At 45.0% G+C, this 51,615-nt stretch overlaps 1 protein-coding gene across 1 annotated transcript; it reads left to right on the top strand.

The window, feature by feature from the left end:
• Positions 1–12,636: 12,636 nt before the first annotated feature.
• On the top strand, positions 12,637–38,735 carry DRGX (dorsal root ganglia homeobox). Its single transcript, XM_006031343.1, has 6 exons — positions 12,637–12,670; positions 16,114–16,211; positions 16,481–16,582; positions 19,203–19,375; positions 19,599–19,711; positions 38,470–38,735. Exons 1-6 carry the CDS (start codon positions 12,637–12,639, stop codon positions 38,733–38,735), a joined length of 786 nt encoding a protein of 261 aa, XP_006031405.1.
• The last annotated feature ends 12,880 nt before the right edge of the window (positions 38,736–51,615 follow it).

Here is a 51,615-nt window from a genome sequence, read left to right as displayed (position 1 = left end):
AGCCTCTGCAAGAGAAGGTTGAGAGGCGACCTTGTGGCTGCCTATAAGTTCATCACGGGGGCACAGAAGGGAATTGGTGAGGTTTTATTCACCAAGGTGCCCCCGGGGGTTACAAGAAATAATGGCCACAAGCTAGCAGAGAGCAGATTTAGACTGGACATTAGGAAGAACTTCTTCACAGTTAGAGTAGCCAAGGTCTGGAACGGGCTCCCAAGGAAGGTGGTGCTCTCCCCTACCCTGGGGGTCTTCAAGAGGAGGTTAGATAGGCATCTAGCTGGGGTCATCTGAACCCAGCACACTTTCCTGCCTTGCCTATGCAGGGGGTTGGACTCGATGATCTATTGAGGTCCCTTCCGACCCTAGCATCTATGAATCTATGAATCTATGAATCGCTCAAAGTCGATTTGCTTTCCTGAGGGAGGCCAGCATGTTGCCATAGATCCACCTAATGCAAACCAGCACCCAAACACAGCCTGAAAGTCACTGAAAGCTTTTATTTTGAGCCACACAACAGAGGTGTAATTAACAGTTGCAGCTGTAGGTTTTCACTGCCGCACCTCTAGGCACCATTTGACAGAGCACCTATATATAAATACCACTGCAGGTAAGGCACATCAGGAATGGGAAAAATCCCCCCCAGCAACCCCTCCCCACCACACTCCCTCCCTCCCTCCTCTCCCAGAGAACCAGAGAAGACTTATCCCTCTGGGCCAGATGTTTGGGTTCCCAGCTCTCTTACCTTCCACAGAAGGGAGATTGAACCCAGGCATTCAGGTTTGCCCAGCTGGGAGGCAAAATGCAGCCATTCCACAGCATGTTCAGTGCCAGGCTGTGAGCAACTGAATGGCTTCTGGCCCCTGGCAGGAGACTCGCCGTAGGTCCCTTGGTGTCTCCTTTGTCTGCAGACTCCATATTTGTGTATGGGAGGCCCAGTCATGGACCTTGAAATGCTGGATCCAGGCTTGTTGCCCAGGCACCTGCAGAGCTCTGGAGACCCATGTATAAACAGTGCCAATGAAATGAGGACCAAATGGGACCCTCAATGTGGGGGTTGGCAACTGCTAGCACCCACACTATTGCAGCACCTGAAAAAAGTTGTCTGGGTCCAGGAATGTGCTGCAAAGGTTTAAGAATAAGGTCTATAAATGGACACCCACTGTCTGAGGGAGGCTGCCCATGGCGCTATGGCACAGAGCAAGGGACAGTGCCAGGATAAGAAGTTTTTGCATAGGGTTAAAGACTGATTGGGATCCAGCTATAACACTCCTAAGTAGCATCTGCACCACCTCCCATGGAGATACTGTAGCTCTCCCAGGCCACAGTGATAGGGCAGGCTGCTGCCCACCCGCTCCAGCACTGAGAGTCCCACTCCAGCGCTCTTTCCCCGGGGGGATTTCCCTGGGGTGACAGGAACAGGGGTCCCATGGAGGCCAGCCCTGGATGGCAGCCAAGGGGGAATGCTGCACACCACACATTGAGAGATGCTGGAGGACAGGGGTGCCTCAGAACAGGAGATATAGTGCACGGGAGCTTATGACTCGTGGTCCATAGACCAGGTAGTGGTTCTGGAGTGGCCCACTCCAGGAAGCAGCAGTGTGGGAAGGGACAGAGACCAGGCTGCCTGAGACCCAATGCTAGGACTGGCAGTAACTCAGCCCACCTTCCAGGGCTAACTTGCTACCCCCAGCCCCTGGCAGTCACTGACACATGGGGCCCCATAGAGGTTCCAGGCCAGTACCAGGAGGGTGTGGGAGAGCTCAGAATGGGGTTGAGGAGTGAGGCCCAACAGTTTTCCAGGCCACTCCGGGCCTGGGTCCTGCTGTGGAGGAATGGCACAGCCTCTGCGAGGATAGGCAGCCCCATGGGCTCAGGTCCAAGTTCCAGAGTGGGCAATGTCTCACAGTTTTTCTTTATTATGTACACAAAAAGTTTGGCAGCTGCAACATTTAATGAAACCAAGGAACAGAAGTTCCATGCAGAGCATTCCTCCTTCCACCCCAAGGTTTTGTGATTGTTAAGTTGAGCCCCCATGACTTTCCACCCACCTTCCCTCCTCAAGATCATAACTGCCCGGCACAGCCAGGGTCTTTCCCCATGCTCTCTGTGTTAACCAAGAAGAAGGCTCCAAGTTATGGAGAGAGCAATGTTCCACAGTTTTTGTTTAATAAACACATTTAACGTTTAGCAGCTTCAACATTTGATTAAAATGAGGCAAGTCTCTTCTTTGGGCCACATTCCCTTGCAGGACTGGTATGTGCCTCTGCGGCCAGGGGTTCGGGAGGGAGAGAGGAAGGGGGATGATGTCCAGCCAACCTGGGTTGTGGACAGTGGTTTCTGACCCAAGACCACAGAAGCCTAGGGCTGAAGACCCATGGCCCGGTGCCAGGGCAGGGGCACTCAAATCTCTTTGGTCATACGCGTTTGAGAAGAGCTCCTGCTCCACACAAGTAAGGAGCTACTCAGCCAGGGCTTCACAGTTCCGGACAGCCTGCTGTTGTATGGTGCCAGGGCTACCAACATCAGTGGGCGGCAGGGGGGTGGAAATACAGGCACCCAGGATACACACACACGTGTGCATGCACAACCAGAACCCAGGCATCTCAGGGACACACACACACAGAACCAGGTGTCCTGGACATGCATGTGTACACACACACATACTTGGCGAAGGGTTCACTGGGTGGCCATTCATGGGACATCTGGCTGGTGACTCATGGCCATGAGGGTGCATGCCATAAAGGCACTGCCACACCAGGTAGCTGTGATGTCTCTGCCAGCCAACCAGGGGTGGTTCTGCCTTTTGGCTCTGCTCAGGAGTCTTTGGCAGCCTGGGGAGCCCACGGGACATGCTGGGTGGCATGTGAAAGCCCCACTACCTGCTGGGCTTGGACTGTGCAGGCAGGCTCTGAGTCCCACCCCCCAAGGTTAACATGTGTTCTTCTTGCTCTGGCCTTAACCTTGGGTGTTAGAGTAAAGCTTAAAAGTTAGAGCACTTCTGCCTGGGGCTTCTTGAACACCTGTACTTAGCTTTGAATAACTTCCCAGCCTGGCACATAGGAGACAGTGCCTGCCTGTGACCTGTCTCCTATAGAAGGCATGATTTAAATGTAAGTATAGAGCAATGACTCGGCTCATGATGAGATGTTGCACAGAGAACAATCCCCAGACACAGTTCACATGTAGATGACACACACAGAGGGCCTGAAGAATAAGCCTGTTAGTGTTTATTCATATGGTGTAAACTCCACACATCCTTCAATGTGACAAACAGAGGAATCCAAATTAATGGAAAACAAGCCTGCTGAAGAATATTGCTGAGCTGTTTGATGCATAAACACTTATATACTTTATAGCTTCCTTACACTTTTTTTGCATTGTTTACAGGAGCATACTGCCATGTAATCCTAGCCACGCAAGACTATGCCTTCTTTCTCAGTGTCTATAGTTAATTTTTGTGTAACAGCCAAATACGGCTGTCTGACTTGCTGCATGCATGGCAGCAACACACCAGTGCATCAGGCTGGTTAAACTCTGTTTCTCAAAGGACACTTGAGTGCTCTGGGCAGCAGCAGCAGGTGAGGAGAGCAGCAGCTTCTGAGCCACCAATGGAAGTAGCAGTAACATCCTGTCCCCACACCTCCCCAGTGTCAGTGCCTAGGTCTGCCCCACCTTCATTATGCTATTGCTGTTACTTATACAACTAGTGCAATTTTTCTTTTCTGTGCTGTATCTTTGCTTTTCCTTTGTAACTTTGCCAAGAGCTTTTCAGTAATATGCAATTCATTTTTATTTTCTTATTTTCTCTACTGCATATTCACCTTGTATGTACTATAGAATTAATGTTTTGGGCAAAATTCTTTTCTCAGTTACACACTTTTACACCTGGAGTAGTAACAGTATTAGTAGCATTATATTAGCACCTGTGAGATTTGCACTGATATAAATGAGAGAACTATTTGTCCTAGTAGGATAAATTTGCGCTGTTAAATCTTGTAACTCCCTTTACATCACCTAGATTGCATTATATGTAAAAACAAGCTTAATTTGGCCCTGTACAAACCTTCACTGAAAGAATGTTAAGGATGTTGTGTTAAATGCTTTTAAGTTAGGAAATATAAAAGCCAAGCCTGCCTTTGCAATCTGTACTCTGCCCTCTGCCCTCTTGTGTGCATGCATTAGACACAGTCTTCAAGTGTATGGATGCATGCTTTATCACACATGATACAACCAAAATCATATCTATTTCTCTATGACCTTAGAGAGACATATAAGATTTCAATGTACTGAGCACTGTTCTATTTATGCCACACAGAGTCCTCAGAATTCTCTTATTTGATTGATAAGGATGATATATACTGTCATTAGACAGGATGCTACAGATGAAGTATAGCAGCCAGAGTTATAGTGAAAAAAAATCTGTAGATACATTCTAAGTTTCAGAGTTTAATTACACCAATGACACTCTAATCAGTGAAGTTTCATTAATACAGCTTGTTGAAAAGATTCCAGCCTAGAGCTCTCAGAAATATTTGCAGGAGAATCTTGAATGGAGAAAAAAAGATCTAGCTCCACTTTTCCTAAATCACTGGACTGAAAACTCTTGGGTCTGACAGAGGAGAAGAGACTGTTGACCAGCTGTCTCTTACTCCAATTTTTGTATGGAAGACAAATAAGGCAAAAAGAAAATAAATCTCCTTTCCATACTGAGCTTTCAAAGAATGGGCAGAAGGATTTTTCTCTTTGCTATTATGAGAACCCAGCTCCACATTGTTGGGATAAGGTGTGTAGCTGTGACATCATTTTAAATGTCCTACTGACCAATCAAAGTGCAATCTGGACAATGGCAGTGCCCAGCCAGAATTCTGTCCTGTGCTTATTCTGACACAGGGCTAAAACATGCTCATCTTACTCACCTTCATTGAAGGCGCTTCATTGAAAATAATAGGCCATCTCTCTGAACAAAGTGGAGTGGACTTGGCTCCATGATATTATGGTAAGCTCTTGAATTGTATTTTCTCTCTACACAGTAATGTCTGGTGAGCAGGTGCTGTTCCCAGCCTGCTCTCAGTATGGAGTGTCTATCCTCTCTTTGTAGTATCAAGCCTCATCCCTTTCCTGCAGTTTGGCTTTATTAACATAGAAATTAACAATAACACACCATAAAGTTCAGCTGGAACCTTCTCCCCAGCCTTTGCTGCTCCTGGTGTCCTTCTCTCAGGACTACTTAGCCCTTACCCTAGATCCTCTCTAGAGAGTCACTCCCACTTCCTTTGTATCTGGGTAATAAGCCACCTGCCTCAATGGATCAGCAAAGCTCAGTTTACTTTTTTCTAGTAGAATCAACACCTGCTATCAGGATGAGGTATTTCATACAAACATTCTTTAGCCTGTCTCATAATTTTTTTAGTCTTATTTTTCTATTTCAAAATAGAAAAGAAAATATCCTGATGCAGGGAATTACCTGGATGACATAGAAGATGCCTACCCCTTGCTTTCTAATCTGGGGATTTATTTGGGTCAAACTCCAGGTGCCCACTTTGATTATTATAGCTAATGTAATTAAAAGAGAAATACAAAACTATCAGTGTAAACACAAATCTCCAGAGGTCTCTGTTGCAATACTTATGCAAATGAAAGTCAAGAGAGGTTTTATAGACTTTTCAAAATATTTTTTTTATTTGTTTTTCAACAATACTTTTCTTGGTCATGTTTATTTCTGTGTATAAAATACAGGCAACATTTTCCAAAATCAGGTATTACAGTCCAATGTCTAAACAAGCAATGTAATTTTAAGATCATTCAGCACTTTCAGAAGCCAGGTGTATGAGTAGAAGGTGAGAATGTTTAGCATCTCTGAAAATCAGACTACTTAGGGCCCAATTATGGAAACAGAGGCCTAGCATTAAAGACCAAGTTTTAAAATATCAGCATAAATGACCTCTCCCTCTAAGTACCAGATATTTCAAATAGAAAAGCTAGTATAAATTCTAATACAATTGGTGTAGATTCTCAAGGTCTGATCCTGTCAGTGTGTAGTCAGATGAATAATTCCACTAAAGTCAGTAGAACAATATCCAACTCTTGATCACTAATGTGAGAAAAAAATGCCAGATCTGGCCCTACCATGTCCCAGTTCTTCCAGGGTCATTCCAGTTCCTGGGTTCTTCCAGTAACCTTGAATTCCACCAATCTCAAATTCCTAATTGCTCAGGCATAGTTTATGCTATAAAAAGCAAAGGGAACTCTTAGAAATATGTCTGAAGCAAGCAATGACAGTGATTATATTCTACCCATCCACCCTTAAGTACAAAAGAGAGGAAATGAATAGGAAGCTGGTCAAAATGGCCACAAATTGGCTAGAGTCAGAGGAGGCAATGAAGCACTAGCTAAAGGAGGTATGATCAATGATAAAGATACTTACAGGATCAATTCCTTGCTCTGCCTCAGACTCCCTGTGTGACCTTAGGCAAGTCATCTAGCCTCTCTATACCACCATTTCTCAATTGTGAAATGAGCTAATAGCACTGCCCCCATTGCACAAGGTGGTTGTGTGGGTAAGTGTGGCTGAGACTGTGAAATGCTCGTATTCTATAATGATGAAGGATACAGTAGTACAGGGATGGATAGAGTTGATGCTTTACTGATGCCAAGGAAGCCATTCTTCATAAATGCTGTGCAGGGAGCAGAGCTGGGTAGGGTGGGAGCAGAGCCAGGAGAGAAATGTGTTCTGTATGTTATCATTCCCAGTAAACCCACAAGGTCATACATACATACCCTGTAGAATCTTGATCTGTGCTGCCCAGGTCACTCAAAGGGGCTTGATGATGTGGAACCAGGTAGGAAATTGGAAAAGGCAGTGCTCTAGATCGGTGGTGTTCAACCCATTGCATGAATGCCACAAGTGGTGTGGGCAGCCAGTGTTTGGTATACAAGCCCCAGATGCCAAATTAAAGGGAGCATCAGCAATGAGAGTAAGGACAGCATTCAGGAAGAGGGCAGGAGTCAGGGATCAGTGTTAGCTCAAGGGAGTTTGAAGTTTGAAGCATGCATTAGCCCCACAGGAATGGGAACAGGTACTATTGAATTCAGTGTTGCCATGTCCTGGTTGTGACCAGATTCAGTGGCACAGGGCAAGAGCTGAGTGATTATCAGTGGCACTATCTCCTACTTTGGACTTAATTTGTCATACGCTTGCCACAAATATTGGCCACCACCACTGTAGATGAGTATAACCTCATGTATGTGATTGTCCTTACTACAAATGGGTCAGCACCTATAGACACCACAGTTCTCCACACATCTCAGAACATTAGGATAAGTGAACTATTCCCTCACCATTCCTTGGTGCATCTAAGAAGCAATGGAAGGCCATGATCTCTGACTAGTCCACTGAGGGACAAACTTAGCCACTTCAGATATAGGGTCCCCAGGTGCTACCAGGGCTCTCTGACTGCTTTTAGTGTAAAGGAGTGAAAATCTGCTTGAAGAAGGGCTATGGCCCTGGACTTAGAGCAGAAAATTTCCTCTCATCTTTTGCTTGTATTTTTTAGCGGTAAATAATAAACTTTTCGCCCCAGATAGCACTCCTCAAATTAGAAAAATGTATCTAATCCCCATGAGAGAAAGCAAAGGTTACTATCCTAGTAAGGAAGGCCAAGAACTTAAATGGTTATATTACCAGGGCACACTGGCTTTGTACATTTTACAGCTGCTACAGTTTGTCTCAGTAACATACTGCCTGGCCTAATTGCTGCTTTCCAAGGTCTGCTTCCAATTTGCAAACACTCTTATTAGTCCATGGTACATTATAATTTACCTGAGCACCCAAATTCTGAACACTTCATTTGGGAGAGGTGGGCTAAAGCAAGTGGAGAAGTTATATGTGAACAGAGAATGTGGTTTCTTGATATTTTCTTGGATCTAAATCTGAACAATGAAGCAGTAATAGGATAACAAAGAGATCCATATTTACTACCAGTGAGTAATTCTTACCTAAGCAAAATCTCCTTTGAGGTAACCAGAACTTTCACTTAGAGACTGAGTGAAGACTGAAACCTTATAAAATCAGACTAGAAATAATGCTAATAAACTATCAATAATATTTATATTATAAACATGTGTTATCCTTAGTCTCTGATTACTGCAGAAAGGAAACCACGGGAAGTTTTCTTTGCTGGAGAACCGTGTAGTATTTTCCACGGGAAATATATTTAAATAAAAGCTTTTAAAATATGGCATCCTCAGGGTTTTAGCTTTAAATAAGCATTTCAGTCATAATAAAAAACCCTCTAATGTCTCCTGCAGCTTTGATTTTGAACACGTCACATTCTTCATTAAAGCAATCACTGTTAAAACAGAGGGACATAAAGCAACATAGGATTTATTCCTTCATTAAACTGATGATCCGTATATGAAGCCAATTAACATTATGAGTCTGGTGAACATCAAGTGTAAAGAGGTTACAGAAAATTAAAAGCAGTCACCTTGGTCTTTAGATAAAGAAAGAACACTTTTACATTATAAATTATAAGAGTGTCCAAGCGGGACAAATCGGCAAATTTGGTTAATTGGAAAATACATTTTACTGCACATGAATTAAGGTAAAATAACCTTTTAGCTGCTAGCTCTTTTTGTGCTCAGGTACTGAGTAGCATTCAGAAAGCAAGTGTTTGTGGCAGCCAGAGACAAGGACTCGCTTCCAACTTTGATCACTCCGACTTGCTGGAGTTCTGCAAACAAGCAGCGAGACTTCAAGCTCTCGGGGGAAATGTTTTTGTCCCAGGTGGTTTTGTTCAGTCGGTTCAATCAGCCTCGAGGTGTTATTGTAAAGATCAAGTCTATCACGGGGCAACTTGAGACGACAATGCTGAGTGTGCCCGTGCCTATGGGGATGCCCAGGACATTGCCTTAAGAACCGCACACAAGCTACACAAGAAAAGGCAGCCCACGACTGCGCGACTGAAAGAAAGCAGTTTGGCTAAAACAGGCAAACACGAAGGCACGAGTCTCCGCGCCGGTTCGCACGTGTGTGCGTGCAGCTCAGTGACTTCCCTAACAAGGAGAAGCGCTGCGGGGTTTCAGCTCAGCCAGGCAGGTAGCTTCATTCCTAGCGATTTGCAGCTGAACGATGGCCTTTGATGTCGGTGGACTGTGGCCAGCCCCGAAATTGGAGTGGCCATACGCTCCCCTACTGCGAAGCAACTTCCTGCCTATACTCCGCGCACCAGCTGCGGACGGAAACGTCCAGTCTGTGATGCCAAGTTACTGAGACCTACAGAAAAACCTTCGCAAGGGCTCTCCCGGACAGGCAGTGAGAGCATGTGAACAGGGAGAAGGCAGGGGTGGGGTGGGGGCGCGGGGCAGCAGAGCAGAGGCACTGTCCCAGGTGCTGAATAAATCGTTCCAATTACGTCTACTTTATGACTTTGACCACTGGAGAAAAAGACTCCAATCGGATAACTTTTAATTAAGCCAACTCTACCTTTTGTGCATTAAAATTAAACAGGCACCGAACAGGCCAGGGCCGGGGGGAGGGGGGGAGGAGAGTTATATATTGCTTCGTTATCTCCTTGTTTTGCAGCTGCTGCTGCTGCTTGGAGAAAATTCAGGCTCTCCCGGTCAGGCAAGGGGGACCGTAGTGAGAGATCCTTCGGTTCCTATTGTAAAAGGAAAGACAACTTGGAGCACTTACCCTTGCTCCATTTGAGCCTCTCTCGCCTCCTGGAATACGCTGAACTTGCAGACTTAAACTGCTGGGGAAAGTGAGTCTTGGAGCCAAAAGAACAGAGCATCCCTTGACAAGAGCAAGGCCTGAGAGCGCCATAATGAAGTTATTATTATTTTATTAGGGGATCTTTTGACAAAACACACTCTCTCTCTCTCTCTCTCTCTCCCACGTCAGAGAGAAAGGAAAAAACACATCTGTCTCCTTGCAAAGGGACTTAGAGTGCTAGCTTTGCTGTTGGATTTTAGAACCGTGGATATAGGAGCCGATTCAGATTTTACCTCTGGGTTTTGTTGTCCTCTCCTTTCCTCTTCCTTTTCCTTCTATTTTGAGGGCTAACCGGACCAGATCCTGCGCTGCTATTTTGAGAAGGCCTGAGCGAGAACACTGCAGGAGTTGCTCTCTCATGGTCCCGTAAAGCCAGCTCAAATTCATAGTTCAATTTCCTGTAGATTTGCCTGGATGGTAAGTCAATAACAGTATCTGTTGTCACAGAGTGAGCCCCTGAAAGCTTTAGATAACACAAGTACTGAAGGCTTTTGAATATATCGTGATTGAGATAAGTAGGTAGGTAGGTAGGTGTTTTCAGCTCTTTGGGTCCCACGTCCAGTTAATTTCAGTCCTGCTTTACACGTACCAGTTTACAAGTCTGAAACAGACTCTGAGTGTGGGTGTGCATTAGAGAAATGTCCAAATCTATGCGTAGTTTGAAACACAGATATGTCAGACACGTTTTCAAAGGCGTATTACTGCTTATTTAATGAGATCATATTTGTGAAATAATTACTTAAAGACATCTTTTAAAACTTCTCTCTATTTCTGCATCTACACCATTTGTTCCCATCTCCTTTGCTTTGTTTTAAACATGCGCCTTTCAGCTCCCACCATGTCTCAGGATGCCTGTGTAGGTTTGCTCTCCCTTACTGTTGTTCCTGCACAGAACATTACAATGTTTATAAAATATTAAATTTGTGTAGTCTGCCCGAGAAGCAATTGTTCCAAAATAAAATCAGCAGTCTAGACGAAACATAGACACCAGAACTTATCAACAGTTGTCTGACTTACATCTTCTGATGCATCTTGAGTGGGTCATAATACCAACTTTATTTTCAGTGGTGCATAAATTAATTACACGCATTTAATAACCAAAATATCATTATATTCCCCCTTTAATATCATAAAGGCTTTACGCCAGGGAAGCACTTAATGTGCAGGGGGCCATAACAGGCTATTATCCTTGTGTAATGCTATTACAGAACCAATTATGCGCCATTATACTTGCTTTTTTTGCAGTTTATGTGATTTGATCCAATCCCGCGTCCCTGACTTGAAAATTTCATCTGGGTACTTTAAAGTCTAATTTTCACCCGGGCTGAGGGAAGGGCCATCTCTCTCCGCTGAGCCTATGTCTCGGATGCATTTTAAAAGTAATTGCAAAGGGTCCCGCCGCATATCATTTGCAGACGGGAAGCGAGCATAAATCCAGGGACCCCTTGCTGTGAACAAAATCAAACTTTGCTTTGGTACGATCGCTTGGAAAGACAAGACGCGTGCAAAGCGGCCCCCCAAAAACCCATCCAGCGGGCAATTAACAGGCGCTTTGTCAGACTCTACATCCACGAGAAGATGCTGTGGGATCGTGCCAGGCAAAAGCACTAACCCTCCCCCCCGCTAGCACCACTCCCATCAATAAGGTGGCAACCCAAAGGGGACGCGCGCGGGGTCTGGGGAGCGCTGTGGAACAGAAATGCTTATAAAATAATGGGATTTTTTTGTTCACATTCCTGATGTTTGCTGAGAAATGACGTTTTTTTTCTCTCCTCCACACACCACGTGGGCCATTTGTAGGGCCCAATAGACCTATCCAAGTTACTCACTGTAGACAGCGCTGGAAATAATCAGATTAAGGCCAATTATGCGTGAGATTATAAAGGCAAGTGCTGAGAGGCAGAGCATGCTGTAGACAGATATAAAGACATCTGGCCACTTCCAGAACTCCACAGAGCCCTTCTGTCTCTGCAGCCAAGAGCTCGCAGCATCTTATTCCAGTCCAAAACCCCACAAATCGTACTGGGGATTTTTACTTCTCTTCGTTTTAGGTATGGAATTATTACTATTATTATCATCATCATCATCATCATCATCACCATCATCATTATCATTATTCTAATTATTATCTTTATTGCCGTCGTCGTTGTTACCGTAGTTATTGTTATTATTCATGTTCTGGATGTTTGATGTTGCTGTACATACATTTTAAGTTGTTTACTTAAAAGGAAACTATCCAAATTGAACCCAGCCTTCAGTGTATTGAACCATTTGAAAATGAACACTGAAATTTTTTTTAGATCAATGAAATCTTTTGCTGACATTTACTTTAGTCTGACTAGTTTAGACAAGGAAATAACTTGTAACAAATTAGTCTATTCGTAGCCCTAGGTATTTCTTGTTTATGGAACTGGTTGATGTGGGAGTGAATATATGCGATAGATAGATAGATAGATAGATAGATAGATAGATAGGCTGTCGGTCTGTCCGACCATATCAAAACATTAAAAAAAAAAACTTTAGTTGATCCTGGATACCAACAATGGACCTTTGTACTTTCAGCTCTCCAGACCAGCATGCACAGTATTACAGACTTCTTTTTGGATCTACTGTATTTTGAATTAGGATCTGGCATGATCCAGGTTTTCATAGCTGCTTCATTGAATTGCCTGCCCGTTATTAATGATTTGCCTGTCTTCAGGGTGTCGGATGAGACGTCGCTGCTGGGCTTTGTAGTGGTTCAGTGGAAGTGGCTGGGGGGGAGTTGGATGTTTCGGTCAGGATCCCTCCCTGTGTCTCTCCGGGAAGGCTGACTGGTTCGCGGTTTGCTCCGCAGCTCTGGACGGCAGCGGTGACTCTGGGCGATGTTCTATTTCCACTGCCCCCCGCAGCTAGAGGGTGAGTGTTGTCGCACAAATACGTGTAAGTACAAGAGCCTAACTTTGGGTTGGGGAGCCGGGGATTGGTGCCTGGCCCGTTCAATGGGCTGACACTCCTCGGAGCCTCGCCAGTCCTGCTGTTTCTTTCTTGTTTGTTAATTTTTTAAATCGGAAACCAACAGAAACAGTTTATCCTTTCTTTGTGTTTTTCTTTCCAAAGAGGAAACGTAACATTGTTTCTTGGTGCTTCCTCCTGTCACAGGATGGCGGGAGAGAAGGAAGGGCAGGGGTTAGCTCCTCTCTCTCTGTGTCTCTCTCTTTAATTTGATTTGCGTTGGAAGTGCCTTGGTTGTGTTTTTTCCCAGTGACATTTTGCCACCTGCCTCCCCTCTGTGGATAGAGAGCCCACAGATCAGCCCCAGGCTAGGCAGGAAATGCTTTCTTTCCCTCCCAGCACAGATGTTGGTGTCATGGCTATAATCGGGACACTTTCAGGCCGCGGCCACGCCTCCCCCCTCCAGCAAGGGGCTGCATAAATCTTTAATGCTGTTTTACAAACATTCTGCGGCATGATTAGAAAGGAGAGGGCGTGGGGGGGGCACTTATTTTCTTTTTTATAGCCATTGCCTTTCCACTGTAAATCCACCTGGATTTACTCATTCAGCGCTGCCGGGGCTAAGAGGTCTGATCAGGGCTTGCGGAGGGGCACTGGACTCATTTAAAGTGAATTTCAAGACGCGAAAACCCGAGCGGGGTTTACTTTCTTTGTGCTGCGTGTGTACGTGTTCACTGCGGTTAAATAACAAGTGCAGAAGTCCCCGAACAGCTGCCACATTTCCACCCAGCGCAGGGGATTCATTTCCTTACAACTAGTTAGAGACCCGGCCTCCACTAGATGTCCGATGGTAGCGGACAGGCCAGGCCTCCTCTCGGCGCCTCGGCTGGGACCGCCCGTGCCTCTGGCTGAGCCCGGCTTTGTACCCGAACCGTGACATGCACTTCAATGGCAGGGCGTTTTCCAGACCTCCAGTTCCTGTTCGTGCGCTTTCTTCTTCACGAGCAAACGCGCTGCACTCACCCATCGCCTTTCAAAAACGCAGTGATCACAAAGAGAGATGTGCCCGCAGTCCACCCGGCAAGCGCCTTGCTTGAAAGCGCCGCTTACCTGCTGGAAGTTGTTTTCACTGCGGATCAAGAAGCCAAAGGTTTGACACCGGGGCTCGTGCGGAGCCTCAGGGCCCTGCGTTGAAAGCTGCTCCAGCCTTTCCATTGCAGACCTCAGAGCCCCACGCACTCGCCCTGACCTAGCTGGCAGGAAGCGTGAGACGGGCAGCAATAGTTCTCCAAAGTTGGGAAGGCTGCTCCAGGGCCCGGCACCCGAGCAGGCGGGTTGCAAAAAATAAGAATGATCATCGATTACTGAGTAACTCCGGAGGGCAGGGCGAGGAGCAACGGGGCTGAGGTCTGGAAGGAGGAAATCCATACGCATCTCGGGCCCGCAAAGTAAAAAAAAAAAAAAAGAAAGAAAAAAGAAAAACTTCCCTCAATAGCTATTAGAAACAGACACTCTGTTCAGTAGGGATCTGACATGACGCCCCAGTTTATTAATCCGATCCGCTGGGTTTTTATTTTATGTTCCCAGCAGAGTCTCTCTCAGGGCATCCCCAGAGGGTCACTACCCACTTTCTGCAAATATATAAAGACGCACTTATTCTTATTTTCAGAATAAAGCCACATGCCTGCCCCCGCTGCCAAAAATAAATAAATAAACAAATAAACAAATAAATCTGCATGCCCATGACAATTGCCCAGGGCGATTACAGCTCCTTAGCAATTAATACTTGTGCCACATCATACAGAGCAGGGAGCCCCGAGTGCGCGTCAAATCCGGGTATGCAACCTACAGGAAACCGCGTGTGCTTTATCGTGCCCCACGCCCGGGCACTCAGCTCGAGTATTTTCAAAGCTGTGTAGGAGTCCTGGGCCGAGGTCTCTCGGGTGTACCGCAGGTGAGCATTAATCACGGCGTACCCCCACTTAGGACATGGGATATCTGAACAACTAACTCCTGTTTATTTCCCTTTTTTGCCACTGGCAGGACATGATGCTAGTTCCGGGGCCGTAAAGCCGAAAGAGTATATTCAAAGTTAAGGCACCTGATGTAGCTTTAATCTAGACCTGGTCAAAGGCAACGTCCTCCACTGCCCCGTCTCCTCCGCGCGTCCCCGGCTCAGGTCCAAGGCAGGGGGGGGGCGGTGCAGCATCGTCGCTTCCCTGCGCTCCCAGGGCAGGCCGAGGGGGATGCTGCCCTGAGACCGGCGTCCTGCAGCCAGGAGGGGAAAGGGGCCACTTTTTCTTCAAGCGCTTTCAGAGTGCCTGTAGTTTTTAAACCGCTGGGATTTTTTTTCACTAATTTTTACTTGGAGTGGGGACAGGGAGGGACTTCCAGACGTGGATCGTGCCTGCCCAGCGTGCCAGGCACTGTACAAACACATAATCCTATTTCCAGGACCAGCAGTGCGGCATCTCGCTTGCAGGGTGAAAGGGAACCAGGGCAAATATCAGAATATTCGCTCAGCTGTTACCTGGAGGTGTAGATACAGGCGTGCTGAAGTCGCGTATAAAACTGTTTGAAAAGAAGAGGATGCAAGATGTGCGGCTTTTCAATTGCTGGTATACTTTTGTAAAAACAAAGAAAACCTCGCAGATGCATTTTTACAAGGCAAATCTGCAGTCGGTTCATCTTTTATCTTACTTTTCACATATCGGTGGGCGGAAAATTGTTTCGAGCCCGCGAGCGTGCATGCAAGCGTTTCATCTTTTCCAAAGACACGTCCCCGCATCACAGAAACCCCCCTGTGCTCTACCCGGTGAAAAGTTCAGAGCCTACTAAAAACTTTGGCTTCTGATTATATTCGAGAAGTGGAAAATGCCACGCGTGGCAGGTGGAGCGGGAAGGACTTTTCAGTTCACTACCACGCGTTTGGTAGCGTTTGCACACCTCATAATTGCTCCTAAGGAAACTGGTGCTTGGGGAGAGCTGGTAAAAGCAGTGCAGTGGCAAACGTCCTACCTAGGTGAGTGCCCTAAATCACGCGCCAGCAATTTCTGTCCCCTTGACAAACTGCAGGCAGGTAGGTCGGTCTCCGTCCTTCCCAGGAAAGAGGAAGGAGTCAGTACTTCTGTGCTCCCCATGGCCAGGCCACAGCAGCCCGCTCTGCCGTCACACCTTTGCTTAGCGCCGGGCTGGCAGCACCAGGCTCCGGTGCGGGCGCTCTCCGAGCTTGCAGGGCCCGGCGGACTGGGGAGCCCAGCCGGAGCCGTGTCTGCAGGCGCGCGCGGTCCTGCCCGCGGGGCAGAGCCCCCCGGTGCCGGGCGCGGGCTGGAGCGGGGCCGCGTGGGCGCCCTCCAGAGCCCGGAGCCGCGGCCCCCCCGTAACGCGCCTGCCCCTGGTCCCCGCAGGCACTGCCCCCTTCGGAGGCCACTCCACGGGCGACTTCGACGATGGCTTCCTCCGCCGAAAGCAGCGCAGGAACAGGACCACTTTCACCCTGCAGCAGGTACCGGCGCCTCCTGCTCCCGCCCGGCCGCACCCCCGCCCCGCAGCCCCTGGCCTTGCTCGGGTCCCCGCGCACCGCAGCACGGGCTTGGCTGGGTCTCCCCGCGCCACCTCTGCGAGCCCCTCCCGATGCTGTGGCCGGGAAGGGTGTGAGGGCTGGGGGCGGGAACAGGATGCGGAGCTTCCTCTTCCTACCAGGGGGAAGCCCAAGGAGCTAAACCGAAACTCTTAACCTCGTCCTGAGAGAGATTTGCTCTTGTCCTCAACCAGCTAGAAGCACTGGAGGCAGTTTTTGCTCAAACCCACTACCCCGATGTGTTCACTAGAGAAGAGCTGGCCATGAAAATCAACCTCACAGAAGCCAGGGTGCAGGTAAACATGTTGGTGAATTATTTAACTCTAATATTACAACTGGCAAACTTTTATTTTTTTTGACATCATGACTGCAGAGTGCACATTTGGCCAAAGAAAGCAAATGAAGACGATCTGTCATTTTCATGATGCACTTTAATAACATCAACATAATGTGGAATATTAGATTAGGTTGATTAATCGGTCATTCATAATTAACTAGTGATAATGTTCTACACTAATTTGTCCGCGTCTCTAAGGTACTAAATTACATCAATGCACATCCATTTCCTTGCTTTGGAAGGAAAAAAAAAAAGAGCTGAGACGTGATTCTCCAAGGCAGCTATGACCACTATCAAGCAAGGGGGTGAGTCAATTGCAAGGAGCCGCACTGCTGGGACAGAAGTCCTCTTTGCACCACATCAACTTTTTTCCTCTTCCTCTTCTTTTCAAATGCCTCATTTCGGTGGACAAAAAGCTTGCATTACCGTTCAGACATCTTTAATTGGATGCCATAACTAGTATGAACTTTTTTAAAGGTGTTGTTTCTCGATGCCCATAGATGAACTTAATGTGAGTGTCTCTAAACTATGCTGAGAACACCAGTCCTGCAGGACCCATACAGCTCTGCAGGCTCCCACCACTGATTTGCAAGCTATTCTTTGAGCACAATTATGTATTCATTTTATTTATGGGCCTTTTCTGTTCGCTGTTTCTGTATTTTTTTATGTAGGTGCTCCGGGTTAAGACTATGCAAAGATCTAATTGTAGGAAATATAATAGCTTGCATTCTATTCCCTAGGGTCATGTTAGTATCTCTTAAAACCCAATGGCTGAAGAGAGATAATGGAATTCACTGTAGTAAATTGGGATTGTAAACAAATTATTTCTCCTATAATCAGATTATGCGATCCTGATTATTAAATCTGAACATGAACCATTGGTCATATGCGGGCAAATTAAACTGATTATTATTTGGAAATGAAAATCTTCTTTTGCTAGTGCATTGTAGGTGCTGGCTTTAAAAAAATACCATTTTGGTGTCTAAAGACTGAACTGCAAATTGAGATAAATGGGACAATTATTGAGCATTCAGAAGTGGAAGATCATAACTTCTCCCTGAAAGGTGCAAGGGTGAGATAGGGGTGGTGACAATTAGATTGCTGAGGACTGGTGTTTAGCCTTGTTGTTGGCTATTATGCAAACAGACAATGGATGCAAGCATTTGTTTAGTCTGCTTTCATGCAGGGACATGAGGAAACACAGAGAATGGGAGCTATGTTTACTTTTATACCCCTTGCTCATTCAAATATGATTAATGTGCTATAAAGCAGAGTCTTAATCGAAGATGATGTTGTCAAACAATAACTAAATAGGGAAATAAACGACTTCATCATGCTCTTTCCTCAGAAGCAGGCGAACTGTCAGTGCAAAGTCATTAAAATATGATAATGAAAAATAGCTCAATTAAATGTTGTTATAGCTGTGACCTTCATTCAATTAAGACACAAGAAAGTGTCTGCATTTTGCTTTGCATTTAACTGCCCTAAATTTAGAATATAGATAAAATCATTATTCAACATTTGCTGATACATGCAATTAAAAGCCAGCTAACTAAAAATGGAGTTGTAGGAGGAGAATAATAATAATAACGATCCTGGCAATTCTCTAATCATATATTAAAATGTGTATTTACTGTCTCATAGATCAAGAGGGGTGCAGCATTTTCAAGCTGAAGAAATATTTCAAGGATATAAAGAGCAAGGAAGAAGAAATAGGGGGTTGGAAATAAGAGCAATGGGATAAAATTAAGAACATGAGTATTTAGGCAGAATATCAGGAAAAAGTTTCCAATAGTGAAATCAATTAGCTTGTGAAATAATATTCTACAAGGATAATTTCTCCTCCCGTGAGAGATTTAAATGTAGATTGGACATTTTTTGCCAAAGACTAAGCTGTAAGCAAGAATCCTACACCAGGGGTGCTAAGTAAGTGGGGGCCCGAAGGCCCCGGCCCCGCTTAGGAAGAGGGTTGTCATCTGAAATGTGTAAAACTTTTCACATGTTTATCATCTTAGCTCCCCTCAGCAAAAATAAAAGTCAGAGCCTATGCCCTACACTGCAAACTGGTTGGACAAAATGACCTATCAGAGTTTTTTTTCTTTCTAACTTCTGTGATTCTAATTGTACTTTATATTAGGAATTAGGTCAGGATATAGCACACAGTACTTACACTTGTACTTAAGTCCATACCTGTGTTTAAGTACTTAGGCACATAAAGTTAAGCATGCACTTAGGTCCCATAAAAAACTATAGGACTCAAGCAGCTGCTTAATGTTAAGCATGTCCTTAGATTCTATGTAAAATATGTTGTTGAACTGGGAGCTCAATACTGAAGAAAAATACTTTACAAAAATATTGTTTTTTGCTGCCTTTAGACAGGTTGGTTTTTCATGACAAAAGTAACACATGGACTATGTTACTATATTATTAAAAATGTAATTGTTCCAGAAAGATAAAGCAAAAGTTTTAGAAAAGCTTCAAAACAACTGACTCTACTGAAATAATAATTCACGGACAGCTTTATTGCTTTGTATTCAGTTAAACAAGACATTCAACATTGATTCCTCTTCCTACTTTAGGTCTGGTTCCAGAATCGAAGGGCTAAATGGAGGAAAACAGAGCGAGGCGCTTCAGATCAAGAAGGATCAAAGGAAACAATGACGGAGGTGGCACCCCCTGTTCGGAACCTCAGTTCCCCCTCTCCAGTTGATCAAGCCAGGAATAAGAAAGAGAGTCTGGAAATTCAGCAAAGGTAAGAGTAATGCATGTCTTGATCATCTTGTGCAGAGGCATAGTTTGGCCGTTTTGCACCCTGGGTAGGGGCCACCACTGAGTGGCTGCTACTGTGACACTCCCCCTAAGTTGGGGCCTGGGGCTGGTTCTCCACTCCCTCCCTCTTAGTTCTGGAACTGCACACACATCACCCCCACCGTAAGTTATTTGAGTCTTCTAAGTTGCTTTCTCTTCTCTGTCAGTCTGAGCCGAGCAGTTGGCCCAACGGGGCCTTTCTTCCCTTCATGTCTCCCTGGGACTCTTCTCAACACAGCCACCTATGCTCAGGCTTTATCCCATGTTGCTTCTCTAAAAGGTAAGCTACTGTATTCAATAAGTTAAGAACAATAGTGGATTTTTCAACTTAATGGTTCTCACTTGAGTGAATAGGAAAACTCCTAGAAAAGGCCAAGTCCTACCTTTATATATAAGAGTAATGCCACTGATTTTGATGAGGCATGTGAGGAGCGGGTGTAACATGGGATTTTTAACTGCATATTTTTCGTGAATTTGGGTCAAAATCATACCACTAGTCCTACTAAAGTCAATGGGTTTCCTCACAGGTGTACAGCAACAGGGTTTGGCCATTTAGAGTTACTTTGTGTGCATTTTTTTTAGAGTCAAATTTGTACCGATAAATTTGCTATACAATACATGTTCTTTTGTATTATACATTACCTGGCACTATCACTATCACTATCACCATCCACTCTTTCTATGTGTTTGGCTTTGCAGTATGTCTCTGCACATAGCCAGAAATCTCTTTCTGAGTGGTAGGACCTCTTTAAGGAATTACATTACCTGAATATAAGTGTGTGGGAGTATACACAGTCATTCCCCATTTCCTGGGGCACATGCATTGAGATGGGAACACACTGTACCCAGGCTCCCTAGCATTGCCAAAAAGCAGCACTATGCATCTTTTAAAAATAAATTACCAGCTGTTCCATTAGCTGTTCTTTGCCTAGCAATTTATGGGTGTAACCAGGATGAATTCAATTTATAGATTTATAGGATGTGAAGGCCCATAACACTGCCAAACACAAAGTGGTACATTTTGGTGCCATATACATCAATGTAATAATAGATTTTATGAGGAAAGTTACCCCAAGCTTAACACCTGATCCCCATCAATATACTCCTTTTGATTTGTGTTTTTTAAAAATAAAAATTGGGTATATTAAAAAAGGTTAATATTTATAATTCCAGGGACCTTGCATTTTGGGGTCAAATTAGTCCCCATTGCCAAGGGGGCAGAATGCAGGCAGGCAGTTGACCCCACACAGTTTTAGTAAACAAGGCCCCAGAGGTTAGTTTATGGAGGGGCTACACAAGGTATTACTCAGCCCCACTCCATAAAGGTTATCAATGCTCAGGAGTGGGGTAGGGGTCATAAAGGATTAAAGCAACTGAAACTGTACACATACTCTAGTCCTCTGCCCACCATCAGTTACATCTTGGGTTTTGTTTCAGAGCAGAAATTACCTCTCTGATACAGGGATGTTTGCAGTTATTCAGACAAATAGTTTAGTTGCCAAAAGCGCAATTCTGGGGCAACTCAAAATGTTTGCAAATGTATTGAATAGCTTTGATTCAGGGAAAAAAATGTGGGTGAAACTTTGGAGAGAAAATGTTGCATCTCAGCATTTTCAGAATGAATCATTTTAACTTGTTATCATGAAAGCAAACTTTGATTATAAAATTTAGCTAGATTGAATTTTTATTTTATAAAGTAAAAAAAAAAAACAAAAAAAACCCTCAAAAACCCCAGAAAGTTGATTCCACTTGAAGCAATTTTTTTACAATTTTGTTTCCTTTCAGATCACCCTGAAATTATTTTTCCCCAGATTTTCCAGTGAAGGCACTAAAAAGCAAAATGAGTTATACAGTTTTTCTCTAGAATAGTTGTCATGTAGCCTAGGGACAGAAAAAATCCTTGTTACTTTTAGAGACGTGCATTATACAGCCTGTTGCTCAAGAAGGGGGTGTGGGTCTCTGAACTGGCCTCATGAATATTTTGAATAGAGGGGTTTGTTCCGGCCCATCTCTACCTGAAGTATCTCCTTCCTCCCATGCTGTGGTGTAACTACTAGGGTCTGCAGTCTGGGTGGCAGGGGTGGCAGCAGGGGTTGGGCCAGCTGCTGCAGTGGTGACAGTTGGGCAGGCAGTGCAGGGGCTGCTCTTGAGCGCCCTCTAAGTGGGCACCCACCGCTGGTTCCCCAGTTGACTGCCTTATTGTGCTACTGTTCCCATTCTTTGAAGAAGATGACATCCAGACCCAGACTTCATGGTCCAAATGCATGAATAATATTGACTGCCCTGTGCGGGGGAATACCAACAAAACCAATAGCCCTGAGCTAATGCTTCCCGTTCAATTAAAAAAAATCCAGGTATGGATTTGCCTCTCTGTCTGTAGTAGATAGTTGTAAGGATGTGCATAGGTCAAGGTGATTCATGTCAGCATACTATAGGCCTCAATAGGAACTAGTGAGCTGGGCTGCTGTCTTAAGCTTAGAATGCATTTTGTTTGTTTGGGGGGAGTTTTGTATTTTGTGCCTTATTGTGCATGTGGGAAGTTGGCGGTTATTGTTTTAACATTGATAGAATTGATTTCTAGCACATGGGGAGTAATTGTAACATCCCTTTTAAGTGGTCACATGCAGAGCATCTTCACCATTGGGGCCAGACTAGTGTCCCAGAAAGCTCCTGACAAACCTAGGATTCCACGATTCTTTGTGTGACACTGCTTTTTCAAACCACCAAAGATTTCTCTGCAATCAACATGGGGCAGAGGCTATGCTTTTGAGGGATTTGTAAAAATGGTACACAGAGAGGTAAAAGCAGATCCAAAAGCAAGAGTATTTAAGAATACACAGCAGATCCCTTCCTGATCTAGGAGGTCAGTGTGTATTGGGGGGGAGGGGATGGAAATAAACAGAGAGGCAGGTAAGGCTCCTAGTGATTGAGGTTTGGTGGTTTCAGTTATGGGACATCAGGACATGGCCGTGACCAAGTCTTTCCATCTGCACTTCTGTGAGGGCCTCTCCTCAATAATCAGTGAATACAGAAGTGGCCAAAGACCCTTCTCCTGGAGAAAAACCACCAGGATTAAGAAAATAATGTACATATGCACAGCTCAGGGAGAGTAGCCACCTCAGCATTTATTAATGGATATGTAGAGCATCTGCACTCTGTGATGTTGAATGCATTAAAAAGGCAATAGATTTGATGACAGACAGACAAACAGACTTCTCTGAATGGATTGGGTCAGTGGTTTTAAAACTTCATAAAGTTACAGAACCCTTTCATATCATTTCTGCCGTGGAATCCCTTCCCCTGAATCTGCATGCTATGTAAGCTAATGCAACACAGGCAGCCCAACATGGAAATGATGGTGCAATGCCTCCTGGCCCACTCTGCCATAACCTCCAGTCTCTTTGCAGAACCCTGATGATGTATTGCAGAACCTGGGTGTCCATTGAACACAGTTTGAACAATGTTGGATCAGGCCATAAGCACATTTTAAAGCTGGCATAAATGAAAAAAACAGGAAGAACTTTAGTAACAGCAGGTTTGGGGACAAGCTTAGATTTATCAAAGTTCTTCCATTTCTGTGCTTTGCAGTCCCAACAATAATCCACATACACTGGCTTTTCAGGGCTACAGCTCGGACTCAGATCAGAAATTTTGTCATCTCTTTCTTTTGGTGAGCAAACTCCCGGATCACTTGGGTTGTGATTCTAGAAAGAAATGAAGGATGTTCTCAGCTTCAAGCATGTGTTTAAATCCCATTAAGTTCAATGGGACACAGACATATATTTATTGGGTGGAATTCAGAGCATAATTGCCCATTTTGACTGTAAATATTATAAATCTATGTTAAATTCTTTCATGAATCAGCACCTAGGCCTGCATACTGTGGACCGTATTGTGTCATTAGATTTAAGATGGGCAAACTCATTACTAATATTTAGTTATGGTGGTAAAATCTCACTTTCTGGTCCGCACTGTAGATTTCAGTGACAGTGGGAACACCACCCATTTAGATCAACAGAACTCAACGCTTGCAGGAGACTTTATCCAGTACTGTGAAAGTGTGGGTTCCATTGGGCAAGATAATCAAGGGGATTTATTTTGAATCCACTTCAAATGACCTATGTAACACTACTGAACAATAACCATTTACACTGGGATACATGGAGTAGAGCCAAACCTTAGGTGCAGATTCAGAGGAAAAGGAGACTGATGAGGGTAGTAAGGTAAGGAAAGAGATACCTAGTGAGTTAGGAAGCCTTAGGGTGAAATTCTTTGTCTTGCTAAAATTGAGACCCTCACTCCACAAGGTACAAGTAAATGACACTGACTTGTGAATTAATTTGTAATCTTTGAGGGCAGGGGAGGGGGAATCCAACTCCTGAGTAGATATTTGTGATCTTTTTTTATCTTTAGAGATAAACCAAGTAGCATCATTGGCAAAGAATCTGCTGTAGAATCTGCAAGTGGAGCCAGGACAAAATTCTCCCACCCTTGCTCATAATAGGCACGTCCCCATGAGTGTGCACATGCATTTCCCCAGGGACAACTAGCAGTGGCACATATCTGTTCCACTTCTGGACACACCCCTGCATGCGTGCTCTGGCACATGGCAAATTGCTCTGGGTGGGGTAGGGGAGGCTGGGGCCAGCACCTGGCCTTACCTTGTGTCCTGGAGACCTCCCAGGGCTGCAGCAGCAGCCATCCAGGCGCACACAGCCTGCCCGGCTGCTGGAGTGTGGCTCTGGCCACCCAGGCTCCAGTTTCAGGCAGCGCACACTGCTGCCACATTGGCCACGCCGCTTTTTTTTTTTTTTGCAACTTTTTTTTTTGACGCCAGGATCTCCCAATATCAAAAAACCCCACCACACTGCTAATTAGCAGCATGGCGAATGTGTGCCTGGTGAGGCACATGCGGTTCGCAGTACTGCAGATGGGTTTGCAGCACCGCAGACTACACACAAGCACGTGTGGGGATGTGCCCAATGAGTAGGACCTGACACAATAAATGACCCCACAGAAATCAGTGAGGCCACAGGCTGCTAATCCGGGTGAGAAATAGCAGGAAGGTCAGGTCTTCAGGGTGTTTCTGGGGGGGAAGGAGTTTGAGAAAGGGAGAATTCAGAGAAGTTCTAAGATTTTCCAGGAAAAAATTGAAACATTTTTGCAAATTTATGAAGGAGCGAGGTGACTAAATCTTTTCCTGTCGTCTCTCTTGTGTTGGACAGGGGTGACGCCCTCCCAAGTCACCAGGAATTCTTCATGTGCTTTGGAGGCAAAATAGGTCCCTTAGAATGAAGGTGCCATTTCCATCCAGCTTGGATCTACTCAGATTATTACACAGCATGAGAGGTGGCTCTAGCCCCATTGGTGTGAATGGCAGGAAGGGCCACGTATGTTCACCACTGGAGAAGAGTCCCTGTGGGAAACTAAAATGTATTCTTTGATAATAAGACAATGAAAGCTGCCTGTCTAGTACAGAGTGTCTCACAGATGAGTGGGTCATGGACAGTGAATCAAACACTACCGAAAATGTTATTTTATGATTTCTTGAGTAGAAAAAGGACTGCATTGGACTTCTGGGTTTCTGGGACCAATCCAGGAACTTCTTGGTATCAGTGGACAAATATTTGACTGATGCATTAGAGAAAGGAAATTATAGTGTAATACTTGTAATAATAAATGATAGTGATGCATTTAGTTAACAAATACTCTATCTTCCCATGGTTCATTTTCATCCTACCACCCCAGGAGCTGTATAATACAAGATATTTGATATAAAGAAACCAAAATATTTTTTCCTTCTCAGCTTTCAATCATAAGAATGATACAAATGCTTATCTCAAATGCCACCTGGATCTGACAGCTTGCAGGATGGGCCTTAGTGCTGAGAGATCTAGGACTAGCCTGGAATAGGGCAGGGATTCAAGATGAACCTTCACCCTTGTAGAGACATTGAAACTCATTTGGGAACATTCCACGGTGCCCAGTCTGCTTGCAGCAGGGCTTGCAGCCTCCCAGCTACCTACTGAGAGCAGCCTGGGCTCTGTGGCTGGCAGTAGCTGCTTAGAGCCTGGGCTGGCAGTGGTGTGCCAAGCAAAATGGCCTTGCGTGCCATGTTTGGCATGCGTGCTGGGGGTTGCTGACTCCTGCTGTACAGAATAGACTATATTTCACATCATAGTGTATCTTGCTAACAAATGTTTACCTTGATATTTTTTAACTTATATTTTCTAGTAAGTAATTTTGTCCTCATAGACCCTTCTCTTACCATAGAGGAAGTGGATGGAGATCAGTGAAGAAGTTTTTGGCTATGTGGGAGTAAAGTCATAGGCTAGAACCCAAGGCTCCCCCCCATCCATCTTGCTGAGCCACATACATCCTCCTGGACCATATAGTGCTCTCTCTTGGTTATCCAGGAGGTCAGCATGCATGCCCAGAGCTGAATCACAAATCACATAGGGACCCCAAACTGCACTTGGAACTCGGATTCTGCTCTTAGTCTCAAATGGGCGTGTCTACATGTGCAAATACTGCTGGGTTGGTTTACTCTAGAATAAATTATTCTAGAGTAAACCCACCCTGGGCAGGCGTCTACATGTGCCATGATTCAGGAGCAGATTTGCAGGGGAAGGGCAGGTCCCAACCCCATGTCCCAGTTAGCCCCCAGGATTTGGGTTATGATTGCAGAGCTGGGGCTGGGAACAAGCTCCTAGCCCCCACTCCACAACTGCACTGGGAACAAACTCCCAGCCCCTTCTCCGCAATTGTGATCATGGAGCTGGGGCTGGGAGCTCCCGGCTGCTGGGCCAGGGGGACATTGTCCCTGCCCAGGTTCCAGTGGCAGAGCCTGTCCCAGCAGCAGGCAGCTCTTGGGGGCAGGGAACAATCTCTGGCCCGCTTCTGCATGGCTGACTGAGAGCAAATTTCCTTCTGGTCAGCAGTCTACATGTGCCATACTGCGTAGTAATTACTCAGCAGTTAATTTGCTACTCACATTCACAGGTAGCAGATTAACTGCTGGGCAGAGCAAATTACTGCGCAGTAAGGATCAGCGCGTATAGATGGTGATGCTTACTATGCAGTAATTATCTCTACTGTGCAGTAAAGCGTCTCGTGTAGAGACATCCAATATCTCCTAGTCACTATTTTGCCAAACTGTACATTGTTCTTTTAGATGTTACTAGCCATGTCTACATGAACAGCAGATTGTGGAGTTGTTACTGCATAATCATTTAGTATTTGCATAAAAAAGGATTAAATGACTGCGCAGCAACCAGTCTTACTGTGCAGTACTGATGCCGCATGTTTTTTTTCAGATGCTACTGCACAGTAGCAACAAACTATTGTTCAGTAACTCACTACTAATGTGCAGTAGTATCGCCGCACAGCTAGTACCCACCAATGCTACTGTGCAGTAGCAATGATCTACTGCACAGTAGCTCATCGCTACTGCACAGTAACATCTCATGTAGATGCACCCACTCTAGTTGAAAAGCCACAATGCATTTTTTAAAAATAGAATCAGTATTTATGAGACATACAAAGCCTTATACTTCAGGACACTAGCTGGCCCCTAAATGCTGAGTATCAGGGGAAAAAAAGCTTTCTCATGTCTCTGAAAGTTTTGATATTGGTTTCCATCAGAAAGTGGAGTAATTTGTTCACTGAACTGGCCAACTCTGACAATCTCTCTGTTTCCATTGTGCTTCAAGATAATTCACTTACAGTAAACCATGCATATGCAGTCCATTTAGTAGATTTAATTGCAGACCTCAAATACAAAGAGAAAATACTTGCTTTATTTATGGGCTATGTAACAACAGAGTCATCAGGAGAAGCTATAGTGTTCAGAATGGAGATACCTCAAAGCACCTCCCTAATGGATGACAGTATAAATGCAATTCATTAATGGAAAAGAGATTATTAATGGGTGTAAACAAGAATCTCCGGTTTCTAACGGAAGTACTCTGCCTTTCTAGTGGCTGAGGCCAAAAGTATATCTGCTATATTCAGCTGAAATATCCTTGGAACCTGTGGTACATAGTTCAGGGCAAAGGAAAAAATAATTACACTTGCCAGGGAATTACTTTCATATTTCACTCTTGGCTCCACTTATTGTAAGTTACAGCTCTCTGATTTCATAGCAGCCCCTCACCATTGCCAGAAGTGAAACAGTGCATTAGGTATCACAGCAGATATGATATGCCAGTGTAGCATTCATTAGGCTCCTTCTTGGTGTGTTTGTTGCTATGATTGTAGTTCTTGGTATTATATCAACTTCATAGTGTAAATGAGCTAGAATTGTAGATCCATAATGCTTCAATTTCTATTATAGAAAGCAGAAGGCAGAGCAGGGTGACACCTAGGAGACTAACTGGTTCAAAAAGTCCTAAGTTTTTGTAGGTACAGCAAGTGACAAAGGCGGCTGTTGCCTATGAAGGCTTTCCTGAACTAGTTGGTTTCTAAGGTGGCACCCTGCCTGCTTTCTGCCTGACTTCAGACTAACATGGCTAACTATCTCAGCTAGGAATTATGAGAAAATTTTGTACAGCCTTACTTGGGTAGAGGGAGATGGGGAATGACAGACTGGCCTTTTCCTTGAACTGATGCTAACAGAATAGTAGTAATATACTGTACAATTAGGAGATTGACTCTTGTTTCTTGTCCTGACTTTATCACTGATTCATCCTTTCAAAAATACACTTCTGTACTTACGAATTTTTCTCAGTGTGTGGCCATGTGTGACATGTTAAAGCTCCCGAGGCATATTTCTTTCCTGATGTGAAACAGTGAAAAGGTTTATGCTTTGTGTAGAGATGGCTGTGAGTTCAAACTGTAGCTACTACCTGATCTTCAAGGAGGAAAGGTGGTCTTGTAGTCAGGGACCACTCTGCAAGTTAAAAGACCTTGCTTCTGTTCTCTAGTCCAGTGGTTTTCAAACTGAGGTATGCCTACCCCCCAAGGGAATTGGTGCTTTGCAAAAAGGTATATGTTGACATTTTAATAATGGTGGTGGAGCTTCTAATTGGTCAATATGTGGTGAGTAATGGCGCTGCCATGTGTTGATGGTGGTGTTGAAATGCTTCCTAATGAATGAACATGCAGAGAGATGTGTCGGGTAGTGGGTAGAAGCAGCAGTATTTTGCAGGTAAATGGTATGCAGACAAAAAAGTCTGGAAATCACTGCTGTAGTCAATTACAGATTTTCTGGATGACCCTGACCAAATTATGTCGACTCTGTGCTTCCAGCCCCCAGCTGTAAAATGTGAATAAGAGCAGGGCCATATCTCATGATGAGGGTAAATACATTAGAGATCATGAAGTGCTGTAGTAATTGGTATGTACTAGTACATGGGAGTAAGGCAGTGGAATAGACTGCCTGGGGAAGCTGTGTACTCTCCATCATTGAAGAGGTTGGACAGCCACTGGTCAGGGATGATCTAGGTGTATCTACACCTATGTTCTACTTTAGGTATTTCCCCTGCTTCGGGACTTTGCTGGTTACCCGTGTCCGTGGACTCCCTCTCTCCCCCCTCCCCTTTTTGCTACAAGTGTTAGGGTGTTTTTAAGCCTTCCTCAAAGGCATTGGGTGTTGGCTGCAGCCAAGACTGGGGACTTTGACTGGGGTGTGCCAATGCTCCTGCAAGGATCAAAGCTGGAGGGTTACAGGGTCTTGTCCCTCTGCTCAGGGTCAGACTGATTAGCATATTTGGAGTCAAGAAGGAATTTTACCCCACGGTCAGATTTGTATGGACTATGGGGGTTTTTGCCTTCCTCTGTAACTGTGGTCATGGCACTCTACCCCAAATCCCTTAAGCATATATTGACAACATTTCATAGAAGCAGGACACTGGCTACCGTGGTTTACTTGCTTTCTCTGTGGCAGGTTCGGTTGTTAGGTCTGTGTCGTGTCAGGGCTGATGGTAGTCTTATGTAGAGTTTAGATTGTACAGTGTATAGAATAGCTTGGATAGGGATGATCCTGCCTCAGGTAGGGAATTGGACTAGATGACCTCTGGAGGTCCCTTGTAGCCTACTTCGCTATGATTCTATGACAGAATTAAGTAAATAGGATTTTTGCTATTGATTTCAATAGGACGTAGGGTTGGATCCTGTGTACCTTAGCATTTCTCATCTGAAACGGGAACAGTGACACTCTCTCACATCCTTGGAATGTTATGGAGGATTAAATACTACCAAGTTCAGGTGAGCAGTCCTCATTTGTGCAGCACTCCCACTGGTTACACAAAGTGACTCACCTTGGCAGGGCTAAGGATGGATGCTGATTAGAGTTTAAGAAGGGCTTGGAGATGTTTAAGGAATGTAGAATGCAATCACTAAACTGCTATTATCTGTAAGGACTGATTTTGCTCTCAGCTTATGTATACCAGCCTGTTGTGGTTTTTACTGCCAGCTCTGCCCGCATAACTACAGATGAGATTTGGCCAAAGGTTTTTAATTATTTTTTGGAATTGTACGAACAGCACAAATAAGCAGGATGCAAATTGCTAGAAGAATGAGCTGTCTCACCTTGCATGTTTGTACGTTACTTAACATGCCAGAATAAAGAGAAGAATAGAGCATAAGATAGCCTGTAATGTAAAATAAACATGTACTGATCATGTAACATGAAAATATTAGGTCAAATTCTGTATTTCCTGGACACCTACACTAAGTAATGGGGCCAGATCCTGAACCCTGTTTTGTCTGTAGTCGTGTTCTAGGTACACAAGCAGTTGCAAACTTGGTCAGTTTGAATGCCCTATGGTACAGGCTTGTCAGCTCTGTAAGCTCAGGTGCCTGGTTGGTGTGTTTCCTCACATGTTAAATTAATAGCAAGATTTGGGTCAGGAAGGAATTTTTCCCCAGGTCAGATGGACAGGGACAATTGCTATATTGGGTTTGGTTTGATTTGATGTGATTCCATTTATTTATTTTTGTTTGGTTGTTGTTTTGTTTTGGGTTTTTTTGCTGCCTTCTGTAGTGTGGGGCATAGTTCAGTTCTTATCTTTACCAAATTGATTCCCTGCCATCATAGAAACCATGGCATTGATGGCACCTGTCCCTCCTGCCCCCCTCATATGGCACGCACAGTTTTGGAGGCTCTTCACTTTTTGTACTGAAGATCCTAAGTTTGTTGTAGGGTGACAGAGAGTGCTTTGTGACTTGTGGTGTGAAGGAGGGGCTGGACCACATGTTCTTGTGGATTGTTTTGGACTCAATGGGCATGTCTACACATGCATTAATGTGCCATTGCTACTGCACATTAAGTTTAGCACCTCTAATATGAGGTACTACACAAATGCACAGTAGCTGGTGCTAATGCTCAGTACCAAAGGTGCATGGTCTTTTTGTGATGCTTACCGCATGGTAGACTAATTCTACTGTGCATTAGTGTGTTTTTTGCCGTGACATGCTAATGCACAGTAGAATTAGTCTACTGTGCATTGTCTTGTGTAAAAATGCCCAACATGTATAATGTGGATGTAGAAGTTAGTAAGCTCTTTCAGCACCCAGGGAGGAAGGAGGAATTATGCTGACGAACTGGAAGGAGAAGAAAGGGGGAGAGGGAGAGAGAGTGCTGGGGCTCTCCTCACTTGAGTGGCAGCAGCATTGGCTTGGATTGCCACTGCTGAGGGACAAGCAGGGGGGTGGGCTCCTCAAGAGCTGTTCTGGTGCTTGTTCACTCCCCACCAGCTCCTGGGAGTAGGGCTGCATTTTTCTGGGGGGCGTCATTCCACTCTGCTGGGCATAGGTTGGATCCTATGGCTGGGCTGCTCCTGCCATTGCAAAGACTCCTGGGGCAGATGGCCATACTGGCATCCCTACTAGGTTGCTGCCCTGGGTTAGTGTGCCACTTGCCCAACCCTAGTTATGTTACTGCCTAGATGGCTGTGATTCCAGCACACTGGACTTGATTATCCAGGTGGTCCCTTCCAGTCCTAGGTTCATATATACTTCCCTACCCCAGCCTCCAGTTCAACATGGGATATACCCTTTATTTGGGCAGCCTGGAATAATGTCAAACAGTCTTGAGGCTCCTGTAAATTAGTCCTTGCCATCCCATAATCTAGGATCTATGGAGTTATCATAAAACCACTTACCTTTCATCTGACCTCATGGTAGGTATAAGCAGGAATACTAGGTATTTGCAGCATGTAGGTAGAAAGCAGTGTCAGACCCTCTTTGACTCAAATACCAAGAGTGTGTTTAAATCTGTACTGGGAATATTTCTTAGTCATACTTCAGTGGGAAGGCAATTTACTAGATGGGGTTCATATAGGTACAAAGGGCAAGCCAGTCAGCTGAACACTTTATACAGAAAAAACATGTTTAAATTATATTCTCCCATATTCCTGATGGTAAATTAAAAAGCATGCAATGACCTGGAACAGCCCAGAATTTTAAACAGGAATTTTCCAAGAGGTTTAAAGGAGTCCTACAGATTTATCATTTCAGACTCCTCCTAAATGTTTTACATTCCCTCCATAACATACCCAAACACTCCTACGTGAAAGAGGATTGGTGTTTTGGCTTTCATAAAGAACAACTATTGAATTTCTTAAACTAAACTGTTGAGCTCATATATATATTAGCAATATATGCCTGGCTTCCATTCCACTTTTTGAGGTTGAATCTGGCTATTAAAACAATACAAGCTGTGCAAAAGGCTTCCATTTGTAACCAAAATCATAGTTCAAGTACCTTTACAATTAAAATGTGCTGTTGGCAGAGACAAGACAGAACTAATTTAATTTTTCCTGTCAGTCTCTGTAGTAGATCAATTAAACTGCCAAGTGGATCAAATATTTCAGACTGTATTTATTACATTAAGTATTTATGTTCAGGCTGAGCCTTTAAAGTATGATCTCATATAGGAATGCAAGGAGGTTTAGATCAATTCAGCAGAATTTGCTGTAACTTAATGGAAACCTAATTGTGTATTTTTAATTTAGTATACGTGAGGTAGTAAGTTCTTGAAACAGAACAGTTCATATGCTGTCCTTTAACAGCCTGAACCAACTCCCACTGAAGTCAGTGGAAAATCTCCCATACATTTCAGTGGCAGTGCACAGGTATTTAGCTATGAGGATCCGAGCCCAAGTACCTTGGAAGAGCTCTTAATTTTCAGTTGTACCTTAAGCTCTCTTGAGTCATTGTAATGAGCTGTTGAATGAAATTCAACCCTGGCATAAATGAATGCATTTCCAATTAAGCTAATGAACTCTTCTACCTTAGACATATTTAGAGTCCTGCAGAAGCCGCAGGGCATGATCCTTAAGCTATCTCTATGCTTTTTATGTAGCAGAGGTCCCAATTTCACTGGCCTTTTCCATGGACAAAAGTGGAGTGAGACTCAAACCCCACTGTACATGCCTTGTTACTGCACATTGCTGTAGAGGCACAGGACCAAACCCTGCTTTTATCTGCTACAGTGCAGGTGCATCCACACATGCATTAATGCAATTTTTCTAATGCACATTAAATTTAGTACCTCCAATATGAAGTACTAAATAAGTGCACATTAGGCTGTGCTAATGTGCAGTAGCACAAGTGCACACTTTAGGTGACGCTTAATGCGCAGTAGCCTATTCTACTGTATATTAGCATATTAGCATGTTATTTTACATGCCACTTTAATACACAGTAGAATAAGCTACTGCACATTAAAGCACATGTGTAGATGCACCCTGTGACCTTCAAACTAGTACAGGTTATTCTGGATAGACATGTGATAATCAAAATCAGCATTTGACTCATCAGTGTGGAGGCATCCAGGTCTTCCCAGTGGTAGCTCAGCTGCTTTTGACTTCAGAGAGCCATTGGGTAATATTAGATCTAATTGTTAAGCAAGGAACCTAGACTGGTACTGAAAACAAATAAATATTTTATCCCTTTCTAACCAAGGAGTGACAATTATTCTTCAGGGATTGACTCTATTCCCCCCTCCTCCCCACACTGAACTTATCCAGGGTAGCCATAAAGGGGAACAATTCATTTCTATCTCCCCTCTCTTTCTATTCAGCTGGCCAAATTAATGCTAGCTTAGTTTTTTTGTGCTGTCTGTGTGCAGTTCTTTTCCCTCCAAAGGCTTTTAATTGACCCCAAAAACTAGATGACCATCAACAATCTTTACAAAATATAGTAAAGAATGGATTGGCAGAGCTGGGCAGTGAGCTTGATCATTTACTCTAAATCTAGTCAAATTTTGCTCCCAATGGAAGTGTGGGGACTTTTGCTAGCTGTTCCAATGGCCTCAGCTGCTTCCTTACTAGGACAAAACTTTTGGAATAGCTAGTGAAAATCCCCTCATTTCCACTGGGAGCAAAGTTTGACTGAGGATCTAGAGAGGCAATTATTATTCTGAGAAGCTTTCTAAAGCAGATGAGCATCTCTGAGGTTGGGAAGAGATTTACTTCCCATCCTGGTAAATTTTTAAAATGTTGTCCCCATCTCTAGAGGTTGAACATTTCTATCTTCAGGGTGCTTGAAAGCAAACACTGGATTTTGTAGCTAATTTAAGTAACAATGGCGTGTCTACATGAGACGCTAAAGGAACAGTAGACTAATTGTACTGCAAATTAGTACGGTCAGCAAAAAACATGCTAATTGTGCAGTAGAATTAGTCTACTGCGCATTAGTGTCACCAAAATAAAAATACAGTAGTGCCTGCTCCTTCTCCAGGGATGGCTGAGCTGCAGCTATAACTTGTCCTCCATCTTCCCCATAAAGAGTCTGGCAGACAGAATTCCTCCAAGGTGCCCCAGCAATAGCATAACTCCTCCACAACTCCTTCAGCACCCCAGCTGGGCTGCCCTTAGCTAAAATGTTGCTCCACAGCAGCCTCACAGACCCCTGTGAGAAGCAACACAATTTTTTCATAATATTTTTCCATGCCAAGGATTTGCTTTAATTTCAGCAGTTAATATCTGAGTTCTATGGCTCATGACTAAGTGATTGAAATAATAACCAAAAGAAAGCAGGTACTCTATTACAGTTCTGTTTTCAGTAGCACCAGGTCAACATTTGTCTACTTGGACTGAGTCCAGACAATTGTTTGTTTTCTGGACATCAGCAAGATATCACCATGGCAGGTATCAGACCTTAGTTTTTATAGGAATATTTCTTGAGAAAATGTTTTAAAAAAATCTGAATTAAGGGTAATGACTATGAATCTAAATGAAATGCCTTTTTAACTCCTGTTAGCCAACACGTGATCAGTGAACTAACATTTTTACAGTGTCTTGAGTCCAAACTCTTCTCAATGCAAGTGCTACTAGCTTGCCATTCATAACTAAACCTGAAATTTTGTCCCTGTTCCTAGGGATTGAACACGTCTATCTTTAGGGTGCTTGAAAGCAAACACTGGATTTTGTGGGTAATTTAAGTAACACAGGTCGTGTCTACATGAGATGCTGACTGCGCAGTAGCTGAAATATACTGTGAAGTAGCGCATCACAGCAGGGGCAGTGTTAATATGTTATCGCTCAGTATTATAAGGCTACTGCACAATAGCATCACCTAAAAGACATTCACCAGTGCTGCTGTACAGTAACTCCAGTTACTGTGCATTAATTTAGTACTTGGTAATACACATACTAAATAAATGCACACTAACAACTGTACAGTAGCATCTCCTGTAGATGTGCCCACAGAGAAGTTCGGAGCACATGGGGAAAAAGGGGGATTTATAATAAAATCAGTACAATATATAACATAAATTATAATTTTTACTACCCGCAAACAAATACATTTTCCTCATTGAAATGTAACCAACATCAGAGTAACCATTTAACAACACAAAATAGTAGATCGAAAGAATTGAGGGAAGGAAGAAGGATTATGTTGCTACATAATTTAAAAAACCCCTGTGTTTTTTCCAGGCACTTATGACATGTTATTACTTTCCCACAAAGACAGAAAAGAAGGTATTAGGGGACAAATGCAAAAATGTAGATATGATCTGCAGCTCAGCAAGGCCTGTCATTCAGATATTCATTTGTACAACCCCTAGCACAGTGAGGCTGAACTCAGGTGTGGCCTTTAGGTGATGCTATCAGCATTATGTATTAATAAAAGCATGCTGCAGTCCTTTTAAATTGCAGGAAACAAAGGTGCATTATTGGCATCACTATCATTATTTCCCACTGACCCCTCTGTCTCCCTTCTGAGACACGCTTGTCTCAGTGCTGTTGGAGTAGGAGGGTTCCAATCCATCCTGCAAATGGCCCAGAGCTCTATATAACGTCAGATCGCTTCCTAAGACTGCAGGAAAAATGTTCTCTGTCCCAAGGAAAATGTTTCAGAAAAAACAGACCAGCAAGGTTCCCACACAATCCACCAAGGTAACATCCTGTTAGAGGCAAACAAGATACCCATCTAACCACAAAGCAGCAATTGCTTTAGGATAGCATGAGTTACCTTGTACTTCAAGAGACAACCTCATCATTCTGGCAAGTTTCTAGATGGCTCTCCCAAGCTAATCATGAATGCATGAAATCAGTAGCTAGATGAGGCCACTGTCAAGGGGCAGATGGGATCTGGGACCTTGCATCATTTGCTTGATCACTTATGTTCATTCCTGGATTCTGTGACAGGAAGTGCTATACAGTCTTTTGATGAGCCACAAATCCAAGGTCCTCACCAACAGGGACAGTAGAGAATCTTATGGCATTTAGAAGAGTACAATTGGCTCAGTTTCTTTCCATTTCGCTGAATCCTACACACCCTCACAGAGACACAGCTTTCTTCCTTGCTCTCTGGCGCAAGCTGTTGAATAGTGTTACTGAACACTGGTCATGTTTCCAGCCATTGGCGATGCATAGAGGGTACACACGAATGCACGTGCACCCCCTGAGATTGGCAGTGCATCCCCTGTGAAAAGCGCTGCCAACACTACTGGCGGCACCTGCGGGCAGTTGCTGCTCACCGCCCCCCGACTTGCTGCTGACACTGCTGGTGGTGTCTGCGGGCAGTCCCCAATTACCGCTGGCCACTGCTACCGCTGCCGAGTGATGGTGGTTTGCCCTGGCCTCTCATATCATTTTCCACTCTTTAATCTGTTTTCTTGCTAAGGTTTTTGTTGCCGCTTTTGCTGCTGCTGAATACCAATTTAGTGCAATAAACATTCAGGCTTAGAGAATAGAGACAGGAGACTGAATCAAAGCTTCCTGGTTCTAAATCATTAATGGCATTGCCCATGTAGATCAAAACTTGGTTCGGAAGGGTCCTCCTACTGTGGAGCTCAGAGCTGGGGTTGACTCTCTCAATTAAAAATAAGGAAGAAAATAAGGCAATCGAATCTGATTGCACCTCCAGATGATCCTGAATTTGGGGAATGGTTCACATGTGAACTTAAATTTCACAGCTGGTTTCTGTATCCAAGGGTAAGATTTTCCTGTCCTCTGTCACACTAAGTTTTACTCTATGGCCATATCCAGATGAATGCAGCTGTCTGGATATCCAGAGGTCAACCGCCCCCCCCCAACCTGTGCCAAAATAAATAAATAAATAAATAAATAAATAAAGCAGAGCAACACGTGGGGACAGTGCATGCTGCTCAAAACTGGAGCCTGGCTGGCTGGAGCTACACTAGCTGCTGGCCAGGCTCTGAGCAGTAGGATCACTGCTGCTGCAGCCCCAGGGGGCCCCCAGGACCCCAAGTAAGGATGCTGGGCAGTGCTGGCCCCAGCCTCCCCTACCCCACCCAGGGTAACTTGCACACCAGAGGGCACATGGCACAGGCACTCCCCAGGGACAACTAGCAGTGGCACAAGGTGTGCCACTGCTAGTTGTCCCCAGGGAACCAAACATCCCAGCTCGTGTGGACGCAGACGATGAGTCACCTTGAGCAACTCTCCTAGTACAGTATTCCTCAACATAAGAAATGATAGTAGGTTCTGGCCCTCATGGTTCCTGCAAGCTGAACATCCACAATCCCACTGAAAGTTGATAGGGGTTGTGGAGACCTAATGTTCTGGAAAGATAAGACCTCATAAAAGGGCTAAAACTGGGGTGGGCAATTATTTGGGCTGAAGGCCACTTAACAAGTTTTGGTGAGCTGTTGAGGGCTGTGAACACATGCGTGCGCAGACACACACACATGCGCGCAGGCACACACATGCAACATATGCATGAGAATACACAAACACATGCACACAGACACAAACGAGCTCCCTGTAGCTCTCCCTGCACCCCCTCCTCCACCTTGAGTCCCTGGCATGTGGCCAGGCCAGTGCCATGCTGTTGTGTTCCTGCATACCACTTCAGGCTACCTGGGTGCAGCTGGAGCAGTTGGCACAGCTCCTGCCCAACCTGGTCGCATGCCAGGGATTCAGGGTCAGGTAGGAGCCACACCAGGTTGAGGCGGGAGCCAGCCCAGCTCCAGGTGTGCAGCCTGAAGTGGCGCACCAGAACACAGTGCAGTGCCACATTAGCAGTGCCTGCACCCCTGGCAGGGCCCATATAACTTATGGCTCCTAGCCCTCCTTCCCCTACATCTGCTCCCCCACCAGCAAGGAGAGCCATACCTGAGCTTCAACTGCCGCTGGGGCCCAGGCTATCTGGTCTACAAATGTCCACAGGGCCAGAGCTGTGTGCAGACAGCTCAGCGCCCCCTGCCTTGGAGCGAACACTAGGGGCTGGGGGGCAGGACAGGGTGGGCTGAGCCAGGAAGGGGAATGGCTGCCTGGTCACTGGAGCCAGAGCAGCTGCTGCTGCAGCCGGCTACAGCACAGGGAAGAGAGAAGGGCAGGGTGGATGGAATCATTTGGCTGGCTGGATCCGGCCTGCAGACCATATTTTGCTCACCCCTGTGTTAAAAGAATGCCCTAGGTGTAGTCCACTTTTGGGAGAAGTCTGAGCCCCAAATTTAGGGTCATAGTTACATTTATTGGCCTTGGAGCTCCTGAGTTCACAAAGGTCCAGATCTCCAGCTGATTTGTGAGGCTTTAGCTGAACTCAAATGTACTGAGGGGTTTTGTCACTGACTACAGAATTCTCCCAAACTGACAGGGGCCTGTCTTTTCCTTCCCTCAGGGAGCCCACTGTGCTCTTGCTGCGTCCCAGACCCCATGGGCCTATCCTTCCTCCCTACTTATGGCTGCCAGAGCAACCGCACAGCCAGTGTGGCAGCACTGCGTATGAAAGCACGGGAACACTCAGAGGCCGTGCTGCAGTCTGCCAACCTCCTGCCATCCACCAGCAGCAGCCCTACTCCCCCAGCCAAGCCTACCCCAGAGAATGGCCAGGACAACAAGCCTTCTCCAGCCAAAGAACACATGGAAGGGGAGAAGAGCGTATGAGGATGGGTGATTCCTCAGCCACTGGCTTGTTGCAAAGAACCTTCAGCCTCCTGCAGAAATCATCATCTGGTATACTACAGTGTGGACCCACCCAACCAGGATGATCCAGGGCCACCATGAACTTTCGGGATCTAAGGCAAATATGAAAGGATGCCTTAGCTGCACTTCATGCCTCCTCACTTTCCTGATGCCACCATAGATTATTCCCTTGATTTATTGGCACCTTCTGTGTTTGGAAATGTCTGTGAAACTGTCTTTAGTCTCCTTCCATCCCCGTGATACCAAACTGTCCAGAATTCCAGCCTGCTCCCTCTGAAATCAGTGGTGCCCCCGGGTACTGTCTTCATTAGAAACAGGATCAACCTCAAATGCCATCCATCTAGTCAGTGGCAACACCTCAGGGTAGCCCAGCCCTGGCCTGTTTGGAATTGGATGCAGAAGGATCTTAACTTGACTACACTTCTTCTGGATGATATGCCTCTCCCAGAGGAGAGAGAGAAGCACTTGGAAGTCCACTAGAGCTGCTCCTTATGGAGCCCCCTCTCCTCAAAATGGAGATGCTTAGAAGGTGATACTTTATGGGGCAAGGAACCAGCTCCTTCAGCCTCCACTCCAGATCAGTGGGTTTTCCCTGGTGCCTGGCTCTCATCTTCCCTGCTGAGGAATGTGAGTTGACAGCACAAGCAAGAGCAGAGCTAGCTACTACACTGCCCTCTGTACCATGAGGATCTGTACCATGGAGCTCTTTCCCAGCTCTGCCTTTGGCCACAGAGCCAGACCCACAGTTAGTTCTTGCACACAGTGCAGCTTCTACTGTCTTAAGAGTCTGGGGCTGGAGGGATTTATGCTGTAAAGACACTACTTCCCCACTATGTTTGTGGTGGCTTTCCTGCCTAATTTACTTCCACCCCCAGATAGAAGAGGGAACAAGTAATTATGTCTGTTTGTCCTGCTCCTTTCCAATGTCACTGACTTACACTGAACCTGCTCCAAGCAACTGAGGTCTGAAAAGCAGAAAACAGATTGAAACTCATTACAATGATCTTAAAAAGAGTAAAATGCCCCTTGAGTGTTTCAGCTGAACACAGTGATTACCTGCAAAATGCTGAGATTGACTTGCTAGCAATTAAAATCCCTGTGCTATGCTCCATGTGAACATTACTCTGTTATTGGTGCTACTCCTTGTAGCAAATGTAAGGGATACAGGAAGTTCAGCAACAACCTAAAATAGTTTGCAAATAGGAATGTCAGCATTTTAATGGAGATTGTTGTTATTTCTGGACTTTTGACACTTTTTCTTTATCTGGGATTTTTGATCTTTGGAAAAGTTTGAAAAACAATTCCAAGTCATTTTGCAAACATGCCTGGACAGAAAAGATTGGAAAGCAGAGCAGTTCTGTGTTGCAATATTGCAAATACTTCTTTGTATGTTGGTGTCTTTAATAAAGAGAAAAAAAGGCTTTGTGCACATTCCTTTATTCCATCAGACTATCATTTCCCTTATTCAATTTGCCAGATAGACAGAAATATGTCTTAATCTGTTGGCAGCATGAACAATGTGAAGGAGAAATTGATCCTACTGGAAATATATTCATTTTCCAGCCTGTAATTCCCCCAAAACATAAAAGCATTTGAATTAATAGTTTAGAACTGATCCAAATCGCTTTAAATTGAATGGAAAAGCTTTCATTTACTCTAGTGGTTTTTAGATCAGGTCCTTAATGAATAAGGAAGGCTACAAAGTCATCATCAGTTCGGGTGTAAGTGACAGAAACTCACCTGAGTAAATGAAGTTACGCTGCTCAGACCAGGGGCTGACTTAGGCCCATAATTTCAGTCAACTCCAGCCTGCATTTCAGCATTTTGCATCCAGGTACTACTTTGGGTCTGATGTTGTGTGCTGTATGAAGAGCCTCCTGCAAAGAACTGAGTACCCTTAAATCAACTTAATACTTCACAGGATCAGACTCCTACAAAGTACCTAGACCAGAGCTGCATTGACTCATGTCAATAAGCAAACTTCCATTCCTACCCATACGATTTCAGTGTATCAGTTTCAAAGGTCCCATTACCTTCTTGAGGAGCAAAGGGACTTCCTATTGCAGCTTGGTGGCTCGCCATTCCTGCCTGAGGTTCCTGCTTGAGGCAGGAACTGTTAGTCCTTATATATTACTCATTAGAAAAGGAGAACTGTGTATATCTGTCCCAAAGGCACAATCCTGCCATGCTCTTGCTCCCTCTGAAACAAGCTGATCATGGGTATTGTTTTTATTCTATCCTTAAATGCCCACTAAAAATTCTAGCAGGGTCAATATTTATAGAATGGATTCATGTTTTTTAAATTGGTCTATTGTGTATTTTCTCTCCTGCCCTGATGATAAAACCATGTCCTAAAACAGGAGGAATATGCAAAAGCTTGTGGTTATTTATGTTCTAATCAATCAAAGGAGCAACTCTACTGAACTCTTAGAAGTCACTTACTAAAAATCAGGCTTCAGTTTATACAACTTCGAGTGAAAATTACAGCAAAAAAACCCATCAGAAATGGAACAGAATGTTATGGCCCAGAGAAGGAGAAGCAATCACTGTTCTTTAGTAATCTTTCCAATCATAGTTCGTTTTTCAGATTTTCTCAGCAAAAAAAAAGTGATCTGCTCAAAATTGGCAAACCCAACTTTGTTTCAACATAATTACCTTGCATTCAGTTGAAGTTCAGCCCTTCTGTACACTAACTCTTCAATCTAATTGTTTGATTAAACTCGTATTTCCTCCAGAAAGGTACATAAATAAGTGAATTGTTGAGCAAATTAAGAATACTTAACAGCATTGCATCTGAAAAGTAGTTACGCTGATTAAATTTTCTGTCCTTGAGGATTTTCAGGAAATTACTTTTGATCGTCAATAACACAATTAAGTAAACTACACACACATTAGCATGAATAATTGATAAGAAATTATGTATTACCACGAAGCACTGATTTAATAATTCATGATGCGACACTCTAGTGACTGTGCAAAACTGGATAACATCGAAAAGTCTGCCTGATGTTGCTGGAAACACTGCAATTACAAATTACTAGTTTTGTTGTACAATAAAGAAAAGTATCTGATGCATGTTGTAGTTTCTGTTTGTTTAATAAATGAATAAATTTGGAAAAAGAACACCAAGAAAAATTCTGTATTTTTTCATGTAAGGCAGTTTTTCCATCAAAATATTTGTTCTCATATTGCTTGCAGGTTGAAACCTTAAACCTCAAGGTGATCAGAATAGGAAAGATTTTTCTGAGTTTGAAGATATATGTTTGAAGCCCAGGTGCCTGTCTTCATTTAAAACTAGGTGGCTCATAGTTTTGTGGTATAAATTCTATGAAACAAAATTTGCTTTGGCTATCTCCATGAGCAGGAGCCAATGTCTTTTGAATCTCCACTTTCTGGTGCTTCTGTGATTACAGATACCCAGGATGATTTAAAAACACTAATTCCAACCAGCATTAAATTGAACACTTGGGTTTGCACTAGTTCACAGAGTGCCACCCAAGGCCTCAAGACATTTCAAAAACAAATCTTAGAACTGTCACAAGCGGTCACATATTCTAATCTTCATTTAATACATAGAGAAACTGAGGCAGAAGCAGCCAAATTCTGATCTTGGTTCTATCAGTGAGAACACAGAATGATTTTTATATCAGTGGAGTTATTTTACCTGTCTGGTAAAGAGTAATTTGGATTCAGAGAGGATAAGTAAATTGCTCAGTGTCATAGAATGACTCTGTAGCAGAGGCAAGAATGGGACTTGAGAGTACCAGGTTTCAGTCCCCTTTTTAACTAAGACATTTTCTTCCAGACTGGGAACCCCACTACAGATGAGAACCCCAGCATCCTTCTTTGCTAAGTGTACTTGGAGATGTCACATATATCAGAGCCATGCCACTTAAACCAGTACTCTAATGGCCATCTCAGTATCCTATGATTAAGTCTGCCCTTTAAAAGTTTATAACTCAGCTATAAAAAGCCACTCAGGCTGAAACCCAGAAAAAAAGGCCTGAGCCCAGGGGAACGATTTGCACGCGCACGCACACACACACAATTTCAAAATCAGCATGGATGATATTTTTCAATTCTGGGAAGAAAAGATAGAGGTCTAAGGTTTGGGAAGTGAGTCTTCTGTGAAGAATGGTTTTAAATGCTATGCTTTATTTTGAGCTAAAGTAGATTACTAGATCCCTGTCTGCCCAAGGGCAAGTCACTTAATCAAGCCCATGACTCAGTACCTTCTGTCCAGTAAGGTTAATACTTCTCTACTTTACAGGAATGGGTGAGGATGACTTACTTTGTAATTGTGAGGTATTCAGACAGTACAGCAATAAGGGTACAAGTACATTCTGTAGATAAAGCTCTCTAGTGTTACAATGGAGCACTGGTCCAGGGCTCATGCAGAGGGTTTATTGCCGTGCCACATTTTTTCAGCCTGATCAATGTGAGATTTGACAACATAGGCTGGGGATGCTCAGCATGCTTTTGTCAGGGTCACAGTGGGCACATGTACACGAGACACTACATTGCGATAGCAATGAGCTATGGCGACCACATAGCTTGTCGCTATGGCAACGTAACATCAGCAGGCACAAACCGTGACACTGCTGCTACTGAGCAGTTGGTTACTGCTCTACTGTTCTATGGAACATTTAGGTGTTGGTCACCAGGATGCTACCCTGCTATATGAAGAACATATGGTCAACACCCTTCTCTCCACTAGCTTTGCTGATTTGCAAGGAAAACAGAAACAACACAAAATTCCTTCAGAGCAATCTGGAGTGGATAGATCAGGTAGCCTCAGACAGCATCCAGGTGGACTTCCAGAATAAATATATTTGAAATGACAGGATACACTGCAGGTAGAAATACACAGAAGAAATATCCTATGGACAGAGAATAATAAATAGTGACCTAAAATCATTGTCCCCTGGTACAGGATTAGAGGAATAAATGTTCTGGATTCATCACACTGGGCACATCTACACATGTCCCTGTGGCACCTTTGTTACTGCACCATCATTTAGTACTTCTTTTTAGAAAATTTGCTTTCATCAGCTTACATTGCATTACAAAGAGAAAAGCTAAATCCTTAGCAGTAGCTGGCAGTGCACAGTTATTTTTAGCTGCTACGTCACCATAGCAACGTGCTATAACAAGGGAACATGTTGCTACGGTGACATAGCTGCAGCGTCACAGTTCTTGCCCATGGATGCTACATCACCATAGCGTGTTGTTACGGCAACATAGCATCACGTGTAGACACACCCAGTGTATCATTATCACAGATGGGTGAATAATTCAAAGGTTATTCTTCCAGCTGCCATCCAGATTTTTAAATGAGCTCATTGTAGGTATACTTGTTTGAGATCTCATTGCTTTTTACACACAGATGGCAACTGATTTTGACTGACATAGATGTCAGCAGGAGATACCATAGGAATTCCTACAAAACCGATCATCAACACTGTGTGTTTATGCTTGTCAGTGCATTGGCTGATGCATGGTTCTGAAATAATATGAGGTCTAATCTCAGCAAAAACGCACTGAAGAGACCGGCTCTCATAATATGTCAACTAAGAAATCACAAGGCATTAAAAATGCTAAATCTAAACAAAAACAAATGCAATAGATAAAAGAGATCAAAGCCCCAGCCCCTGCAACAGAACTTGACTGCTTATTGTATTTATGTGGCCAATGTAACACATCCAGATTGAAGAATCTCAGCTTGCATTCCTAAGAGCAAGTAAATTTCTTATTTTTGCAAAGAAAAGCTTCCTGACGTGACCAGCATGTGGATGATGTAGTGATAACTGCTTGAGCCTGCAGACAACCTAACACAGTAGTGTAGAGCTATGTGAGCGTCCTCTGTCCCCCACATCTACTTGGGATAGTAATGGGCAGGTCCAATGGAGACTTTAAGGATGTGTTCCCATGGTGCAGTGTGGTCCCATATAGAGCTTCCAAACCTAGCTCAGGGACCAGAAGCAACAGAGAGGTTTGGAGAATTCAGAGCTAGTTTTGGTATCTCAGCATGGCACTGCATTGTGTCCCCTAGACATACACTAAATGCCAACATTAACAAGATCATTGAAAAGATGAGTGTTAGCAGCTAGAAGGGCAAAGTGGGTGAGAGGGAAGCTGATGTAGCAGGATATGAAATTGACTTCATGGGAAGAAATGCAGAAGAAAGAGAGAGAGCGGTAAAGGTGGGGAAGAGAGCGCAACAGAAATGAGAGAATGGGGAAAAAGATAAACAAAAGAGCAAAAACAGCCCTAAACAGGTATAAAAACTAATGGGTCCTAAAAGGGTGACTATTTTCCACAATGAGGCCCTGAACACAGCATGTATACAGTGGTATAACTTACACTGGGTTTGTATGCTGATGTAAATTACACTGGGTCTGCAGCAGACAGACACATGGCTATCCTGAGGTAGCTGCATACAATGAGCTAGTATTATATCACTTTGACACTGGGGGAACGGGTAATATCTGTTTGCATTTAGGAAACTGCTACCTCAGGATAAGGTACAGACACACAACATCTATGCTGGTGTAACTTAGACTATTATAATTTTACCCCTGGCTTTTCTACATTGTATTTGAAAATGTGCACAGTACAGGGCTGTACAACATATATACACCTTTATTCTCTTGTACGAAAGCTGTTTGTAGAAAGGTAAATGTGCAGTGTCTCCCCCAGTGATGTTAAATGCAACAATAAGCTATTCTCTTGGATGCAGATTTTTATCCTGTCCTCAAATTGTGATTTTTCAGTGCCTGCTAGTGTTACATTACATAAGCCTAGGACATGAGTAGATAGCCCTTCGTTTGTAGGGAGTTTGTTTCACAGGCCATGTACAGGAACAAGGGGCGTGCACTGCAGTTTAGCTGAATGTGCTGTGTTTCATCCATCTTCTTTTATTCTGCAATAAGTGGAAGTGAAACCATGGAAGCTTACCCCTGAATAGAACAGGGTTAAGTTACCACAGTTTGTTTTATGTAACTGCAAGACAGGAACTGGCAAATGAAACAATTACACTGAATCGGTTTATGTGGGCTCCTAAGTGATAAATTGCCCCCAAATTGCTTTTTAGGATGGTATAATAGTTCAGCTGTCCAAACCCAGAGTCTCAGACTAGTCCTTGAGAAAGTTCAGTTTCCCACACAGATGAGTTTTACCTTGTGGCAGAAAATTCCACTCTGCCTGATGGGAAGAATGGTTAACAACAGTTTCTGTCACGGTGCAGGAAGCGTGGCTGTTTCTATGGGAAGTATAGGGAGTGGGCAGCAGGCTGGATGTGGCTGAGGAGATGGGTTGCTGTGTTCTACAGTAGCTGGAATGTCCTAAGGGCCGATAGTTTTATGTCCTGTTTTTTATCACATTACTGGGTGCATCTACATGTGCTATTAAGGTGACCTCCAGGGCAATTCATGCTGGAGTTAACTACTTCTGGGCACCGTGTCTACATGTGATCCTTGGACTGCAGCAATTAGAATCAGGGTGGAGCAGCCCCGAGCTGGCAGGGAACCTGGGGGGTTCAGTCCAGGACTCCAGCTGGCAACATCAGGTGGCAGAAGGTCTGGTAGGAGCCAGGGGTCTGGCCCCCAGCTGGCTGGGCTTTCTGGATGTAATTAGCACCCAGCAGTCACTGATCCACATGAGTATTTGATCGTACTCAGTGACTCCTCTATAAGATAGCACTGTCCCTAATAGTACTATCTTATGATGGAGTTAATTAACTGTGCCCTAATACCAGCACACGTGGCCAGTGACACTACTGTGGAGATAATTAGTCAACTGCAGTAAAGCGCCTATGGAGATGCACCCACTGTAATGTAGCTGATTGGTAATGAAGGAAGAGTAATCAAGAGGTGAGGGCACTATTTGCCAGTATAGGACACAGTCTTCAAACAAATGAAGATGATAGATGATCCTGGATGCTGCTATACTGGAGCTTGGCATCAGTAAGAAAGCCCAGAGCATTCAAACTATGGACTGAACTGACCATTGCCCAAGATACTGATAAAATAATAAATAAGGAGAATGACTATGAAATAGACTATGCCAGGACTATGTCTACATACCATATTTACTCAAATATAAGACAAGGTTTTCCCTCAATCAGTATGGGGAAAAAAGCCCTTTGTCTTACATTGGAATATGAGGAAACTTCATTAAACACATTGTCTATCATTAAACTGCTGCCAAAAGCAGCATGGGCTCAGTAATGGAAACCAACTATGAAGTTAATTAAATGGAGCCAACACTGAGCATGACTATAAAACATATGGCCCATATAAGGCAAACATACTGATGGGAACTTTTTTATTATTACTATTATTATGAAAGTACCAAAAACTTGCTTTCATCAGCTTACATTGCATTACAAAGAGAAAAAGCTAAACCAATTACAGGCCAACAAAGCAGTAAAGTATTGAAACTTAAAACATGTTGCCATCAGCTTCCATTATCTTACAAAACCTACCTGAACTAAAAAGAAAACAAAACAATAAGGTGCCAAACTTTAAAACATGCTTCCATCAGCTTTCAAAACTTTGACAAATAAGACCAACACAAACATAAAACATTTGTACCTAACAAGTCTTTCCTTCTCCAAATTCCATTAATCCAAGGTATTGGACACTTTCATTTCTTAATACCTCATTATTCCCTGTCACCTTCCAAGCTCACCTATTAATGTGCATCACCCCTGTGGTAGGACACCTTTGGTGCCTGCCACTTTAAGCAGGCTGCGGAGGAGCTGGTAGGTGTGATGAAGCCTAACAAGGAGGTCCTGGATTGAGTCATGGGGCTGAGCAACCTCAATATAAACCCAGGCCCTCAGAGCTGAGCTGGCAGTTGCTGCAAGGAGCCAGAGAGACAACGTCGCCCAGCGGGAGCTGCTGCTCCCAGAACACATGGAGCTTCAGGGTAGGAACTATAGGGATGGAGGAGATTCCTGGTCCTGGAGAATTACCTAAAGCTACACCCTGCTAAGCTAGGATGGTGTGGTGGGGTTGCCTGTGGTGGGGTGGTCCCCAGGAAATGCCACACCAGTGCCTCCCTAGTGAAAGGCACTCAAGTATGGGGTGCTGTATAGCCTCAGCCCCCACGACCTGGTGGGTTACCCTGTAGAGGGGACAGGCGAGGGGTCCAGGCATCATCAGACCTGAGATCCAAGGAGTGTAAGGCTTGAGAGCCCCAGCAAAGGGGCGGTGTAGTAGTTCCAGTGACGGGCGGACTATGGGCCCCTGTTAGGGGGCATGTACAAGTGATTGATTAGGCCGCATACAGTAGGGTCCGTATGGTGGACCTGAAGGACTGTGTGTGGACCATGTAGAGTAGGGTCTGCATGGGTGGGCCTGAAGGACTGTGCATAGGCCAGCCTGAGTAGGGTGAGATGTCTTTGGAGGGGCCTGAGAAGGCGGATCTGTATGGGAATGTGAGGGCTAGCGGTTCTGTACCTATCTGATATTACCTAGCTGGCCCATGCTGGGGCCAGGACCAGACCAGTCTAAGGACCAGAGTGCCCACCATGAGGGATGGCCAGGGCTACAGGTAGGGAGTCCTGACTGACCTACAAGTGAGGCCAGGGCCAGTAAGGTCAAAGGTCCCAGAGGAGGCCACAGCCATGAGGGAAAAAGGGGTTAGGGAGTTTTGCTGCCCAAAATGAGGGCAGAGTAGACAGCCTGAGAAAGAGGGGTATGGACACCAGGTGGGCATAGGATGAGGTCTGCTGTGGGGCCAAAGCAACATCGTGATGCCATCTGCAAGGCATGGGACACGGTATAAGGGAAGGTTCAGAGCTGTGTATTACGCCCTTGGCATCGGGTAGTAAATGGGCAGCCCCCTGGCTTATAAACAACTTCTAATAGGTTACATCAAAGGTGCGGCCGGTGGGCAGACTGCCCTGGACAGGTGGGCGGGCCAGTGTTTTGACCAGCTGCAAGATGGCCCTCGTCATACCCCTCATCCTATATATGTCTTGATTTAGCCCCTATCATGCCTTTTCCTGGGGGCTGGGGTGGCGTGGACACTAAGGCACACATTTGACAGCCCAGAGGCTGCAAGTTTGAGGCCATAGCACAAAGGTGGGTACAATATGACCCGTGGGCTGGTTCCGGCCTTCCAACTAATTGGATTCAGCCCATGGGCGGGCACCTGCCAATTGATTGGATTCAACCCGCAGCTGCCCCAACAAAGCTCCATGTGGGGCTGAGCCCCACCTGCGCCTGCCAGGACCAGCCCGAGCCAGCACACACAGATTCCTAGCAGGGCTGCTCCCAGTGCAGCTGCAGCTGCCAAAGTGCTGGTTGGCTTCCCTTGCCTCAAGCAGCTCCTCATCCTTCTCTTGTCCGTGCTGCGCTGCTCTGGGCAGGGAGGAAGCTGCATTTGGGCAGCTCCTCCCCAACGTGTGGGGCTCTGGCTCCAACTCCCAGCTGCCTTCCAACCACTTGGCTGCCTGTAGGTGGCTGCTTATTGTGCCAGGTGGGCGGAGCAGGTGAAAGGCAACCAGGAACTGTAGCTAGAGTTCCCAGGTGGGAGCTAGAGCTAATGTGCTGGGGCAGGAGCGCCTGGCTGTAGCTTCCCTCCCCACACAGAGCAGAGCAGCAGAGGCAGGAGGGGAAGCCACTGGAGGTGAGGGGAGCTAAGCAGCAACCTGGTGGCTGCAGCTGCACTGGGAGCAGCCTCACCAGGAAGCTCTGTCCAGTGGGCATGGGTGGGAGCACAGTGCAGGCCGCCCTGCGAGGGACCAGGTAGGGCTCAGCCCCATGTGGAGTGCCACAGGAAGCCATGGGCCAGTTGGAGGTGGGGAGTGGAACGCACCTGCACTGCACCACCATAGGAAGCTCTGCTGCACATGTCCCCAGACCCTCCCTCCACCACTGGCTGGCTACTGGGCCTAGTGCATGAGCAGCTACCCCCCACCCCATATGCATATATGCACCCCCCACATACCCACAATATACAAAAGTTACTGTAACCCAGGTGCACAGTGCTGCCCGTGGCTACCACCAAATAGTGGGATCCTGGGGTGCCCGGGAGCCAGTGACCTTGCCCAACCCTTCTAGTGGCTGCAGCAGGTTCCTCAAGAAGAGGGTCTCCCTGTACAGAGGATGAGCCTTGCAAACAGGGTTAACTATATACAAGACTTAATTATATACAATATCCATTACAAATAATCAAACAGGCTTAACTCATAAAGGCTATTAAAGAGAACATACCACACCCACAAGCCCAGTAATGACAGTCACAACATACAACCCTTCCCTTGAATACCCATAACCTAAAAGGAGAGTACTAATCACAGATAGATATTAAGGCACCAACATTGAACCAATTGAGTTACAGTCTGATAGGCTTGCCCATACTTATTTACACATCCAGTGAATAATTTTTATACACAAGGATGAATATGATGGCTCTCTGCATGCTTAACAGCCTGGGGTGATGCCTTGAAAGAAATAGCCACTTCTTTGCCCCTCTCACTGGAGTATGGGCAGGTCCTCCTTGGCTTGGGTCCCTCTGTGCTTGCTTCAGGTGTCACATGCTGCCGGCCGTTGCTCCCTCACTGGCGTCTCTGTAATACACTTCTCTCCCCTGATCTGTGACTCCTGACACAGACAGCCACAGGGTCTGGGCTGCTGACTCAAGCAATCCCCCTGGCCAGTACACACACGCCACCAGGAGACGGTTTTGTCACCTCCTCATCTTGGCTTTCTACAAGACGTCTCCCCCAGGTAAGTAAGGTTTAGCGTCCCCTAAACCCAGCCTTTCCTCACAGTGACCCAGGTGGCTGCTCTGGCTCCCTGTGGCTTGTGTCCCACCTCCTTCAACCCCACATGCAGGTGCACCGGGCCTGTCTCCCTCCAGTCTCTCCTGCTCTGTGCACACTTCCCCCCGTGCAGGGCTTGCAGGCTCCTTCCCTGCTAGGCTGCAGCACCGCTCTCCTCTATGTTCTGGGGGGATTCCTGGGCTCAGACGTCTCCCCGAGTCTGCAGCAACTCCCTCCGTGGCTCTGCAGGCTCCAGGGAAGAACCACTGCAGCCAGGATCCCTCCAGTCTCCAGCCTGCAGGGTGAGCCGTTTCTCTCTCTTTCCACAAGGGAGGACGGGGAAAAACCCTGTTATTCAGGACCTCTCTGGTCAATCCCACACAGGGATTTCTTCTGGAGGCTTCCACAATGGCCCCTGTTCCTTCTCTCTCTCCCAGAATGGGTCCCTCCAGGCAGCCTTCATCCATCCACACTATGATGCCTTCCTTGGGACAAACTTCCCCCTTTCTTAGCACATGGTCTCTAGCAGGGCAGCTTTCCCATGCTGCTGCCCAGCTGCGCTCCTCATGAGGCACTCCCCCTTTAGATAATCACAACCTTACTACAAAACAGCACCATTTCATTTCGACTTCCGTTTTGCCATTTCAAAGGGACAGCGTTTCGTTTGCCTGTTTCGAAGCACTGTTCCATTTTGTTTGATCAAAACTGTTGCGCTGTTTCAACATTTCGCCCATAGGTTATAATGGGGAATCATGAAAATACCCATAACTTTGTCATTTCTTGTCTGATTCAGATGAAAATTACAGAGATGGTATCCCATTCTGAGGGCATGAAACCTGCCATGGTTCAAGGAGATAGGTGCAGGGGTCTCTGGGAAACTGCACCTCAAACTGTTCAAAGCAAAACTCTTATTATTTGCCTGCGAGCGGCAGCCTGCTGTCATCCTGCATGCAGATCTAGGGGCCTGCACCCCCCCGGGAGGGCTGCAGGGCTGTGCTGGATTTTTCCTAGGGGGCTCAGGCCCCAGATCTGCACACAGGACGCCAGCAGGCTACCACCGCCCGC

This window comes from Alligator sinensis, unplaced genomic scaffold (genome assembly GCF_000455745.1).
Source record: "Alligator sinensis unplaced genomic scaffold, ASM45574v1 scaffold163_2, whole genome shotgun sequence".
NCBI lineage: Eukaryota > Metazoa > Chordata > Crocodylia > Alligatoridae > Alligator > Alligator sinensis.
The sequence above is the reverse complement of the archived record's forward strand: the minus strand, read 5'-3'. Positions and strand labels throughout refer to the sequence as shown.

Coding starts and splice junctions, on each gene's coding strand:
- DRGX (XM_006031343.1), top strand. CDS start 12,637: ATGTTCTATTTCCACTGCCCCCCGCAGCTAGAGG. Junction 12,671..16,113: donor CTGCCCCCCGCAGCTAGAGG/GTGAGTGTTGTC, acceptor TGGTCCCCGCAG/GCACTGCCCCCTTCGGAGGC. Junction 19,376..19,598: donor AGTCTGGAAATTCAGCAAAG/GTAAGAGTAATG, acceptor CTTCTCTGTCAG/TCTGAGCCGAGCAGTTGGCC.